At 41.8% G+C, this 71,524-nt stretch overlaps 3 protein-coding genes and 2 long non-coding RNA genes across 6 annotated transcripts in view; 4 read left to right on the forward strand and 1 right to left on the reverse strand.

Moving 5' to 3' along the window:
- The first annotated feature begins 306 nt into the window (after positions 1-306).
- tcf7l1b (transcription factor 7 like 1b) lies at positions 307-30,730 on the forward strand. Of its 2 annotated transcripts, none has more exons than XM_082553674.1 (12): positions 307-1,286; positions 1,414-1,486; positions 1,604-1,731; positions 18,685-18,768; positions 25,325-25,460; positions 25,700-25,802; positions 26,403-26,486; positions 28,265-28,405; positions 28,516-28,678; positions 28,777-28,884; positions 29,075-29,126; positions 29,734-30,730. In XM_082553674.1, exons 1-12 carry the CDS (start codon positions 1,101-1,103, stop codon positions 30,222-30,224), a joined length of 1,749 nt encoding a protein of 582 aa, XP_082409800.1. In that variant the 5' UTR covers positions 307-1,100; the 3' UTR covers positions 30,225-30,730. The 2 variants fall into 2 exon arrangements, with proteins under 2 accessions (XP_082409800.1, XP_082409801.1); XM_082553675.1 differs by having other exon boundaries at positions 28,519-28,678.
- Positions 30,731-34,409: 3,679 nt separating this feature from the next.
- tgoln2 (trans-golgi network protein 2) lies at positions 34,410-39,621 on the forward strand. The gene is made up of 4 exons (XM_082554164.1): positions 34,410-34,648; positions 36,645-37,369; positions 37,849-37,932; positions 38,018-39,621. The coding sequence occupies exons 1-4, from the start codon at positions 34,585-34,587 to the stop codon at positions 38,021-38,023; spliced, it is 879 nt and encodes a 292-aa protein (XP_082410290.1). The 5' UTR covers positions 34,410-34,584; the 3' UTR covers positions 38,024-39,621.
- Positions 39,622-39,992: 371 nt separating this feature from the next.
- LOC309718688 (dual specificity protein phosphatase 18-like) lies at positions 39,993-42,054 on the reverse strand. Its single transcript, XM_082554165.1, has one exon. The coding sequence runs from the start codon at positions 42,025-42,027 to the stop codon at positions 41,389-41,391; it is 639 nt and encodes a 212-aa protein (XP_082410291.1). The 5' UTR covers positions 42,028-42,054; the 3' UTR covers positions 39,993-41,388.
- A 2,384-nt stretch (positions 42,055-44,438) lies between these two features.
- LOC309718444 lies at positions 44,439-48,264 on the forward strand. Its single transcript, XR_014279979.1, has 3 exons — positions 44,439-44,541; positions 45,015-45,500; positions 46,022-48,264. It is a non-coding gene; the product is annotated as an uncharacterized lncRNA (long non-coding RNA).
- Positions 48,265-62,196: 13,932 nt separating this feature from the next.
- The window catches only part of LOC309718643, a 14,060-nt gene continuing 4,732 nt past the window's right edge, over positions 62,197-71,524 (forward strand). The window contains exon 1 of the long non-coding RNA XR_014280045.1: positions 62,197-62,475. This is a non-coding gene — a long non-coding RNA (uncharacterized lncRNA). The remainder of the gene's footprint in view (positions 62,476-71,524) is intronic.

Genomic DNA, 71,524 nt, shown 5'->3' on the forward strand with positions numbered 1-71,524 from the left:
CGCGCTGTTTGTGCTTTATTCGCATGTTTAAAACAAAGCGAGTCCACCTCGTAATTTGTCTATAATAATAATAATAATAATAATAATAATAATAATAATAATAATAATAATAATGATAATATATTGGGGTGGTGATTTATTTGTGGTCACGCAGCCCTCCAGTTAAAATGCCCCCCCTTATCACTTCATGGTCTGTATGGAGACTGCGCATTGGTGGCTTTAGGGTTAAGAATAGCTGATGTAGCCTACACGGCGGTGAATGAAGTGTCGGTTTTCAGCGCAAACTCCTCCTCTACGGACGGGCTTGCGCTTTTCTTCCACTTGAACAACCAAGTAGTTTTCAGAGCGCATTCCCCGGCAGCAATGTGGAGGGAAAGGGCGAGCACGTCCAGCTGAACCTTTTGTTTTTTTTATACTTTTGCACGTCTTTTGTTATTTCTCTTTTTCTAGTTATGAACTTTGTTTACGTTGGGGGCCCACATAACAAATTGTCGGTTCTCGGGGAAAGCAAGCGAGTCCGAAGTGGAGAAAACTGCAGCCCGTGTCGTTGTTGTTTTTTTCCCCTTTTCTTTCCTCATTTTTTTCTTCTTTTTAAAAAAAAACTTGAGCAGTTCTCTTACGCATGGATATTAAGAGATGAAATCGGACGTGTTGCTCGTTCTTGAATAACCTCGCTGTCGCGCGTGCTGTAGTTTATGTGGTCTCCGGACTCTTGTAGGAGGAAAGAAAGTCCCATTCCTCAGCGGCACAAAAAGTAGAGACACACAGGGACCGTAAGTTGTCCACAACCTGCGAAGGAGACGAAACTTTGCCAAGTTTGCGGCGCATCCGGCCACCGACGCCAAGCTTTCATCGATTTTTTCTGTCGCTGTTGCAAACTTTTAATTGTGGATTATTAACTCAAGGCTCGACATGGCGCACGGGATCAAGTTCAGAGGATGAAAAAGGAGTTTTAAAATATGAACATTTTCTTGTAGTTTACTGCTCCAGTGGTTCGCTTGGACTACGCTGATCAGATAAAGAAAGAAAAAAAAAGAAGAAAAGGTCAATTGTTGCGTTTGTTTTTCGTCCTCCTTGATACTCTCCACTCGTCTGCGAAAATGCCACAGTTAAACGGAGGTGGTGGGGACGATTTGGGGGCCAACGATGAAATGATATCGTTTAAAGACGAAGGGGAGCAGGAGGAAAAGATCTCCGAAAATGTGTCAGCGGAAAGGGATTTGGATGATGTGAAATCCTCCTTAGTGAACGAGTCGGAAAACAATAGCAGCTCATCAGACTCGGAGGTAAGTGCAGAGCACATTTTAAGTGCTCTCCGCGGGGCTCAGCATTAAAAGAAATGGGATTTAATAGCGCTGAAAGTTTCACTAGTTTCCCCCCTCCTCCTCCGTCTGTGTCTAATGTCCGTTGTAGCAAGCAGAGAGGCGCCCCCAAACCAGACCCGACTCAGAAAGTTATGAGAAAACAAGAGACTACTTCAGCGAAGGTAATGATAACAGTAATAATAATGATGATGATAATAATAAAAAGGAACTCTGGGTCTTTTGCATAGTGCAACTGGTAATTGTTGTGTCTTGCTTAACCATTTTCTTTATCCCTGCAGCACTGAGAAGACAGCAAGATGGTGGCTTTTTTAAGAGTCCACACTATCCTGGCTACCCGTTTCTCATGATCCCAGACCTCACCAATCCATACCTTTCTAATGGTTCGCTGTCTCCCAGTGCAAGAACAGTAAGTGTCTCTGCGGATGTGTTTCCCTCCCCTTGCTCTCTTTTCTTTGTTCCCTCTTACTCTGCAAAAAACTTTGGCCGTGCGTAAAAGTTCCTTGTGCACAACTCAGACCGCCATATTCCCTCCGAGTGGCCTCTCAAGGAGTACTAACTACTTCTTTGTTCTTTTTGGGGATATAAAATTCTCCCTACCACCCACCCCTCGCAAAGGCTCGCATATGAGAACTTCTTATTCAGATGGAAACCTCAGACACGTTGCTCAGTCTTTTTGAAAATAAGGAGCAACTTTGACAGTCCCTTACAAAAACTGTGCTGCAGCTTCACACTGGGTCTTCATTATATACTTAATAGTGGCCTCGCCTTACTAAAGCTGATGTTATCTAAAGTGCTGTTATTCCAGGGACTTGTATTTTGCAGTGCAGAGGCTAAAATGCCATTTTAGAATCGCAAGATATTCTCGTGTTGTTTTTACTTGCACCACATTTCTTTCTAATGTTTTTAGCTTCAGTGGCATTTCTTTTGATAGGCAGGCTAACTTCTTCTGTTGGCCTGCATATTAAAAGCTACTCTGCAAAAGGGGGGAAAAGGCTGTTGGTCAGGTCATATCCTACAGTAACAACAATGTAATACCTCACTCTGACACACACGGGAGGCATTTCACTGCACTGTGTCCCCCGACAGACGCTGTCCAGAGACTTTAAATGTCCAGATAAGGTTGACAGTCTTAAGCAAGTGTTGCTGATGCAGAGTTTGGAGTGTGTCATTTAACCTGTCGCATTGAGGCATTCCCAGCTTGTGAAGTTGTAAACATTTTATAGTGTTTAATACTGATTATTGGTTTGGTTGCTGCTTTTTTGTTGTTGTTGCAATTTTTCTTTTTTTGCAGTGCTTGGCTTCAAACATGACATTTTCACACAGCAGTGGGTAGCCAGTTAGTAATGCTGTGGACACTTAAGGTCAAACAGACACACATTTTAGGTAGTTTAATATTTGGAATCGGGAGACTGTTAAATGCAATGTAATTGGTGCTGCACAAACTTCCTTGAAATAATCTCTGCTTGTGAGCTCTGTTTTTCTTGAGATTGTCCATCCCCCAAGCCATGTCACCCCCCACCCCAAAAAAAGGAAAAAAAAAACAAAACAAGTACTTTCGTTAAGGCCTGGCAGGCATCTGACTGAAAAGACCCAGCCCCCCTTCCCTCCCCCTTTATCCTTTTCACTGTTCCTTGCCCACTCCCCTTGCCTCCCTGTACCTTCCATTCAATTAGAAAGGCGTTAGTTGACCATTGTTATTCTGAGCAGTCTTGATGGCTTCATTGGAGGTCTCCATTGGGGCTCATTAACTAAATGGCTACTCTCCTCACTCCATGTGATGCACGCTATCTTGTAGTTTGTCTATGTTGTTGGTTTTGGCCACCAGACTTTCCGAGGAGTGACGTCACAACCCAAGAGATAAACGTGCTCGAATAGAAGTGCATTAGAATACGTTTATTCCCCCCAAAGGAAACTGTGGTAGATGTATTTGGTGTAATTAAGAAACAAACCTAACGGCTTCAACTCTGTTATCTCGTCCCTTGCTTTGTTTTGTCATGCGTGTCTGGTATGAATGCCTCTCTCTTCCTGGTATTTTCTCTAGGAAAACAAGAGCGGAAAATTAATACAGCTTATTGCTTGTGGCAAAGTAACAAATAATTACAGGGGATTTTAAATTCTGAGGTATAATCCTCTATATTTGAAGAAAAAAAAAGAATGGGGTCAATAGGACAAAGTGGGCTGACTGTGTCAATCATCACTGTGGCAGAAAACAAGCAGGCAGACAATAGCTGGCATACTTAGCGGTCGTCTTAAGGTCTCCATATTGTACTGGGCTTTGGACTGGCTTCGTGGCTTAAATGTCGTGAATGTGATTGGGGAAAGGCTCAACATTTTTCTTTTTTTTTCACCTCTCATCGCGAGAGTCTGATTTATTTACACCTGTGGATCAAGTTTAGTGCAGATAGGTTTACAGAATAATATTTATCACACATGATGAGCTCTGCAGTAAAGCTTATCACGAATAATCATTCTGTGGAATATGCAGATAGGCTAGTAAGATTAAATTTCTTCCTACAGGGCAAATGAATTTGTTTTGTCACCGCTCCCGTCTTGACATAAAAACCATCCTGGTGCCCGCAAATACTTTTATGATCTTGTGCAGCTTGGAACGCCCTGCTGCTGGAACTGCCACATTTGTTTTACAAGCGCCCAGCAGTACGCGGTTGTACTTGTGCTGCATGAGACGCATTAAAGTTGCGTCTCTCACACAGATCGTGTGATTAGTGCCAGGCAACAAAATCCACCGTTTCCATTTCCTGGTGCAGACTAGGCAGCTTGATACCTTTGAGCGTAATGTAAATGTTTTTTTTTTTTAGTTTTGTATGTATGCAAGACATTCATTTTCACATTTGCATGAAACTATTTATAACTCCTACTTGTGCTCTCCCAACCAGCTGCTTTTGTGTAGTAATGCTGCATGTGCATTCAGTGCATATAATAGACGTGAGGTGTTGCTCAAGAGTTGTCATGCAGTAATTTTACTCTGCAGTCTTGAAGGTTTTGAGCCCCTAACTTAAAAAAAAAATAAAAATTGGGATGTGGCAACCCTATCATGAGCAATGAGAGACAGGCCTACATGGGATCAGCACAGAGTTCCCCTGAGGGCCAAGCATAACTGATTTAAAGCCTGCTCTGAGCTGACATTCCGCTGTAATCCACTGAGAGCTGAGGAGGAGGTTTTATGTTTGCAGAGATGTTCCACCAGACCTCTGCCTGCTGTGGGGCGCAGGACCGGAGCATTTGTTTTTTTAAACTTTTGTTTTGTTTTTTTACCCCTCTTTATCAAAGTTATCAGCACAAATCCAGCTAAATGTTTGCCAATTCACTGATTTGCATTGTGATCGAAGACTGTCAGATTTAACTTGGCGAAACACGCACTCCGCTCCACGCCACCGCCCCTTGTTGCCTTCATCAGCACTTTTAGATAACTCGGCCACTACATCACCATCATCCTCGCCGACGAGCGAAATGCCTCTTGTGTGTGAGAGGTGGCGAGAGAGTGTGAGCGAGGTTAGCCGCTCAAACATATCTTCATCAAATACACGGTGGGACACTCGAACTCCCGAGCATGATTGTTGAATAGAAAATGGTTTGAGATCGAGATATGAATGGAGAGCTTGTATAAGTCTGGACATGTCAGTGGCTACGATTGCATGCCGCATTGGCTCTCACCACCACCGCCACCCCCCCTCAATTCTTTCTGGTGCTTTTGGTGCTTAAAATGTGCAGACAAAGAAAAGTCAACACAGACATTGTCCCGCTGAATAAAAGGGCCTCTCCCTGCATAAGCAAAGCCTGTTTGTGTGGAGATGTCTTTTCATCAGGTGGCTCACTTGGCATTTCACTCACCTTGCTGCATGTGTGTGTGTGTGAATGAGCAAACATGCAACCATGCGTGCTGCACGTTTGTCTGTGCAGAGCCTGTGAGCGTCAGGAGGGTTGGGGGAGTGGGGGCGTTCAGGTGATGCTGTGTGGATATTTTGCAACAGAGGGAACAGTGTACGGGGCGCTCACATTCTCACAACGCTCAGTGTTGTATTCCTGAATGTTGGCGTGCAAATATTTTTATACCCAAGCGCTGTGTCAACACAGCTAACATTTTTGACTAGGTTTATAGTTTTTAAAGGATTTTTTTCCCTTCAAAGGCAAACACATCTACATCAATTTGGTGGCACTATCCAATTAGAAGGAGATCTCGATCGCCCGCAGAAATGCCATCACTGGCTGGGAGCTCTCGCCTGGAGTCATTTTGATAATGAACCCTCTGCTCGGACTTAAAGGAATTGAAAAACAATCATGATTTAGTTGCAGAAGAAGGGGAGAGATGTTTACATTCTCAGTTTCCACATAATGTGTGAATTGGTACATATTTCACGGCTGTATTTCTCAGCAATTAGCTTTTATATTGCACAGGGGTAATCAAGGTCAGTTCTAATTAGTGCAACACAAACCAGTGCAGCTAATAATATGTTGCAAATGTTCCAATTTACACAGAAACTAACCAACAAATCAGTAGATGTTATAACTTTATACCATCTCCAGCAGTGTCACATGCAAATCTTTTTTTTTTGGGGGGGGGATGCATGCATCTGGCATTTGATTTTCAGCCCACGGATGCTTTCTTCCTACCATCCCTCACACACAACTGTGTGAAATGGTGTCAGTCCTGGTCTCTATCCTTCTCTCTCTAATCTCTGTGGAAAGCATGAGCTGGCGTCAATTCCTCCCGCTACCCCATAGCCTGCTGGTTCACTACCTAACCCACCCACTCGCCCGCCTGACATTAGAAATTCTGTTTATAGCGTTCTCTGGCTTCTCGAGCGCGGGGCCCATCAGGAGCATCTCAGCACCCTTTGAGGAAAGGATAACCAACATCTCCCCTCTCCAGCCGCAGACTCCCCATGTTCAGTGACATCAATGAATCCCTTTGATGTGCCAAGATGAATATGTGTGCGAGTGTTTTTTTTTTTTTTAAAAATCAATTTATGTGTTTTTCTCGTTTGCTGCGTTTGGCCAGAACTGCTGCTCAGTTTGGTACACTTCTTTTTCTCCTTTAAAAAGACCAAACAAAAAATGGGAGAACTTGTGTTTAAGTCGAGATACATTTGGCCAAACAGGTGAACACGTCTAGCGCTTCGGAGCGCACGCCAATGTCTCCGCTGTTCTAGTCTCGGAACACAAAACTCTTGTTGAAGAGTTAAATATAGGCGATAGGCGTTCCGGTGAACAAATAGAGAGTCATGTCTACACATGTCCTTACTTGGCGCTCAAACAATTGCAATGCTTAGCGGATAATCTCTGCATCATGAATCTATTGTGAGACTCAAATATAGTTTAGTTAGAAGCAATGGAAAACCAAAGCTTGCGTTCTTTGTCACTCATTTTTTTGGTTAAACTGTTACATATTAAAAAAAGCTGTTCTTAGTGCAAATTAAAGCTCGCATGAATCGTGTGCGTGTCTCTGTCCTCATAGAAACGGAGAAGGAGTTTTATTCTTAATACAGTTTGTCAGAGTTGGAGTCGGAGCAACTCTGTCGGATACCATTTTTAAATGACTAAATTACCTGTGCTAGACAAATGTCGGATGATATATCGGTCGGGCCTTAATTATGCCTGCATCTAACCATAATTATGTTTATGATCCAGCCAGTTGAATGAAGGTGGATTAACTGTGTAATCGCTTGTGTAATACGACAAAGAAAGGAGATGAACTTGTGATTTTTTTGTCTGGATTGGTTAAATTAGTCTTATCGGTTAACACCTCCAGTACACTGCTTCTCAGTGAAAACTGCAGATAAAATCATAATGATCCCTACCACAGCAGTCTAACTGGTAGATTAGGGTAGAGTGACTGTTTCTTTATATAAGTGTTTGTATGCCCATGCATACCCATAACCACTACTGTTTAGGTCGCATAAAGAAATGTTTTCCCTCTATAATTGTACCTTAAACTCCTCGCTAGTAAAATGTGATTGTACAGCAGGAAGACAAAAAAAAAAAGCTCTAAACAGGGTTTCATCAGTCTGGTATTCCAAGCAGCTGTTTTCAGTTTAAGCACTGCAGGCAGCAGCAGAGGGAGAGGGAGCAGGCATGAGGAGAGATTGTTGATGAGATGTGGTGGTAGAAGCATAAACTGGGGCAGATACGGGTGCTGCTATTCCTTTGCCTGTTATCCTGTGGTGGGCTGCCTTCCAGACCTTGAGGCACTCACTTATCTGAGGGATTCTGTCTCCCACAGAGCACAGCTTCTTCTTCGTAGACCACAATGCCTTACCATTACCTTACAGTCACAACCCAGTCAACAACAGCAGGAGGATATCAGATCATGTGCATGTAGCATCAGTACTACTGAGATTTACACCAGGCCTCGCTTCGGTTCATATGCTGGGCACGGAAGTGCTCTGTGCAGCCCAATAAAGGCATGCGTATGCGTTGTACCAGTGAGGCTGTAGTGTCATACTAAATTAAGAAGTGGATGGACATCCTTCCAGAATGAGGTTAGTTGACTGCAAGCAGAGCAGCTGTTCTTCTGGTTGAGGTTATAAATCAGCAATGCCGCTTCCCACCGAGTTAAATGGTGGAGCAGGTTTGGGAGTGCTGTTGGAGCTCGTAGCCCACTGACAGATACATGTCACACATCCGCACGTTGCACCCGTACACAACCCGTGACCTGTTCCGCACTGACATTTTAAGAGTTGCTTTAACCCGTGCAGATTTTCACTTTACCCATAAAGCAAATGCATCTCTCACTTTGTCACGCATTTTAAGTTGCCGCATGATGATTTCTTGCACGTTGTTGTATTGAAATAGACCAAAACTTGCACGCGCTTGACTATAGAGCCATCGCTGTAACCGATAAGACTGACGCGCCATCTGCAAACTGAATTTAGCTCTGGTAGCTCGTAAGTAATGGATCGTATATGTAACTGTATAAATAAAGACGGAGAGCTAGTGTCACGTGTTTAATACATTTATTTAGACACACGCATATTAGCCTGGGGTAAATGTATGTCACAGAAGCATTATTTCACTCTGTTGTTTAAGCCATTATTGGAACGTGTCCGTGTAAGCTTTAGTGGTTTACATTTTACCATTAAAAACTGTCTGCAACAGTACTTGTAAAAGAATTTATGCATTGCCACTTTATTGCAACAGTGTTTTTTAAGTGAAGTTTATAAAATGTTCATGAGAGCACGCCGATCTTAGATATCTAAAAAACAACAACCAGGAAACCCCATAAAGTTTGAATTTGAATTTGTTTGTTAAATATCACACATTGACACTTTTCCCATGAGATCAGGCTGCCTGTCCTGATATTGGTATTAACTTAACCTTTGGGTGCCCCTCTCTTTCCCCGTTAGCCTCATAAACCAATTGTACTTGTTAAGAAGTCACAATGTTCTGCGGAGCAGCAAATTAGATTAAAGCCGAGCAAAGGCACAAGTCATCGAAAATGTGTAGCCTCCTTATCTCGGTCCAGACTTGTGGATCCTGTTAGAATAAACAGCAGGAGCAGCAGAAGCGTCTGATGGCCTGAGCTGTTTGCATCGCTCTCAGCCACAGGATATCCCTCTTCCCTGACCTTATCTGCTCAATTTAAAATTATGAGGTAATGTTCTTGATTAGTTATGAGTAAGGGATGTGATTGAGGGCCTTGTGCTCAGCAGACATAAGACACTCTTTACAGATAGCGGGATTCCCCTAACGCCTGCCCTCAGATAATCAGCATGATTAGGTTGCTTTGTGTTGAGAGTTTATCATTTGATATACTCAGCTTGGGTGCTTCTTTAAAGAAGTAAGTGTTGGCATGAGGTTGATCTTGTATCAGATGATAATCATGGATGTGGGGTAGGGTCAGGATCTCCATCGGAACAATTCCCTACATATTTGACTGACTTATTTGCTTCAAATGTAGAGTAGCTACATTAGAAAAAAAAAAGATCTAATCAAGCCTATATGACATGGAATAGGCCAAGGAGCCCTTTTGTTTGATTTGTACATGGGTTAGAGGAGCTGGCTATTGGAAATCCCTGAAGCAGGCTTTAGGGGCAGGTCTGATTCTCGTGTGAAATGGGAAGGCTCTATAGCTCTCGGCTGACTTGACTGGGGCTGTATGGGTGTGTTGGCAGGGGGAGCGCCGGTCATGAATAGGGTCTTTGACTACCTCAGACTTGCCCTGAAAGGCAGGACAAAGACCCTAGGGCAACGGCTTAGAGCCTCACAGCTGAGCTACAGAATGCTTGGCCCAGTCTTCCTCCCTCCTTGCCTGATTTAAATACTACAGTGGCTTTCAGCATTCTGGCGACGGAGCGATCGCATTCACCGCAGCACATTTACCATCAACTTTTCCCTCTGTTTTTGTTTACAGTAAACCAATGCCAGAGTTGTTTACGTAATCCATTGTACAGAAATCCATCAGAGGTGCGGGTGACTCTCTTTAAAACTGCCTGAAGACGGACTCATGCTGTTCATATTAAGCAGAATTTATTTTGCTGCAGACTAACTGTTGGCATATGTGTGTACCACTGCTAATCACAGCTCCACTCAGAGTTGTTAATTATGGCGCATTTTTGCCTATCCTCATGCAAGATGGAGATATTGGCAAGTAAACGGGATAAAACTCGCTGCGCACCTCTTAATCGCTCGATTATTTTTGACAGATCTGTGTGACTCTTCAGCTTTCGAAATTTGCAGATGGAGAATAAATAGCCATAAATCTTTTCTGCAGAGTTAATGGGGTTATTTGAGTCCTGTCCAGACACTCTCTCCCCACAGAGTGTCTAGTTTCAGATGTCACTCAGAGCTTTGTTTGCCCCCCTGGGTGAAGGGTTAGAGGTCAAGGTTCAGGGCCAGTTGGCTGAGTGGCCGCGAAAGCTCAGGCTTCCCCTCGGCATATCCGATCCCCTCCTCTACATCAGCCCAGCAGCCACAATGAAGGGATCAGTTTGCAGCATTTGTCTTTCCTTTTCATTACCCGAATGATTTTCGACTCATGTCAGAAGTGTAATTAAAAGAGTGCCTTTCACGGTTTTTGCAGTGAGTGGAAAACCATTCACTGCAATGTTACTGCGCTTGTTGTGAAGTTTCACTGCTTTTCCTGTTTTGTCCATTATTACCCCCTAAACCTCCCACCAATCTTTAACTGGGATTATTTGCATAATTTGAACATTTCTGTTAAGACCTTCTTAGCCTTTCTCAATTAAGAATCACACCTCAGCACAATCTCACCCGGCCTCAAATAATATTAATAATAATAATAATAAAAAAAACCTTCTCAGTTTCTTTGTTCAAAACACCTCAAAACTTTCAGCCTCCACCCACAATCTCAACTTTTCTCCCTGCCCCACCACCGCCACCACCCAAACATGTCCTCCAGCCAGGTTTATTATGCCGTTTCACGCAGACCAAAATTGCAGCTGCATGGAGAACAATCTGGAGCACATTAGCTCAGGCGCTGTGATTTATAAATTGTTTCTCAGGCCATAAATCCCTGCTGTAATTGTGCACAAGCACCCCCCCCCCCCCCTCTCTCTCTCTCTCTCCAGTCACCCCCTCCTATTCTCTCCCTCTCTCTCTCTCTCTGAGCAGCTTACAGTCCTTGGGTTAACATTTAATTGTTTGCAGAAGTGTGCAGCTTGGATTGAGTGGAAGCTTGTTGCATTGTGGCACAGTATCGCAGAAACAGTTCTCCATGAAAGATAAACTTTCCTACTTTTTTAAAGGCTGTTTGTAAAACCCCCTTTTTTTCCCTGTCGCATGGTGTGAGCTAAACGTTCAGAATGGGATGTGAGCGTTTTTGTCTTCAGCTCCCTGTTACCGTGGTTCATGCTCTGCATTCCTGAATACTATGTAATTGTAAGGGGGCCTCTCCTCAACCCTGTCCCAGGGAATCTGATATTTACAGCAGCCCTGATCATAATCACCTTGCCCCTCTCATTAGATTGCATTGAAAGTGAAAGATAGCAGCAGCTGTATTGTTTTAAGTAGCATGTCCAGCCTCGAGGTCTCAGTGGTCTGGTTAATGCCATGAAGATTTTTTTTCTACAAAAAGTTGTGACAGCCTGTATGAATTAATATTAGTTGCTCAAAACTGGACATGTTTTCCCAAAATATGTAAAAAGTGATTTAGTCAATATTAAAATAAACTGATATTGGTTCTCTGCTCATGTTCCTGCTTCATTGTTTTGCTTTCAAGAGACCTGGTGAACCTTGAAGAGGTAAAGGACCTAATGACCCATCCTGCCTTGTGATTCCTCTATAGGCTTTTCTTTACACCGTGAACGTGTAGGTTTTGTCTGACGGGTTTCAAGCTTTTCAGAGTTTCAGAGATGTAAGAAGAGCCCTGCATGGGGACAAAGTTATAGACAAGCCTATTGCTAAATCGTGATTTAGCACTCAATATCAGCACGATGAAAATGAAGCTTGCAGACTGTAAGGAAATGACTTCTACAAATGTTTCAGGTATTAAAAAAAACAAAAAAAAACCCGCTGGCAGTCTTCCAGACCTCCCTGCAGTCTGCTGACAGTACGCATAACTAATCCCGGGGAATGTCATGGCAATTTTGTGCTGTGTCACACATTGTGGAGGTTTGAGATTGCTTTTACTGTTCGATTCAAAAGCTACATTGTAGCACATGTAGCAAATTTCTTTCTTTTGTGCCAAATGATTTTTGAATATAGTTTGCATGACTGTTAGAGCTTAAAAACAGCGACATATAGATGGAAATGAATTGATTCCACGTCAAAGCGACTGATTCCACAGCTTTGCCACCTTAAATTATATGGCCTCAGTCCCTCTCTGAGTCCCCTGTGTTTGAGGACTGACTGTGGCTGAAACATACCTGTGGCATTTGAACGTACGTGTGTGTGTGTGTGTGTGTGTGTGTGTGTGTGAGTAGGAGAGAGCCGGAGGAGAGTGGAGGGAGTGGAGTTTGCAGTGGGGTGATAGGGATGTCAGGTAGTAAAAACTGAGATGAGGCAGGGCCCAGAAGTCTGCGGGGCCTGGAGATTTGCGCTTTAGCACTCAAGAGAGCAAACACAGGAGGCATCTGCAGGCAGCTGTGTGTGTGTGTGTGTGTGTGTGTGTGTGTGTGTGTGTGTGTGTGTGTGTGTGTGTGTGTGTGTGTGTGTGTGTGTTTGGGGGGGTGGTTAGGGGCTGCTGCTGCTCAGGACAGGGGTTGGGGGAGTGGAGCTGGGTGGTGGTGAAGAGACAGAGGGGAGGGGGGTAGGACTTGCAGAGTGAACACAATCAGCCCTCTGTTTTCATAAGACTTGTGGTATGTGAGAGCAGAAACAAATGTGTTTAATTTAGGCTCCTTTTTTCCCTCCTTCTCTCTCTCGCTCTCTCTCGCTTGCCTTCTCCACTACACCCACTTATGCCCACCTCAGTTTTTCAAAACTGACTGCCCCCCTTCACGACGCTTTGCTGCCTCTCCTCTAGCCCTGTCAGCTACTCTTGGGAAGTTAAAAAAAAAGAGAGAGAAAAACAAATGTGCTCTGTCAGTGAGAAAAAAAAGGTGCACTTTTAGACGTACGTGTGTTTACTCTCGGAGGCTGGGGGTAAATATTTATTTGCAATTTCTGGAAAAAGAAGAGAGGGGTTATTTTTATGTCTTCCCTGTGTATTTGGGAGTGATTACCACGCTGTGGTATTTGCCCCGTTCAGCGCGAGTGGGTGGGGGTGCATGCAGAACTTATTATTGCCTCCTAAACGCCTTGGCAAGAAAACGCAGCATTATATTGGTAACCCACGCTGTCTCCGGTCAATTTGTGTTTGGTCATAAATGAAAAATTCAGGTCTCACTTGTGTGTCATTGGCGTAGTGTTGACACACACACACACCTAGATTTGATTTCTAAGTCGAGCTTTACTGTAAACAACCAGCCGACTGCTGGTAACCACGTTGTGTTCTGGAGTTAATTATACAGACGTTTACAGCTGTGAATTTCAATGAAACGAGGCTACTCCCCAAACAATAAAAACGTTGCGTTCCTGCGCGACTGGACAAACAATGCCGCGGGTCGTTGAGCAGAAAGCATATCTTAGACATTAGAGGGCTAGCCTGTCTTGACATCGGATCATTGTGACATTAGCAGGGAGCCGTTTGTGACAATCGAAAGCAGATCTCCAAAGGTGCAGAAAACCACATAACTGACTTCACATAATTAACTTTGAATAGCTTTGCACCCTACTCTCTGTCTTTATGAGATGGCCTTGCTCTTACCAGATGTATAATTATTTTCTCCTGCGTCTAATTACACAGTGAGTTTTTATGTGACCTGCTGTTGTGCTCTGTAACAAAATTACTCACTTATTCCTGACTGTACCCTCACTTTAGCTTTAAACGGCTGATTAAAATGAGCTGAAATCCAAGGAGGAGAACAATGGCGGCTTCATTCTAACACACACATTGCAGTTAACGTTGGTTACACTCTAGATGCAGGAAGTAATAACTCAGGACCATGTCATGCTCAAGGAAGACAAAAAAAAAAAAAAGAGTAGCCTCATGAAACAAATAATTGCTTGAGTTGCAAAAATGCAAACGCCTGCTTAAGTTGCAGCTCACTCACTGAGACAGAATGTTAAAGAAGCTTTTTATGGGGGTTTGTCTTGGCCTTGTATTCTGTTAATGCTGTTTTATTACTGAAACAGCAGTAAATTCACTCCAAGGACTTTTCAAATAAACCCGGTTTGCTGGTGAGTTTGGCCTTGTGCAGAATACACATGAGGTAGTCATATGACGGCATCGCTCATTGAGTAATTTAAAGCTGAGACCTTTTGAGAAAAGCGCAAACCCACGTATCTTGCCTGTTTTCGGAAGAGCACGTCATCGCTGCGTACGTCTGACATACAGTGCGTATCCTGCACGAACCGTCTTGGAAATGTCGGAAGAAGCTTGACGCTGCGCTGTCAGGACCTCCCCGGCGCTGCCTCCCTTCATCGCTTCTCGCTCCCCTTTTTTTGCACTAATAGTTCTTTTGTGTACAAGAGCATGTTAAGAGGCCAATGAGCCTGGCCTTAATAGGCCACGTCGTCATAGAAACCACAGCACTCTGGATGTCTGACCTTTGACCCAGTTTTTCTACTGGCTGTGAATAAGAGTGCAGGACGACCAACCGGGTCACAATAGAAGCCTGGCAAACTGAGGGAGTGCCCCTGTCATAGTCACTTAACTTCATTCCTCTGTGGGCTAATGGACACTTCAAATGTGGTAGCCATTAGCAGCATGCTATTTCCAGTGCAGCAACACGGGCTTCTCACGGTTAATGTAGTATAAACCAAGACGACAGGCTTCAACCCCAAAAGTTTTTTATGGGTGCCTAATGTAACTGTATTTATACTCCATGTATTCTGCAATAGAAATATCACCATAACTTACACTCTCACCAAACTAGGTTTTTTTAATCTTCCTCTAATTAACAACCTCCCTACCACCGCTACTAATGCATACTTACCTCATAGTGGACCAGTTGAAAAGTCCACATTCAGTGCAGGCAGTAGCCTCATTCGCAGACGGTATTGCGGGTATTACCAGCTGAGCCGCTTGTCATTTCCCCATCAATTACACGCTAATTAGCACAATGACTTCCAAGGTTTGCTTAACAATTGTCTGCGTAATTGTCCTTAATGTCGACAAACAATGGCGCTTAATGCAAACTCTGAGACAAAGGCGGGTGCTACCTATCACACTTTCCTTTGTGCCTTAAAGTCTTTAATTGTGTTTCATGCATAGATCAGGTTTAGGTGTCAATAGCCCCGCGTGGAGCAGGTGATATCAGCAGAGAAAACCTGGGAGGGACTGTTCCTGCCGGGAGCCTGACAGGGTTATTGTCTGAAGTTGCTGTTCATATGGGCCGGGGGGACGGTAATTAACACCTCAGCCAAACAGCAAGCTGTGTGGCCCATTTGTTTTCTGTTGGGGAGGAGGGTTAAAAGAAAACAATGGGGAGGAGTTCTCCACACAGTAGGTGATTGACATTATCTGCCGGGGTGATCCATGGAGGCATTCCTGCTGCTCGGCTATTCACCGCAAGTTGGGCGAAGTCGCTTTTACAAGCACCAGGCCGCGTCTGAGCTGCCACTTTATGCATATTCGCTCCTTTATTTGTTGCCTGTCTGACTGTTTTTCTGTTGATTTGAGTGAGTTAATCCAATTGAGCATATCATGCTAAATGGTAAATGGAATTGTGCTCATATAATTCTTTCCTACTCCAGCTGACCACTCAAAGCGCTTTTTGCCACAAGCCACATTTGCCCATTCGCGCACATTCAAACAGCGCTTCATTTTATGCCCTTTATAACTAAGTAACATTTGGTGGGGGCGGGGGTCCATGTATTGAGCCACTTCCTGATCCACCGCCACCAATACATATGCAAAATCCTGCAATCCGTTTTAGATAATATAGCAAAATTAACATTACCTAGATTTACGCTTAACACGACTCCTCAGTGCGACCTTTAAGTTAACAGATAGTTGTTAGCAAAAGTTTGGATTTTTTTTTCTGTCCCTTTGGCAGACTCTCTGACTTAGTTTGACAGCAAATGTCCAGACATCTGTCTCTTCTCCGTGCTCCGCTGTTGGCCTGGAGTATGGCAGCGCACACTTCAGAGATGACAAAGACTCTTGGCTGTGTTTTCCTCTGCTCTGTGAGAGCAATGTAACAATTAGAACCCAGCTCTGGCAGGCCACATGCCCCCGAGCATATGTTGTATTCTCTGTGTTCAAAAACCCAAACGCCTCCAGTGCAGCTTTTTTGGAAAATTTCAGTGGCATCACTGCCACCTTTGTTGCATCTGGGTCCTGTAAAAGTAGCACATTCTACTGATGTCTATTCTGAGTGTTGGAGGCAGCAGGGAAGGCTGGAAGACAATTAGAGAGTTACGAAAATGGATCAGCTAAACTTCACTTTAGTTACACACTTCTTTCAGTACTCTGTCCGAGTGTGCTTACCAGAGCTTCCAGCCCCCATGCTGAAATAGGCATTGCTATGAGACCTCAACCATATGGCTGCGTTTGTTTCTAATAAAATAAGGGCGCGTGTAAAGCATTTCCAAATGTCTTGCAGTTTAATTTATATTAGGTTATCTCCTGTTTCACTCTTTTACAAACATCTAGTACAGCTTAAGCCACGGCATTTGAATCAGCCACTTAAAAAAATGCTGGCTCCTATTCTGCAGTGCAAACTTTCTTCTGACACTTTACCTGTTTTTTTTTTCTCTTTCCTTCTGCACTGCAACACAGAGAAAGTTTTTGCTAAGCAGCATGGCCCCCAATTCCTCACCTTTTGTTTCCAGAAGCAACTCACAGACTCGAGCACCCTCCCTCTCTCCCTCTCATGTATGAGTGAGCGGTGTGTAGCTCAAAGTGTGGACTGGAGCTAATGTGACAGTGTGCGGCTGGCATTACCTGGCTGGATGTTTCGGGGAGTGTGTGAACAGTTGCTACATAGGGCACACTGGCAATTAAAAGAAAAGTAGGTGCTCAGAAAAAAGTGCCCGGGGGCATGTTCCTCAGTCCTGGCAGAAGCTGTCAAATAAGGGATGGATTGGGTGGGAGAGCTGGAGTGGGCACGGCCGGGCCAGACCAAACGCTCACAATAGCGCTCGTTTCATTTGTGGAAGGACTCATGATTGACATAGATTAGACAGAGAAAACTGCATTGTTTTGGATTTTCTCTCCGGAGAGTAGCATTCATTAGGCACTATGCACACAGCAGAGTAAAGTTTCAATAGGGAGCTAGCAGCCTTTAAAAGCAACTGCCTCCTGACAGTTGTATGGACTTGGGCCCATTAGTTGGAACCTACGATTCAGCCTTGAGCAGTATAGTGAAAATGAAGAGGGCTGATGTCAACTCCAAGAATTTCCCCCCTTTTCGAAGGGGAAAAAAAAGGTCCCCTCCCCCTACCTTAGTGCTCTGTTGGACCCCAGCTGTCAGGAAACAATACCCTCTGCCTGCTCCGACAAACTAATTCCTGAAAATGTTTTTTTTTTTCTTCCCTCCTCTCCCTTTTCCCTCTCCTGCCATAATGTCTTTTCCATTTTTAACCCACAGCCATCCAAGCTTCCTTCCTCCTTACAAACCCGGAGTGATGAATGGAGTTTTAAAAATCAAAACCTGAATGCATGACTCCTCTAGTTTGCCTCTTTGTCATCATTTATCCTGCACCGACTTTCAGAAAATGGACAAAGCTTTGCATATAGTCTTTAGCTGATTTTGTCCAGCTTTAAAAAATTTATTTTTTAAATGTTTTTAAGCGACGGGTACTATTAATGACCTTCTTTATTAGCAAGATGTTTCCAGTGGGCGGACTTTTTTTTGCACTGGAAGTCATACATGGAGTCTTATTTATAAAACAATGCTAGTTCACTGCAGACTGATAACAGTGGATGCATGGGGAAATTGCTCAACAACATGTGACAGAATTTATAACGCTACCGAAACAATGACTTGCGAAGGCTTTATGTGTCAACTCGACATGGGCATGAATGAAAAACAAACAACACTACCTATAAAATAAAACTCTTGATTATTTTTAAATTGTACCAGGGAGAAAATCCACATGCATGACAAGCTGCTGTATCCGGTATTTAAGCTGATTCATAAACCAGATGGTTGGAGCTCTCGGGCTTCATGCTATCTTCATTGCTGTGGGACAAAAACAAAATGCTCAGTTTGTTGCATCGAGCAGTAAAACCTCTTCTTGAGCGCATTTCTCACAAAGGGAGAGAAGAACAGTAATAATCTGACAAGCAGTTGCAGATTTCTGTCTAGCAAATGCCAGAAAAAAAGAGTATGATTACTTTCATATTTGAAAAAAGTGTGGAGAAGAAAGAAACGAGCAGGGGCTGCGATCAGGTCAAAGGGCCATACGGATTGAGGTGGGTAGTCAGGAGTCTTTTGCTGATCTTTAGATGGTTCTTCCTCTTCCTTCCAGCTGTCTCTTCCCACCCGCTCAGCGATGGGCGCCCACAGCTGGCCTCTTGTTTTTCCCTGACAAACGGCAATTTCACAGTCCTCCACCAGTCCGTTGTGTTCACATCGCTCTTCCTACTCTCCGCTGTGCCAGAACTCACTGTCAGACTCCAGCAGCACTGCGGGTCTCGTACAGGTGTCTGCTGGAGATCTCTGTGGGTTTGACACCATTTTATGCCACTTTTGCACTGTGCGGAAAAAAAGATTGGTCTGCCTACACTCACATTAGAGAGTGACTTTTGCACACGAGACTCTATTTTTGAATGCGTTTTGTTAAATCCATATATTTTATTTTCAGTTTTTTGGTTGTTTTTTGTAACCCCCTTTCCCTGTAGTGTGTACTTGCTGTGGTTCAACGCTGCTTCTTTTTTTTTTCTCACTTGCAGTACTTGCAGATGAAATGGCCACTTCTAGATGTCCCCGGATCTGCAGGACTAAAGGATTCTCGCTCTCCGACACCTGGCCATTTAGTAAGTAAATCTCAAAACAGAACAAAATTCAACCCAAACAACGATAAGATGTGCAAGCGGGGTTCGACTCCGAATTCTTGGCATTACCGATCACTGACAAACACTTTGGATTGCTGCACGTGCACGCTGCAAGTGTCGGACGTCTTCCGCAGGTTTGCTTCAGTGCGTGCGTCAGAAAGATTGTGGAATAAGTTAAGTGCTTATCAGACAAATCATATAAATGTATTGAGGGAATCAATTTACTGCAAGCCGTATAAATGCTTTAATCAGACCATGAGCGTAATGCGATTATTCACGATAATGAAGTTATCGTGTGCATGCAAATCTGCCAGTTCCCACCCATCCATGTGCAGCTTCCCACCACAGCCTGCAACACCCGCAGTCCAGCTGCTCAGCAGCCTGTCTGTCTTTACCACAATAACTCAGTCTGCAGCATAAATCTCTCAAGTTTGATCCTCCCTGCCATTCCTCAACTTTCCCACACAGGTGTGAGCTAATCATGATGGTGTCTCACTCGGGTTAGACAATGCGGGGTCTCAGCAGACCTGTTTGGTTTGTGGCTTCACTGAGGGATGTGTGTGTTTTTTCAGATGGAAAACACAAGATAACGTGGAGCCTGAAGTTTACTATCTAGCATCTCACCTGCATGATTGTATCAGGGCGTTTTCTGGTTCAGGAAGCCAATTTTTAAACAGTGCAGAGAGTAGGAAGCCATTGTCACTGCTCTGTAGTCGAAAACAGTCGCCGTGACTCAGCCCCCTTGACCTTAAATCCTGACTAGACATGCTTGCTGTGTTTGCGGTTGATCCTCTGAATCCTGTAATTGCACTGATGCATTTGACAAAGTCCTCATTGAGAGCAATTAATGGGAAATTGTGAAGAAAACAGAGTTTGCTCATGGGACTGCAGTCCTGACTTTATGTCTCAATTAAAGATATTCTATTAGGAAAAATGCTGACCTATCAGTGACCCTTTTTGGTTTTCTTTTAGACTCTAAGCAGCTGCTTGGTGAAGTTTTGCTGTTTAGCCAGTACTGAACACTATAAAATTGTCTGAATCCCCATTGTAGTGAGCAATAATTCACAGAAATGAATGCGATGATGGCAGTTGGATTAAAGGAAATTAAAGAACGTTGACTGAGGTTTAGTTCTGCGGTTGGATTGTTTCTGTTCTGTCCTTCAGTAGCTGTTGCTACTTTTTATGTGACTCTATTGTGTCTTGTGGCCTTCATGTCTTTGAATGTCATTAAACCAGAAAAGCTAGTACAGAAAGAAACAATGTAGAAGTCTGAGAATGCGAGGGATCGTTTTCTGGCAAAAACTGTCTGAATACAAAGTATCATTTGTTTTTGTGTATTTCTCTTTGGAAGTTTGGAACATGTGTTCTCTTTTCTTATGCATTTAAATGTTTAAAAAATGTTTTTGTATATGCACAGCAGAACTTGGAAATTGCCTTTAAATTCAACATCTGTACAAGCTCTGTACTGGTGTTGGCGTTGTTAATGCTAATACTGTTAAGACGGCTGTAATGCACGGGCGGTGCGCTGTCAAATGTCACGTATGAAACACTTGTGGAAAAAATAATTATGCTTTTTTTTTGCGCTAAATCAGTGTCAGTGATGGGGAAGTTCACTGAAAGTGTAACTGCTTTCATTTTGTCATCTAGATGAGCAAGTCGCTACGCTCTATCTTGTGACCTGGGACCACAGGGTTATTTGATGTGGGGTGGGTAGATCGAACGCTGGGTACGGCGCACTGTGGGCACTGAGGATAAAAAGTGAAACACCCCGCTGTGCCCTTACCACCCCCCCACCCCCCCACCCCCCCCCCTTCTGGGCCAGGTGCCCACATACTCCTCTGGTGTGCTGCTGCTGACAGGGAGCCAGGCTGATTATGTGCTCATTACTCCAGCCGAGGAGAGAGAAGGAGAGTGGGAGGGGAGCAGCAGGCTGGCTCCCCAGGCCTGCAGGCTCCCTAGGCCCCAACACTGCACTAATGAGAGCAGGGGGAGCGGATGGGCACACACGGGGGGCCAGGGATTACTGCCCAGGGCCAAGAGGAGCCAGAGAGAGAGACCCAAGGAGACGCTGAGGAGACCCCAGCAGGGACTCCTGAAGCGGACCTGTTCCCTGCGTGTGTTAGATTTGCTTCTTTTTTTATGTGAAGATGGACCACCACAGTTTGGATTATCTGCTGGGGCCTGCTTATAGGGATATGCGTATTCATGCATTTTAAAAGCATGTCGACAACTGGGTTCACTGATAAGGTTTTTGCAGTCTGTTATGGAGAGGCCTGCTCAGTCAGGCTCTTCTGCACATTAATAACTTTTAGCCAGTTGCCACATGTTGATATGTGAAACTTTTTTTTTTGGGGGGGGGGGGGGGGGGGGGGACAATGCACTTTCAAATTTCTACCAATCGGTGTTGCCAGAGCAAAATTGCTTTGACACTTCTGACGATTCTGTTGGCGTGAATGAAACAAGAAAAGATGTTGGTGAATAGAAATTGTGTTCGGTGGGTCCGGGGAAAGACCATCTTGCCACAGATTGGGTCCATAAGGCCTGTATGCTAATCGGAAGCCTGCTCTTGCCCGAGATCCTCAATTATTCAACAGACAGGTTTGTTTAGCATTCAGTTGGTATTGCTTTTGGTAGTAATGATGATGCTGGGGTTGGAGGACTGGGAAGAAGGGAACAAGCTTTTTTTTCATGAACATACCACAGCGTGTCTTTCGCGCACACACACACACATGCACACTCGAGTGAACCCCAAAAACCCCCATTTCAGCTCCTGTGTTCAGAGGCTTGCCTCATGAATAACGCATCAAAGGCGCTGCAGGGCCAGGTGATGCAGTATGGAGAACTTGTCAGCCCATCAGTAGTGACCCAGCTGGAGGAGAGGAGAGGAATCTTCTATAATATATCGATTCCCACTTTGCTAATAGTGATCACAAGCCTTGCCGTACTTACTTGCAGCAATTCATTCATTAGACCTGTTGTCTGTCTCATTACTGAATAGTTTTGTTAATCTGTTTTACAGAGAAGCTGTGACTCGTTAATCAGACAGAACTGGCTGTCTGTCCCTCAGATGCTTACTGGATTACAGCACACTCAGTCGTCAAATATGGGCCGATCTGCGCTTGACAGAATCGCCCTCTTTGTTTCAACATGGTATGGAGTAATCACGGCACCAAGGGGCCTGATCCTGTCAGCGTATCACAAGCTACTTAGTCACCGAATTGTTTAAATGAATCAAAGTGGCATGGTAGAGAGCAAGATTCCAGAGATGCCTTTTTGTCTTCCCACATGCGTCTGGTGTAATTTCTACATCTATGGGCTCTTAAAACATTTTAAGAAGAAATATTAAATAAAAACGATACATTTTTTTCCCTCCCCAAAGCGATACACATATTTGCCTTCGACCTATATTCCTTTAACAGACCTTTCACTGGGAGTCCGGTGAGATTTTCTCGTTTTGCATTAGGCAGCGAACAACCGAGATCCATGAAATCAAAGGCTTTGGGAGGACTGTACTGAATACTGATCTAAGGTCTGCAGTCCTGCTGGGCCACTGCAGAGACAGGATCCTCTTCAGAAATGTGATGAGGAACCAGTGCTTTGATTCCAGTCGAACTCTTTAGAGGAGCGTACTCAGATCGAGTGCGGCAGACTGAGTGAAAAGATACTGTTTATTAGTGGCCGATTCACCAGAAAGTAATGTTACTGTCTGATAATTTACAAATATTTATCGCTGGTTAGGCTCCAGAGAGATCTGTCCGTGTTTACAGCCATATTTATGGTGCTGACTTTGCTAGCTCTCTTCATTTATTTAATGACTGCTGAGGATGTTCACTCCAGTAATCTGATGCCGTATTATTCTAACCTAGAATTATAATGCCGTTGACCTTGTCAGAGGCGATGACCAGTCGCAAAGGCGCGCACTGCCTGTGATGAATGGCATACTTTTTGGAGTGGCTGATTTTAAAGACACACAACCGTACGACACGGTCAGTCCCCTTTCACGTCCGCTTCCTGTTGGCGTTGACAAACAAGGCTCGGATTTCTCAGCATGCCAGGCATTCTTTTCACGCCGTCTTTCCTCGAGTTTTGAAAGGCCTCTGAGCCTCCCACCCAGAATCGCCGAGCATAAAGACACACAAAGCTGCGGGGTTATTCAGTTTGTTCTAAGCTCTCTTCCCCATCGGCTGTTTGCCTAGTAATTCAATTCAGATGTGCAGGATCCAAAAACATGTTTGCTTGAATGAAATCCACTCCTCCACCCACACTGACCAAGGACTGTGCTTTTCTTAGCACCGTTCCAAGTTGGACAGCCAGGCTAGGTGCTGCCACCTCGGCCTTTTTAGCTTTAAGCCCTCTTCAGAGACAGACATCTTTTCTCTGCACCGGCTTTTTTGTTTTTTGTTTTCCCCCCATCTCTCTCTCTCTTAAACCTTCCTGTTGCTATTTCAGATGAGCAGCTCCGAGTGTTTTTACTTGGATAGATGAGGGTTATGCACCATTGCAGGCATGTTTGGAACAAGCACATCGATGTAAAGATTTGTATCTTTCTGGCGTAGACAGCGTCTGTATGTGTTGTTTGTATTTAAAACGTGGCTCATGACTCCTGCGGTTTTCCTCTTACACTTGGCTTGTGGATAATAATACTACGCCTATGATGGTTTTCACGGGCTTGAGGAATATTACCCCGGACATAAAGCGAGCCAAAAAAGGCACTGATAAACAAGTTGTTTGGTTTTGAGTTATGATGTCTGAGTTCTGGGGAATTTAATTAATTTAAACTAGCTTACAATTATGCTGATTTCTATTCATTTAATTAAAAATATATGTCGAAATAAAAAAGGAATTTGCTAGCTCAAGTATCCATTTTCATCTCTAACAGAGAAGCTCTAACAGGTAGCATGTAGGTCAGAATAGTTTTGCGTCCATGGAAGCTGCACACGGCATTTCTCTCTGCATTTTGTCAGGCTGGAAGCAGCCTGGATTTGAAACTAGTGCCTTCAAACTTAGAAATATGTTTGGAGCGCCCGATTCATGTATTCCAAGATATGAATTATTAATGTGTATCATTTCAAATTCTCACTGAACTGCTTCCCAAAATGTGTTGGCACCCAGGTCTAGAGGTCTCAAACAGCTCTCACAATATAGGGAAATTCATAAGTCGGCATATTGTACATGAAGTGGAACAACAAAGCACAACTCAAATATACATGACATGTGGGACCGAGGATTTTAACCTACTAAGTCAACACCATCTCTACCACGATCCAAAGCCCTCCGTTCTCCGTATGCATTTACCTCGCGTCCTCCAAGTCTGGAGACATTTTAAAAAAAGAGAACTCTTGTGGAAAGTGATCTTAATATAGCCATGTTTAACACCAGTAAATATTTTCCCCACTCCATCTGGCATTACCTGAATCAAAGCCTGCTTTAAACAGGAGAAACCACTTTGCTAAAGACTTTTTTTTTTTAAAGAGGAAAAGGTTGGACCTTCCTTTTTCTTAAAAAAAAAAGATGCAGAGAAAAAGCTAACATTTGGAACAATTCTTAGCAGCGTGAAGCAAGAGAGCATACAGGACTCTCAATGCAAACCTTGTTCCCTGGCAGACCACGTTAGAGAGAGAGACAGAGGTTGGGAAGGGGGTGGGGAGGGATATTGAAGAAAGGTTAGCCTGGAGGAACAAGACTTCTTTCTCCCCTCCCACCCCTTGACCCTCCCTTGTGACAAGTTGAGCCAACAAGTGCTCTATTCAGCCCTGCAGCCAGGGGAAATGACTGCTAGGCTGAGTGCTGCCTAATGAAAGTAGAGACGCTGGTTATTATTATTGTCTTCATCATCCCTTTCTTAATGCTGGTCAGATCTCACAGAGGATGTGTGCTTTCTTGTTTTTTCACAGTGTGTGAAGCATTGTGGAAATAAGGGAAAGACATACTCTGCGTGTTGCTGGCCTTTCTGCTCGTCACCACTTATCTGAAGTTATACAGAATTTTAAGTGGTTTTCCAACATTAGCAGCATTTGTAATCCGCCCGTGGTGGTTGCTGTCAGACGGAGTGGGAGATGATGGCTCCACATGTTTATGGTCGTTTCGTTTACCTTAGCCCCATTGTGTTTATTTGCGGCTTGCTGGTGCGACTTTTGGACTCGGTGGCACCGTTGTTTTTTCTTCTTGGACTGAACAAACAGTTCTCTCCTCAGCTAAATGGCCGTAATGATCTTGGCATGTGTCCGCGAGGCCTTTTTACTGCTTCTTGGTGCCGGTCCAGATTGCATCACAGGGCCAGTCACACGCATAAACTGTGATGTTTACCATGGAGGGCATTCACAAATTATGGCCTATTTATGGCGTGCATTTCTGTTGTACAATAGCCAGCGTGAATCATGCACTTATGGGAGACAAAATGTTTGCTTCAGATACAAATATAAATAATTCTTTGATGTGTAAATAAAACACTAGTACAGAAAAACACATTAGTGTCACTCTCTTCAATCATGATGTCAGGCACTTGTTGCTCACCTTCAGCTCTCTGTGTCTCCTTCAGTCCAATAAAGTCCCAGTGGTACAGCATGCTCACCATGTCCACCCGCTGACGCCCCTCATCACCTACAGCAATGAACACTTCTCCCCTGGCACGCCGCCATCGCACCTCTCCCCAGAGATCCTTGACCCAAAGACAGGTAAAGCATCTGATGGATGGACTAACCTTCACATGGAATCTTTTTGCAAGGAAAAGTGGTGATAAAACTACAGTTGTTGTGTTATAATAATATGAAATTAAGCACTGAAATGTGCACGGATAAGTGCACATCTTATTGGCTTGAAAGTTTCGCGCCTTAAAAACAATTTGGCATATATTGTGGAAGTTTGATAGACTTTTTTTTTTTCTATTAAACTGATCTTTCTGTGGTCTCCGTAGGTATTCCTCGGACACCTCACCCATCAGAACTGTCTCCATACTACCCCCTGTCTCCTGGTGCAGTCGGTTCCATTGCACACCCTCTCAGCTGGCTCATGCCACAGTACGTTCCTTTCATTGTGATCTGTTTGCATAGCCAGATGTATTACTTAGTTATTTATACATATCATATCTCTTTTAACTGGCTGCAGTTACATGTGCTCGCCTAAAAAATAGATTTTTTTTTGACGACCATCTTGCGTCACGTTCTTGGAATGAGTTTGCTTTGTGGGCGCGTCCACCTGCTGTGATGATGCATATTAACAGACCACCAGAGATGTTAGCTAATTAGCTGCGCTGGCTTAGTGGCCAACTTTCGACCGCTTCTCCCTGATCTAAAATTTAAAAAAGCGCAATAAATGATTTATAAAATTCAAGTCAAGCAAGGAAAAAAATTGTATTTCTTGTCCAGAAAGTTTTTGATTGCTACACCCAGGTTTTAAGGCAGCATAGAACTATATCATGACAGTAACACGACAAGAGGAATTTATGAGCATTTATTGGTTTTGCCATGGGTCCTGTAATCAATTGCAGCGGTGCTGTTCCACAAGCAGGGGATTTGAGTTGATGAGGGGAGGATTAGTGCTGATGGGTTAGCTGTCAGCTGTGTTTGATCCACCTCACTTTGCAGCCTTCGCTCACTCCGTGTACCTCTGTCTCCCAGGCAGGGCCAGCACATGTACTCCATCCCTCCAGGGGGATTCCGTCACCCCTATCCAGCGCTAGCAATGAATCCATCCATGTCCAGGTGAGTGGATCACGTTCAGTAACACCCCAGCCCTCCCGAAGGGAGACATCTAATATCTGTTGCCTCTGTGGCATGCTCTGTTCACATTTTTCCTGCAGTATTAACTTCAGTGGTTAATACTGTAAATGTTATTTGGAGTGGATGTTGCTTTATTTATAGGAATGTAAAGAAAAAATGCAGTATATCCGCTTGGAGAAAACACTGTGAGACGGTGGACAGGCAGTGGTGTCAGGACTACAAAGGGATGTAAGGTCTAAGTCTATTGGAGACAGGTTCAGCTTCTTAAATAGAGCAAATGCATTATTGGCATTCAGGGCTTCTCTCCTGTCTTTTCTTTGAGAGCTAAACTTCTGTGGTCAGGCCAGTGTTCTGAGCCACTCCACATGTGTGCGCACACACATACACACACACACACACACACACACACACACACTGAAGAGATGAAAGGGCTGAGAATCGATTAGGACAAATCAAAGCTCATCTGAGCCAACACGTCCCTTCAGACTAAACTCTCTGACCCTCTGTCAAAATTGGAAAGATTTGTAGGGAGCCTTCCGGTGTTAGTATGAGATGAAATATTCAGAGGGTTCTCTGTGATCAATAGCATGTGTAACTCCATCCTGAAATGAACTCGCAACAATCAAAGCACGCCTCACACAAGGTTATTTAATGCACCAGACGCACTGTGTGCCAAATATTGTGCCAAAATTTCTGCTATCATGGAGATTTGAAATAAACTCGCGGTGAGGCTCTCTGACCCAGGAAGAAACCCGCTGAAACGAAGACGTTACACGAAACACTTTCGACAGTATCAGTAAGATATAAGTTTAAAGCGTAAGTGTAAAGCGTGAATAAAAATTTATGGCAACAATGATGAACACTAATGGAAGCAATATCTTCAAAATACGGAGCTTGACTGCATGCCATCACTCGGAGCAGCTTGAGTTATTCACTGGGGAATAAGTAGGATGTTTACAAGGATAGCTGGTAAAGGTTTATTACCAGGGGAGTCATAAGGGTCCTGTTTGTTTATGCAGTATAAATTATTAAGAATATCAAAGACGAGGGGGAAAAAAAGGAAAATAACACATGAACTGAGAATTAGCTCCTGTTTACTGAGTTGTTTTTAGACTTTTTATAAGACAAGAAGTTTGGTTTGAACACATGTCGCTGAGTGTGACGGTTAGAAATCATCACATATGTAGGTTAATAAGGCACATATATAATACATATGTGTGGTGTCACTAATGACAGCCTGTGTAACATGCTAAAACACTTAAAAGAGGTGAATGTTCCAGTCTTAACATTAACTAGAGTGACTGACCCTGGCCTGTGGAGCTTAATTCCCCCTCTTGTCTGTTACAATGCTCCTTTGTATTAACTACTGGAAATTGAGAGAAACACTTTGTAAAGGTGTTCTGTGTGGACGGCTGTCAGAGCGCTCTCCGCGGTCTGGGACGTGGTAAGGAAAGAGGTTTCAGGTGTCACAGCCCTGCCGTTGCCATGGTAACAACACACTCCACTTTTCTTCAGCCTTTGGTGAATAAAAGGCCTTTTGAAAACGTCTTTATTTGAACAAAAAAGAAAGCATGTTACTCATTGTGTGTATGAATTTAGTCTAGACGGAGGCAGTAGGCACAGTGAATTTCACCCCGAGGGTGAGGCAGGGCGGTTATGTGCCAGGTTAGCTGAACCTTTTTTTTTATGCCATGTCAAGCTGACAGAGGTACGCTGTTACATTCCGCTGTTAAAACGTTGCCCCCTTTTTGCCCTCCCAGCTTGGTGTCCAGCCGTTTCTCCCCTCACATGGTCACCCCACCTCCGCACAGCCTCCACCAGACCGGCATTCCTCATCCGGCCATAGTTTCCCCGGCCATCAAGCAGGAGCCCAGCGGTGACATCAGCCCCTCGATGCACGCGTAAGACGATTCAGCAAAACCTGCCTTCATTGCTGCTCCTCGTTATGCTAAAATCTACTCGTGCTTACTCGGTCATTCACACGGCTACTTTCATTCTTGTTTTGGATTAGCAGAAAGTCCCCCGTTCCTGCCAAGAAAGAAGAGGACAAGAAGCCTCATATCAAGAAGCCTCTGAATGCTTTTATGCTGTATATGAAGGAGATGAGAGCCAAAGTGGTGGCAGAGTGCACTCTGAAAGAGAGCGCGGCCATCAACCAGATCCTTGGAAGACGGGTAAGCAGTGCAGACAAAGGCGTTGGAGTTTACACATACATATATGTGTGTGTGTGTGTGAGAGTGTTTAAATGTCCTTTGATATACTCTGTCCACAGTGGCATTCCCTGTCAAGAGAGGAGCAAGCCAAATACTATGAGCTGGCCAGGAAAGAGAGGCAACTTCACTCCCAGCTCTATCCGGGATGGTCAGCACGAGATAACTATGTGAGTGGCACATTTCTGTTCTCAGGTTTCATATCGTGACTGGATGATGTTTAAATTCATTTCCCTTTAAAGTTCAGTCCAGCTATGACTATAGAAACTGCCCTTTTAATCTTTGAAGTGAAGTCGGTGAATTTTGTTTGCTTTCACTATGAAAAAAACTGTTTTTAACAGCATTGTTTCATGTGTGCAGGGAAAGCGGAAAAAGAGGAAGAGAGAGAATAAACCAGACTCAAAACCAGAGGGTAAGGGGCCATTTTCTTCCTGACTGGCTTTATTTGGTTTTTTTTCCCCTCTCACATTAGAGAAGAAAGAAAAATTGTAGGAACTAACAGCGAGGGCTTTATTTTTCTTGCAGAGCTCAAGCCCAACCTGACACTGCACATTTCTTCTGTTATTTTCTTTCCCCCTTTTTTTTATTTTTGCGTGAATTTTGTCCTTCGCTGGCTCTAACTAACTCCTTTCCCTGCTTTTATACTTTGACAAGCAGCTTATGAGGTTCATTGCTAATAGTGGTAGGTATGTCTGCTATTGTGCAATCAAGTTACCACGGCAAATTGGCCAAAAAAGGGAGCTTTTCACTCTTTAGTGCACATTTTGTGTACATTTTGTGTTGTTCCTCTTTTGATCCATGCACACATACCATTCGTATTATGCTGTGAACATCCTGTTTCAGTCTTCTTGTTGTCAGTTTAAAAAAAGGTCTTGTTTCTAACTTTAACATCGTGCTTCATTGCTTAAATAATCACTCATTCACTTCTGTCGGACGTGGCATAAAGGGACTTGCACCAGATTTGAAGTCAGCGGCGGATCCATAATTCAGTTTGCTCACTTTTCCTCGTTTCCCCGCAGACTTCTCGATAAGAAGCAAGAAGCAGTGCGTGCAGTACCTGACCTCGGAGAAGATGTGCGACAGCCCCGCGTCGTCACACGGAAGCATGCTGGACTCACCGGCCACTCCCTCTGCAGCCTTGGCCTCCCCCGCCGCCCCCGCTGCCACTCACTCTGAACAGGCCCAGCCGCTATCGCTCACCACCAAACCGGAGGGGCGCATGCAACACCACTTCTCGATACCCGGGAAAGCTTCCGGGTCCACATCCTCCTCTTCCTCATCCTCCTCTTCCTCCACCCCTTCCTCTTCCTCCTCCCAACCCACCATGTCCATCCCCGTTGGTACTTCAGGTAGCCAGTCAAACACACCCATCCTCACCCGGCCAATCCCCTTCACCTCTCTGCACCCCTCCATGCTGTCTCCCCCTTCGCCCTTCCACCAGGCCCTTCATTCCCATCATGCCCTGTTCCAGTCGCAGCCCCTCTCCTTGGTTACCAAACCAACTGAATGAATTCACAAAGGCAATTTTTCTTTCCTCCCCATTTATTGTGCTGTATATTGATTGCTTTTCTTTTAAAAAAAAAATAGTTATTAGAACAACTTTTTTTTCTAAATAATGAAAAGGATGAAATATTATTGGTCAATATTTGACCGTCTCCTTTTCTACATCTCTCAATGAAAACAAAAATGTATTTTTTGTAAAGTTTACTGCAGAACTGGTTTCTTTTTTTTTGTTTTGGTTTGTTTTGGTTTGTTTTTGTTTTTGATGCATTTATCCAATGAACCTCTTGTATAAATGAACCTATGTACATAGTTTCTTTTATAAAAGCAAAAAAGAAACAAAAAACACACTTTTACTTTAGCCAAAACCTGATTAATGTTAGTATGAAGTTTAAGTCTTAGTACTGGCCAATAATTGCAACCCCCTTCTCCCCCCCAACCCCTCTTTTTTTTTTTTAATTCACGAGTGTGTGCCCCTTCTCTGACATGTTAAATAAACATTTGAAATTGTTTCTTAAAAGAAATATCTCAAGTCTGTCTTTTCAATGCTGTTTCTGGTCGTTTAACAAGGAGAAATTGCTTTAACGAGGTGATGTGGTTTGGATTAGCGTTCCTATAAAAAGTGACCACAGGGCATGACACTGTAGGTGTAGAAAATCACATTTAAAGACAAGTATGATTTTATCAGGGCTGCATTTAAACTGGAGGGGGCAGCCAAACAAAAAACAAACACAGCTGTCATTTTTTTATGCCTGCATTATCCTTCAGCGCTAACGTGAGAACGTCTTCAGCAAAACCCTCCTGACGGTGGCAAAGACTTTAATGTTTAATAAAGCAGAATTAGGCTAACCACACTGGAAAATGAGTGCCTGAGCCAGGGTAATGGAAATTTCAAGCCCGGTATAGACGCAAATAAAAAAATAATAGACATCTGCTCATTCTTGGAATGTGGCATCCCTCAACAATGACTAAAAAAAAAAAAAGCAGGTCAACCCTCCATCCCAGTGCACCGTACCCTACTCGGGCTCCCCTTTTTTCCTTTTGCACTTTTGCTGCATCTTTATTCACCGTTTGGCACACTGCTTAGGCTTTAATTAACTCAGAGGTAATGGGATGGAGCCCTTGGGACCTCATTAGGCATTTCAATTAGTGAAAAAATACACAAGGTAGGTTACAGTTTTTGGTGGCTTTGGAGATGAGTAGTAGTGCCAGGGATGGACCAATTATGTGGGAGCAGAGGGGGGGAGGCCGGCCAGGACGAGATAACTTGCAACCCCTCTATCTACCAATTTAACTTAAGCAAGATGTTACCTGCTGCAGGGAGCTGGGAAATGTTACTTTTTCACATGCATTTACATATAAAGAAGACTTAACGATAACACAGAGAACGATCTGTCTGTCTTAGCTGATTTTCTACATTCAGATGAAACATAAATAATCAATGACATTGTCACAGAAGCATCATCCATTTGCCGCCAGCAAAAAAAAAGGTGACCTGTGTCATATATATTTTTAAAATTCACTTTAAACATTGTTGTAAAACTGCAGAGCGGCGGGACTGAGGATGCGTTTCTGTTTGGGGCCTTATATAGTAGAGGCACCAAACTGTCAAGTGTGCCCTGCTGTTTTAAGCAATCATTAGGCACAATAAGCATTTGCTTGTTTGCCATTCTATCTTACATCATTCCAGACACAAACTGCTCGTGCTCTGATGCCACGGCTGCCTGCTCTGAGCCACCTCACCAATCCATCAGTGAAATTACAGGTAATGAGTTGTCAAAACAGTCAGCAAATCTGTCTCCTCGAGGCCATGCATGCAGCCCGGCGTTCAATTCTCCAAAGACAGTACCCCTATTATGAAGCCCAGTCTCTAAGTGAATAAGTTCATATGTGCAGGTAAATACATTTCCATACCCGTGCCTGCTTATTATTGTTATTTTTTAAATGTTAAATTGGTCTTGCTATATTGAAAGAAATATTTTTATTTAATCACACCATCCACTTGAAACCAAACAGAGGCTATCTTGCAGTCAGCATGTAACACACGGCTGTTTATCTCGAGTAACGTGTCTGGATGCTGCTCTGCTCAACATCTGCCATGTAAAGCACGAGGTCAGATTTAATACATGTTAATTTTTGCTCATTAAATTCCTCCAATCTCTTGCCAAGGTTCCTTTTTTGGGCCTTCCTTTGATCTTAAATTTATTCCAGGTTAACCGTTTGATACTTTACTTGCGTAATGCTGCCTCTAGATCTCTTATCTGAGAAGTCACTTAAACTGTGAGCTGCAGCACATTTAAGGCAAGGCCAGTGTTTATGCATGAGCATAATCAGGAAAAAAAAGCTGAACCTATATCTGCCATTGACTCTGTGACCTTATATTCCTACTAATTACAGGATGCTTCACATGCGGTTTCCCAAAGTGATATTAATTGATTGTTTCTGTAGCATTCACTGAGCTGAGCAAGCCTCAGCTGGCTCGTTTGTGAAGACAGGTATGGCTGGCTGTGAGCTTAAGAACCTCCGTAATGTATTATTCATACCCATTTGACCTTAAAGATGGAAATGCAAATGGATGTCAAGAATGAGAGGGATCATCGGACTTTTCAAATGTCAAATAGCCTGCCACAATTAAGACAAATTCATTACAAGAGCCTGAAGGTCTCCTGCACCCAACTGAGATGTAAAACACCTCTAATTAACATTTACATCATTATCTCAGAAACTGCTGAACATGTTCAGCTCCAAGGCCAGCGATATTGGTATTGTCATGGCTTTGTTTTGTGGTGTTTTATTTTGGCCATTGCTTACTAGAAGAAATGCTTTTCAATACCCTTTAAGCAAAGTTAACCTACATAGATAATGGCACAAGTAAAGTGTTTGTTTTTTTAAATTGCACTACATGCCAATACTGCCATCTGCTGAAAAGGTGAAATGACACGCATGAAGGAAAAATATCAACAATGCCTACACTTAACCCGTGTGTGGCAGTATAACACAAACGAGACCCCCATCTCTTCTTCTATGGTGGATAAAAGACATTGAGAATAATAAACACAACTTTTTTTTCATGAGGTCAAATAGGCGTGCCCTAAATTTGTGTAATGTGTGTAATTTTAGTGGTTTCCACATAGCTTTTAAATTAAACCAAGTCGAGTAAAGACAGAGCTGCCTCGAACATCCCTGTCTTTATACATATATGGAATTAAATACAGTAATACCTGCAGGCATATTTGGAGGAAACGGGGGGATTTTCCTTTTCTCTGTTACAACAATGGTGAGACACTATGACTGGGAGCAGGACATGAAAAACTGTCCCTTAACCTATAGTGACACGTCTTTATCATAATTTAAGCACCAAAGATATTATAATTGATTATAAGTAAGCTGAAAAAAAAAGCTATAAGTAAATAAAAATAATAAATATAAAATAACTGTATCTTGTATGGTCACCACTGTTAGCCACAGGTCCTGTGAAGCCTTTCTTTACAGAGTTTGCACGTTATCTACATCCCGGTACTCTGGCTTCCCCTAACAGTCTAAAGACATGCATGTGATTAGGTTAATTGGTCATTTAAAATTGCCCATAGGTGTGAATGTGAATGCTTTTCTGTGCCTGTGTTAGCCATACAAAAGATTGGCCCCGCCCACCCTGCGACCCTGAACTCGATAAGTGGAAGAAAATAGACGGATTGACTTAAAAAAAAGAGAGAGAAATACAGATTAGTGTTAGTGTCTGTTAATATGGCTTTCCAACAAAAGAAGCAAGGCGAGGTGCACATGTTTGATGACACTGAAAGGTTTTTCTATTGTAACACCTCATTTGAACGTGTCAAATCTCGCCCCACAACTACCCCACCCCCGCAAAAACAAACAAACAAAAAACAAAACAAAAGCAAACCCAACTTAAACAAGCAGATCCACTTTGGTAGTGAGCTGAGACGAAATAAAATCATAATATTGAATCAAAAAATACAAAAGTATAATGATTTCGTGCCGTATACTACCATAGATGGGCTCTAGAGATTCAGCGGTGTCACAGGCTGAGCTGGGCAGCTGAAATGATAAAACTGCACAATAAGAAGGACGTGAAAGTAATGAAACCACAATCGCCACGCTTTCTCCGTCAGCACGTTCTTGTTATAAAAGCATGTAGCCTCTAGGTGGCACTAAACTTCACTCACGTGTTTACAATCGCAGAAGAAGAGAAATGCCAGCTCGTACACGGAAGCAGGCCGGATCTGTCAAACCTCTTGAACCTGTCGGCCTGCGTTTGTCAGCTCGGATTGCGTCGTGAGCTCTGAGAAGACGCAGCTGAAATTAGACGGATTCGGGTCGCGTTTCTTTGGCGTGTGGACACAGCCGACACGATGAGGACGGCTTTGCTGCTGCTCACTATATCTGCAATATTCCTGTGTTTCAGCTCCATCGGAGGTGAGTCGAGTTTTGTTTTTGCGTTTTTATTTGGCTTTAGGCCTGCGTTGGTTGAGCACTTATGGAATTCCCCACAATCCCTGATAAAGATGATAGGCGATATATGTCAAAACAGTCCTTTTTTTTAAATGGAGAAAGGAGAATAGACTGATTTACACCACTGTAGAAATAAATAAATAAAAAGAATAATAAAACAATAAAATGAGTAATAAAAACTCGTATATATTGCCACGTTAATGTGTTGACATTTTTTAAAACTGTAAATTTTAATGTTTTATTTTTATTTTTAATTGCATAATAGGTGCTATTTATTCTGTTTAGTTTTTTATTTGAGCTTTTTCTGTTATTTTAATAATCTTGACTTTTTCCTCATCCTCCTTGAGCAGTCGGTCCGGTTTAACAGGTTGGCTCACAGGTGTTACGTGAATAGGATATCCTTCTGCTTCTTAAGAGCTTGGGAGGGATTGCGCTCATCCAGTCTCCTTTTCCTTCACCGCTTCACTTTTGCGATATAATTAACTTATTGTGATCTCTTGCAGGGGAATGTGTACTTGTGCTGTACTCTACTATACACATCTGTGCATAATATTCCCTGTCTTTACAGTGAATATAGCAAAATATGGATTCACATACAAGGTTTTCACCGTAATCTGGCGTAATTCCTCCCAACTGGAGGCCAACTGACACAGGCGATATATCCATACCAATATTTGGTTATGATTTAAAAACCCCGACAATATTCGGATATATTGGCCAATATATATAGTTTATTTTTCAGACACATGAAACTTAAAGAGATTTCCCTGACATTTGTTATGCACTTATTTGGTATTAGTATTTATTTATTTATTGTCATTGTCAAGAACAATGAAATTGCGTTTGGGGCTTCCATACAACCCAAAAAAAAGAAGAAAATAATAAATACCCCTTTGTTTACTCGCCTAAGCTCTGCCTGACGTTGCTTGTTGATTTTGTGGTACCTGTTGCCAACAGGGAAGTTGTAGACTGCCCTTTAGTTGGCAAACAATGCAACATTAAGACTCCTAACACGATTAAAGGGTGTTTCTACCTTTTTCTTCTTTACTTTCTTTAATCAACCTTTATAACAGGATAGGTGGAGTGCCAGTATCGGCTGATAATATTGACCCACCAATAAATCAGTTGGTCTCTACTACATATATTTCCAAACCTGCTGGATAAAACTGTGGACACTGTTGGATCATTTTGTCCGTAGCATAATGTTAAGAAAATTACTCATGAATTATAACTTATTGTACAGATCTACATTCTTTTAGTAAAAAAAATCTCAGCATTATTTATCTGTTAATCATGGTCTGCACCACTGATCCACACAAGTCATGTGACCAAATACTAATGGCATATAGTGTTCACTCTGCTGATTATTGGCCCAGTTGAAAATCAGGATGATAAAAAATACTGGATTCCTAGTGCGTGTTGCTTATATCTTTGTGTTTTTGTATGATTTTGTAGTCAACCTAACAAATTAATGAGGTCAGCTGACATATTGTAGCCCACTGACCTTTTGCTTTGCATAGTGGGTAATCCAGCCTTGATAACTGGTGTATTAGTCCTATAGTAGTAGGTCTACGCAGTATGTCACATATGTAAGCAAATGTACTCAAAGTGTCAGTGGTCACTGTCACAGTCTAGTATTATCCACGTCTGCTATATTGTCCTTTGATTTCTGGAATGTTTTGCTGCCAATCTTTTTCATGGCAGACATGATTCAATTATGTAATTGAGTAATCCCATTTAATGTAATCACTTGGAGGAAGCTGACAAGAAAAATGTTACGAAGATATCGGGAGAGAAGAGAAAAATAGATTAAATAATATTTCAGAGGTTTGCACTGGAAGAAATAAGTAGTGAGGATAAACAAGCAGATGTGCATGTAATGTAATAAATAGTTAATTCAAAATCCCAGTTAACACATTTAACATTCCATTAATACTGAGGCTCTTGTTTTTGTATTCAGCACAGGGTGAAGTCTCCCCAGATGCAAAAAGCCCACCAGTAAAAGATACAAATGGAACAGATCAATCTCAGTCAAGCGTGTCTGGTAACCACACCGAAAAGGCGGCTAACGTATCAAAACCTGAAGAGTCACTAAGCTCACCTACGAAGGGTGTGAGTACATCAGCTGAACAGCCCAAGGCGGTCGAGAAAAATCCGGAAAGCGCAGGAACTGAAACAGATACACAGAATCAAACTGAAAAACAACAGGAGGATGGAAATGATGAGCACGATGGAAAACAGGATTCTGGTCCGCAAACCCAAGGGAAAAACAAGCTGCCCAATAAGACAGATGGGCAAACCAACCAAGCGGAGCCTGAAACCAAAGACAAAGAAGAAGTAAGTCCACAAGCCCAAGCTCCTACAGAAAACGATTCTAAAAAAAAGCCAATTGAAAGCACATCCACAGAGAAACTTAAAGATGAATTGAGCACCATGGAGGAATTCCAAGGAGGTGATGTAGACGAGGACGATGGGATAGATGACAATGAGGAAACACCAAACCATGCTAATGGCGAAGAGCAAGGAAAGGATGGTGTGGAGCAGACTAAAAGAAAAGAGGTGAAAGTTCCATACGACCCATCCAAAATGATGGAAAACGGGGAAAGCAGCCATTTCTTTGCCTACCTCGTTTCTGCAGCTGTGCTGGTGGCAGTGCTCTACATCACTTACCACAACAAGCGCAAGGTACTTTTGCTGTTAGACCGGCTTGATGTCCCAAGTCTTGTACCCAAATACACACATAGAAAAAGATTTTTTTTTTAAATTTAACTTTAAAGTTTGACTCTGGTGTTTAAACTAACATAAACTGCACCTTGAACCTTGAACTTTGAGCCTAAAATATATTTGGCACCTGTGGTTGCCTTTTGAGGCGCAGGTCATTTCCTGTGTAGAACACACACAACAATTACGTTGAGAGTTGTGTAAATTTCTCCACTGAGCTTAAGGAAAGAAACACATTTCCCAGTTGTTCTGGTTTAATGCTGAAAACCACTTTTACATTAGCTAAAGCTTTTTTTTTTTTTTTTTTTTTTTTAACTTAGTTGTCCATTAATGTGTAGCACACTCAGTTCTAACATTGGCTAGCTTAACTATCCTTATTTTGAAAATCAGACATCTTACAGCAGTCCAAACCAGACTTGCCTGATCTTTTTTTTCGCCACCAGATAATCGCCTTTGTTTTGGAAGGAAAGCAATCCAGAGCCGCACGTCGACCTAAGTCCACAGAATACCAAAAATTGCAACAGCAGGTGAGTGACTTTTATAAAGAAATACATTTCTCTGCGGCTCTTTTCAAGAAATGTTGTAACTTTTCGATTCTTTCTTTTCTTTCAGATTTGATCTCAAGCCAGCTGTTGGCTGTTTGAAATGAAGGAGTGCAGATACCGGTGTTCGATATATTACTGAAGTACTCTGGGTTACACCTCGGGTTAAATGAACATTCTTCTATTTTGGACCTTTTTAGATGTTTATTGCATGACTATGCAGGTGACACGATTTGCCTTATTGAGGGAATGGGGGAAGTGCAATGAAGGTAAAATAGGCATGCCGTTTTTGCACTTGTGTCATTATTTCACTTGTAGTTTGGCCTGACAAAGGTCCTTGCTCAGGATGTTGAAGTAGCAAATTCCAGCCTTACTCCTAAATAAGCCATCTGAATCGTTGTAAAATACTGTAATGTGCTTTTTATTTGCGGTTGTTAAAAATGTCTTTTAGAGTTTAAAAAATACATCAAGATTTCATTAAGATGTAAAAGTGTCATATTGGAGGTCAGACTCTGCAGTGTAGGCCATGTGAATGTTGTAACAACCGTAATCCAGAAGGAGGTAATGGCTTAAATATAACCATGGAAGAAGGAAAAGTCACTGCTCTCATATCTGCATGCTAAATACAGCCACAGCCTGGCACAAATATCGGAAAGCACATCTTTGCTTTTAAGGTGGAATGTAGAATCAATGAGGACTACAAAGTTAGTGTGTGGTGATTGTGTAAACAGTGTTTTATAGCAGTTTCCCAAATATAACTTCATTACCAGACTTGTTATTAGAGGTTGCTCCTTATTAAACTGTTCTACCTACGCTAAATCACCCTATGTGGGCAGCAGCTCATTGATGCACCGGTACAATATTACAATGTTTACGATAAACTGATTGCAGAACAGAATCTGACATTTGAAAGTTAAAAAAGACACTTTGATGGTTAATTTAAAAAAAAAAAAAAAAATAATTAAAACCATCTTTTTTTTTTCGTTTTTGTTTGTAAGACTTTCTAAGCGGGCGTTCGCGTGAACTTTTTTCCATTTGTTCAAGACTACTTAAGTGCACGATTAGCGATGCGCTGCTTAAGGCTGGAATCTATATTTATTAACACTCAGCTGGCTGTAGGTTTGTGTTGGATGCAGAGATGAACGTACTGTCAATGCTGTGATGCAAACTCGTGGCATAAAGGGAGCAACCGTATGATGGCCGACTACTCCTTTTTAAAAATTGAGACTTGTCTTAGGTTTACTGGGTGCGCATGCTAATCTCTTATTTCAGACAGTATGTCGAGACGACCAGTCTTTTTCAAAGTGGTGTTTAAAGATCTGAAATCTATCCATCATGTCTGTGGTTTAGAAGAATATTTTTACGTTGTACCACTACATGTGTGTCTCGGGGATGACCACTTAAATATAAAGATTTCACATTTACTCTGTAACAGATGTGTGTTTATGTTTAAAAGAAATGACAGACTTGTGCCAAGTTGTGAATGAGTTTTACTGTGATCCGTGGCGTCGCTCAGATATTGTACCCGTTTTCCTCAGTTTCCTCGCTGTTCATTGCAGGTGGCGGGCACGTAAAGCTAATTGTGTAAGAAATAGAGCTGTTTTCTTTTGACTTAAGGAATCCCATATTATGGTATGAAAATGTATATTTTTATTAAAGAATTAAGTGAAATTATCTTTTTTTGTTTTGTTTAATGAAGCACTGTAATTAGCTAGAAAACATCATGGCCATATAGACTTTATTTCTCTGTTGTAAGGAGTGACTGTCCATTTAAAAAATAAAAACACAAAGAACAATAAAAAGAAGCTTTCTTGCTCATTAGGGTGAGAGGTGAGCCAGCTCAGTTGTATGCTTATTGGAAAAGAAATGCTTTTTCTACTGTCTTGTCTCAGTTGAGTCGGACTTGTTAACAGCCTTCAGTGTCACAGCTCTTATTTTGACTTTGAGAGTAAAAAGTATCAAAGCATTAATGTTAAATAGTTCAGTTAGCAACGCTGTGAATGCAGGACTTTAACTTTTATCTAAATGTACAATTGATCCACATAAAAAGTATACAAAGAGTTTATTGGAGTTTCTGAACATTTTTTAAAAGCAAAGTGAGTGTTGAATCAGAGCTTCCACCTGAGCCCTCAGAGTCAGCTGACTTTGTTTTTCATGCATAAACTTTCTAGATTATTATTATTGTTATTATGAACATTCTGAGTTACAGGGTCTCAAAGTACATAATCTGATATCTGACATGAGTCTCCCAGCACTTTTGATCCCTCCCCTTTACATACATGAGATGGCCACATTAAACTTTCAGAGTTGAAAAACGTATTTAAGCTCAGATCCAAGACCACAAACAAACTATTTTCAAATCAGTGACGCAGAATAACAGAAACAAGAACCGATAACCTGGATGTTTTTCTGATGACTCATCTCCCCCCCCCCCAAAAGTACAATGTGTAAACTTTACATTTTAATAATAATAATGCATTTATATAGCGCTTTTCAGGGCCCTCAAAGCGCTTTACAATACCACTATTCATTCACTCACTGGTGGAGGCAAGCTAGCTGCCCTGGGGCAGACTGACAAGCGAGGCTGCCATATCGCGCCATCGGCCCCTCTGGCCAACACCAGTAGGCGGTAGGTGAAGTGTCTTGCCCAAGGACACAACGACCGAGACAGTCTGAGCTGGGACTCGAACCGGCAACCTTCCGGTTACAAGACAAACTGCCAACTCTTTGAGCCACGATTTTGATACTAGGATCATCTTCCAGCAATGATTCCTTATGACTCAAGAGAATTTCATGGCTGCCATTTTTCTTCGATCAGTATCATCTGAACTTAATAGTTCAGATGATACTATTTGCCTTATTGAGGGATTTGGTTAATTTTATGTGGAATAACTCAATGAGAATAGCAATCACTCATTTATTCTGTTGTATTTTATAAGCTTTGAATCCTTTAATATGACATCCTGTAATTTTTCAGATAAATGTTGTGGTAAAACAACATACCACAACATTTATCATTAACAGACAGTGGAGCAGCATTTAGTCACATTGAGTAGAAGCCTACTACAAGCCTATCTTTAGAGCTCCCATTCATGACAAACGTGTTGTGGTAAATCTCACTCTCACTGGATGTTTGAGCATTTTGCAGAATGATGGAGGGTTTATATCTGCAAGCAGTTCCTGAGCTCACCAAAAATCTCACATAATCAAGCAAGAGGTGGCCAAATGCACCATGGGAAAACCACGGCAGGCATAAATTATACAGTAGCTCACTGTTACTCTGCACAACTGCCCATTATTATGAGGGCCTGGAGGGAACACATTCACTGTTTATGCTTCCTTTCAAGGCTGCACAGGATTTTACAGTTAAGGCCAGCACACTGCAGATCATTGTGAAATTATGTCCCACTTTCCCACCACACACAAAGAAGCGTGCTTCCCTCACAGTGGCATCATATTCCTGGCCTCCTCTTCATAAATGTCAGGTATCTCTCCCATGGATGAGGACACCATGCGGACAGAGTTGCAACCACGAAGCCCGCCCTCATACTGGATGAGCTGTTTCCAGAACCCGTTATTGGGTCTCACGACAGGGCGACAGGTCCTGACCCAGCCGTGGGCCTCTAGGAGGCTCACGCCGCGGTGCTTCATTAGGTAAGCCATGCACAGGGCTGCGGAGCGGCTCACCCCGGCGTTGCAGTGCACCAGCGTGCGGCCGCTGCTCTCCGCTGTAACCTGGATTTTATCCGCCACCTCGTCAAAGTGATCGCTGAGTCGAGAGACCGGGGTATCAGAGACCGGGATGTGGAAGTACTCCACCCCTGGAGGGGGCGAGACGCTGCCCTTTTTCTCAGTGACGTTGATGATGCAGGTTATCCCGCAGCCAGTCACCTGGCGGGGATCACCGGCCGCTCGGGCATTACTCAGGTAAAGACAGTCGGTGACTCGGCACAGACCCGAGAGAGCCGACGGAGCTGGCTGATGCATGGATAACGTCACATTCAGCGATGCTTCACAGTTTGTTCCTTTCCATGATACTAATCGCGCCAGCGCGCGCACGGCTGGGGCAGCGAGGTACATGCAGTGGTACGGCGACTCAGGAAGGCCAAACATCTGTGAGCGCGCAAGCTGGCGCCTCCAGCTGGATGGGGGTTTTATCAAGTGGATACCAAGGTCGAATTAATGAAATGTAAATACCCTTTCTTAGTGACGTACTAGGCAGCTTTATACTGACAGCTATGCAGTGGGTTTAAAGTGTGATCACAATTCAAATAACCTACACTGTGAAAACAAACAAACAAACGTTAAACATCCCAGTTTTAATGAATCATCAACGTTATGATTATCATGTAAATGACTTTTTAAAAAAATCAAGATTTGCTGTGTGGCCTCAGTAATTGAACCCAAAGTGCAGGACTGGGAACAAAAGGCATAAAACTGAAAAAACAGCTTTATTGCTACACTCCAACAAAAGCACAAAGATAAGCAGGCACCCAGGACACAGCTCAGAGAGGACTGAGACAACATATGCTCACAAAGGATAACAAGGGTACAAGCAACAGGTAAGAGGACAGCTCAAACTAATAACAGATAATAAGTGTGTGGGAGTAGAATCAAAGCGAAAGCACACGACGAGAGACTATCAAAATAAGACAGGAAATAACCAGCACTGAGACCAGGACTGAGACATGAATTTGACAAAGAGATAGAAGATAAACGAGAATGGGAATGCAAAATGGAGATTAATAAACCTTTCACCAACTAAAGCAATCAGGGAACTAAAGGCACAGAAAACAACTGAACTTTAAGTTTCATGAAGATGTTTCCTTCATGAAACTTAAAGTCCAAGAAGCTCTTGGATGAGAGATGAAACATTTTCACGAAACGTAAAGAAGTCCAGTGAGTTTCCCCCCCCCCCAAGCTCCTTAGCCTACCATGACCTGGAAAACTGAGACATACAGAGCAGAAAACAGGATCATCACCCCCCCCCCCCCCCCCCCACACACACACACACACAAAGCAAACATGAAAACTCTAAATTTAAAGATAATGTAATTTTAAGTTTATTTAAATGCTTAAGTGACTGCTGTGGTTTTGAAAGCAACTCATTCTTGCTTCTTGTCAGGTCTCTCAGACTAATCTTCCTCCTCAGTGCAGCCCAGTTGAACTGAGATCAGCTGATTAACTCAGCCAGTCAAGAATGTTCCAGGTCCTGATCCAGAAAAGCAGCATTTTATTTAGTTGGCAGGAAAATCAAGAGTAAAAGCCAGTGTCCCGCTTCCACCGGCAGCCCAGGAGATCCAACCCCTGGCAGAACCACATTCTTTGGGTCAGGATCTTTGTCCCCGTCTACATATGTTCCTCTTTCTAAAGCTTTTCTCTTTGATAGACACTATTTGTTTCATCCGTTTACCACTTCACCGGTTTTGTTCTTCTTGTTTTATGGAAACTTTTCATTTCTTTTTCTGAGAATTATCGGAGGTTAACAGCTTGTATCGGATTCTCTTTTATGCTCATGATTGATAACACACAGCCTAATGTTGTTCCAGTTTGAGATTTTTACAACTTGTTTCCATTTTTCCCATTGATTTGCTCTGAAATAATTAAGCCCTTTAATTAATAATACCTGAAAATTAAGGCTAAATTAAACTACGTTTGTGGCAATTTCTCGCTTAAATCTGATTAATGTGAGCTCTTTTGCTCATGAACTAAAATCAAGATAATAGCTAGGTGTCTGAAAAAGTATTTAGTTGGCAATTGTCCAGTTTTTTTTAAGAGCTTTTATTATTTGCTGAGATTTACTGGTAAACTTGGCATTTTTAGTCGAGTACCCGCTATTTGAAATTGAATGTGTTGAATCACAGCACCGAGAAGATAAGAAATATTGTTCAAACACCAGTTTGGATGAGTGAATGAAAAGCAGGCGAAAGAAGAGGTGTGAGATTATGCGTGTGTACGTGTAGAAAGCACCTAACAATGAAGAAACATCAACCACTGGTTATGTTACAGTAAGCAGAATCACAGCACTGTAGTGTGCCTTGATTTGAGGTGGTTGCATGCAGGCCTTGCTGGTGGTGCCTGCAGGCAGTCCTCTCGTTGCCCGGGAAACACAGATGGTGGATGAAGGGGGCGCATACAAAAGACCATAAACCTGTGGCAGCAGCTGGAGACCGAGACCAGCGATTAATTCAGGTCTGCGCGCTGAGTGAAAGAAGTTACTGTTCTCATTAATACCCTCCGCTCATGTTCTTTGTCCCGAGGCTTCCGACTCCACTTTATCCTATTTTCCGTGGACTGGACTCCCGTCAGTGCGCAGCTGTTGTTGGCACTCCCACATCTGCTTCTCTCCGCTCGGCAGCCATATAGAGAGGACGCACAGCCGCGGTTCGTGTTAGTAGCGTGCTGCCACTCGATCCAACCAGCCTTTCAGTGCGGGCGTAATCACTGCGCACACACACGACGCCTGTTTTCCCGTCTGATCGGCTTGCGGTCAGCCTGGTAGAGGAAGACGAAGAAAGCAGAAAAAAAGGCGAAGAAGGAGCGATCTTTTCTTATCGTTTGGTGACAGGTGGACGTGGATCCCGGAGATCACTGGTAGGAAAAAAAAAATAGATAATTTATTTCCAATTATTCTGCTCTTCCGTTGCATTCAACTTTTACCCCCCTCTATCCCTCCCAATCCTTTAATAAGATCTATGTTTTTAGGCAAACACTAACTCCTTTAATCCCTCCAGTTGAGGGCCTAGATTATAGAGAATATGTCTTGTAGGTTGTAGGGTGTATACTCGTTTACCATAGAATATGAAAAATAATCTTGTAGTTATTTTTAATCTCAATACATCTCTCAATACAGCAGGATGCAACCTACCCTATATGTCTTTAATCTGCAGAGAACAAGCTGTAGTCATTATTTTTGCACTGATTTGCCAAGAGCAATGTCAAATAGTCCCAGCCTTAACTTAGATCTTCTAATATTAGAGTCACATCTAATATGAAGTATATATGAAGTATATACATAGTATATAGTATATAGACAAGTCCATTTGACTCAGTATTTTGCCTTTTAGGTACTCCCTGTGGATTCATCCACAGCGCCGCAGACAGAGACACACAGGATGCTGGGAGGATCCAGAAGGGAACCAACAGCAGGACAGGTTATGTGTACAGACTGGATTGTCGTCATTATCATCTCTAGGGAGGTCACACGGAAATTTAATAGCATTACTCAGTCATTTAGATAACTGATATTACTGACTCCTATCCTAAGTGACTCATATGTTTTTACAGTGGGTGTTTTTCAGTCCACCGTGTCTGATACTAAATATAAAGCAGTAAAAAGAAACAAAAAAAAAAAAGATGAAAGAACAACCAGTACCTGGGGGATCTTGTGAGGACAGTTGGGTTGTGTCCCACTTTTTTCTGCTGCTTTGTGTTGTGTGCTCTTCTCCAGTTACATCGATGGAAAAAGCAGATTGTTGGGGGGGCTCGACAGGACTTCATTGTACTCCCGGTGGCTTCGCTCCATTGCCCTCTACTGTGCTGCGTATGGACTGGTACAGGATCTAGCCACAGATTTATACCACTGACTTTTATTCCTCCACATTCACTTTTATGTTGTACACAGTGACTTCTTATATAAGTGCCGATGAATATAAAATACAGAGCCAGTTTTTTATGGACTCAGTCATGCTTTTGTGTGAGTGTGTGTCTCTGTGTGTTTGTGTTAAGCCTCTATGCTGGCACAGAGGACAGATAAATGAAGACCAGATAGAACGTGGGAGATCAGTTATGTGCTTAATCACTGACATTTATTATTATTATTATTACTTTTCTCATGATTATGGTTAAGAGGTGAGATAAACCACAAATTGGATCATGTGACCAAATCATATTAGCATAATCTGCCCCTCGGGTGATTTTATTCAAGATTTTTGTAGAAAAGGAAATATTTGTCAATATTTTTCAAACCAGTACAAAACTATATCTTTGTAATCATGCCATCATTCGCTATATCTATATTATTTTATACTACACTATACCATCCTAATTCCCTTTATTGTGACTTGTCTTGCAGCGATGACCACATGGTGCCATTTTCCCTGCCCTGCACCTTCAGAAGAGCGAGTCCGTGTTCCAGTGTTTCCCTACTGAGAGATGACTTCTGCTTTTGCAAATCAGTGAAAACAGTAGTTCACTTGTTGCTTCGTGGTCAACATCAGTGTGCTCAGATTTAGCAGGGAGATATTTCATGGGTGTTGTACAGAATAATTTGATACAGTTTTTTTTTCTTTTGTAAGTAATAAGCGCGTCCTGGCCCGTTCTCTGACTTTATTTTGCTGTTCAAAAACAGTGACGCGTGCGGTGACCTCTACTCTTTCTAACCCTCTGATGGTTTCTTCCTATATAAGATACTTCAGTCAAAGCGAGCAGTGTTTCACCAAGACTCTATTTTGTGTCTTTTCATAGCTGGAGTTTACTCTGACAGATTTGTGCAAAGCTCTGATATTTGAAAAAAAAAAAAAAAAAGCTGCTAAATTGTGTGAAAATGACAAGTTCCCAATGTGCCATTCACACAGTATGTTTTTGTTTGTGTGGAAACCTCTAAAGTTGATCACACTTGTGTGTGTGTGTGTGTTACGGGAGTGTCTACGTGAGTGCACGTGTTTCTTTGCATGTACCCTGTACGTATGTCTGCATGTGTCTCTTATCAGTCAGATGAAATGTATTTGTAACGGGCCTGAAGCTAAAAGCTGCTTTACTGTGGTTTTTGTTTTCACAGCTGCACACTCAATAACAGGCCTATATTCTTTTAGCCACTGGATGTACCAGATAAGGGATAAAACAACATTTACAAATGGTTCTTAGCATTTGTTACAACCTCACTGAAGTAGCAGTTATTATGCTGATTTAGATCACAAGGATGCCATTGGAAATTAATGGTCTGTAGTTTTCTAAACGATGCCCGCTGGCATTAATTAAGTTGTCCCGATGCCTGCAGTCCTATCATTTCACACTGAAGCCAATTTCAGCAAATGCTAATAATTATGCGTAAATAGATTTTTACCCACATCTGGGTTGTACTAACAGTATCTCACTAATCTCTAACAGTACTAATATATGTGCTAACAGTTGGAGGATTACTAACCTGTATTGAGAATGCTGTTGGCTGGCATTTCTAACCCTAACTTGACTAACCCTCTGCTTTCTGCCCGCGGTCTGCAGCGCATATACTTCCTTTGCATGATTTTGCATCCCTTCTTTTAGAAGTTTAAATAAATCGTTAAAGTCGGGAAAAATGTTGCACTGAGCATGTCAAGAAGGGTTTCGGGACTTGGAAAGGGAAAGAAAGCGATTAAGCTCAAGGTGAAAAGACAAGCGGGAACAGCTGCTGACATCAAACTGGGTTGACCACACACTTACGAGCAATCATCGCAAAAACGATTGTGATCAGATTCAGAGAGGTCAGCCTTTACATTTGTACGTGCTCAGTGCGGTCAACCTGCAGGTGAGTGCCTGGCTTGTTGTCAGCTCGGGCGGTGATGTCAGACAGAAACTGAGCACACCTCAGTGCTAACTCCTGATTGGTGCTGATACTAACAGTCCTGATCCTGTAAATGTCCATCTTACTAATGTCTTTGTTTGCTGTTCTTTGCTAAACTTTGAGTAAATCAAAGCATGCCCAGCAATACCACTGGACAGACCTACTATGAACAACAGTCATCAAAACAATTCACTAACCCAAAAGAAGAGTGTTGAACAGCTCTCCACAAACTAACAAACTAACCTACTAATGAACACATAACCTAACAAAAATTAACTAGAATCAATAACTCTCTGCTCAGAATTGTTGAAGCGCCCCAGCATCGAGGGGATGCGTCACTTACTAACAGAATGAAATTCAACAACGTGCTTGAATGTGTGTGAGAGGGAGAGAGAAGAGCGAGTGTGTACAAGAGGTGTATTTGTGTGGAAATGCAAACAAGTTGCAAACTGGCAGTGAGCACTGCGAAAACCTCCAAATACTCTTGCAGCCTAAATCTAATCCTTGAACCTCTCAGTTTATGTATTATGTGGAAGCAGCATGTTAATTAATGTTTACACTGACATAAATCATGTTTTGAAAAGAACAAAAAAGCAATACAAGCAAAATGTCCATAAGAACAGCAGGAGGTCTAAGAAAATGTGTTAATAAAGTTTAAAAACAATAATTTGATAGTGATTGTATCGTTTACTGTTTCATGAACAATTTCTGAATATTTTTGTAATGTTGTAACTTTTGTTTCTAAAACTTTGTATCCAGTTAATAAATTTTTTTGCAACATAGCGTTTCGTCATAAGTCTGTGGGCCCGTGTTTCCTGTCCTGTTTCGGTCACAGACGGCGTGGAGTTAGTTTTAAGCAACAAGCGCAGATTAGCAATGACACTCAAGGTTACACATTGCTTTAAAATGTGAAGACAATGGCCATCAGAACACAATTGGTATTGCATCTTATAAGCTCCAATTCAATATAAAATACTATGTATAAACCATAAAGTAGACAATATTGCATCAAAAATAATGAAAATAATATTGCTAGTGATTTGTAACATTATTTATTATTAATTCACAATCAGCAATAAATATATATGCATAATATATGTATATGTGCATGTATATTCTGTAAATACGTACATAAATAATATTAGCAATGAGTATAGAAAAAAATGACCAGATTGCTTCATATTTTGCATAAAGTAAATAGCTACTAGTTCATTTTGTTGGGAGCTGAAGGAGTGTTAATGTAACGATATGTGTTTACGACCCATAAACACTGCAACACACTCATTGTGTCAGTGCCTCAACAACCTTTAAGAATTCAAGAACCTTTTTTTAACCTGATAACAGGGATGACATCATTCAACATTTATCTTTTGTATTTGTTTCTGACAGCTGCTCAGGTATAAAAAAAGGATCTGGTTAAGGTCAAATGATGAAGCTCTGGTTATCTTGAAATGCTTACATACCTGTAGTACTTTATCTCTCAAAGAAATGTCATGGATCCTTAAATCATCATTAATGGCAGAGAAGCGCTGGCATCAAAGTGGGAAGTGGTTGTATTACTAAACTAACTTAAATATTATGCATGTGTCTGGCTGATCAGTCAGATCACCATGTTCCTCCTGTGAATTCATACATACAAACTGTCTAAAATAACTGCATTGTTTTCATGGATGCAAACTTCCAGCAGGGGGCAGCAACTCATCATGTTGGGAGATAAAAACGATGTAAATTCTAGCACAGGTTTCTTCTTATATTTAAGTCAAGCGGACACATATTTGTGATGGGGCAATGTTTCAAACTATTCTGTTGATACTCCTTCACATTTACATCAGGCCTGCTTCAAACACTGCATTTAAGATTCCTTTTAAACCACATTTTCAGCAATGTTGATTTTACAAATACACAAAGTGTGTTACAACTCAAAGGTGAAACAAAAGTGGTTAGTAATGTTAGTAGGATATGAGTGTATTGCTTTAAAACTCGCTTGTAATGTGTGCATTAGATCCATCACGTCATACAGGTTTGTGTGTCTGCGCCAGAGACAGAAAGAGCGAAACACACACCGCAGTGGACCTTCATTCCAGCATCCTCCTGATCTGCATGGGCCAGACACACTGGGTTCTGCTCTGCCCCCCATTTGAGCCCAATGTGATCCAGATGACAGGGGGGTTTCCACAGGCAGAAGCTGGGGGGCCCGGGGTCTTCATGGGTCAGCGGTAATTCACCGCAGAGCTCTGAAAGCAGAGTCTTAACACACACAAAACCCCGCGCAGAAAAGTGAGGCTCCACTTAAAGTCTTAAATATCACACAAACCTCAGTTCAAAGGCAGGTATGTTTGCATGAAAAGCCTTAATCGGCTTAATGATGTCCTCTAGCGCATGGTTAGTTTTGAAAACACACTAATGCTCAAGTTCATACAGGCTTGGATACCACAGAGACATTTATGTCCCAAAGACAGAGAGAGGCAGAGACCGAGAGCTTGTGTGCGTGTGTGTGTTGATGTAAGCAATCAGTAATTTCCACAATTATCTAATTGTGTCAGAATTTCTGCAAGTTTTTACCAATTATCCATTTCCGTTTTCTTCTTTGTTTGAATAAAATAAGGAATGTCTTAGCACACTGCTCATGTGTGCGTGCGTAATTATGTGTGCGATCCAGAAGCAGCCCTCTGTAACCAGAGCCTCCATCATATGGAGGATGCCTGCTGAAATAACAGCTCCGCTACTTCCAGCGGAATGTGTGTGTAGGCTGTAAAAGATGGCGAGGAAGAAGAAGAAGAAAACCTAAGCCCGGGAAGTATTTCTCTTTGTGGCACTGTAATCAGCAGTGCTCTGCCCTGTAGAGCTTAAAATAGTAAAACCACTGAAAGACAGTTCAAGGACTGAAAAGAGATCGCTCTCGCTGCAAGTGTGTATTTTTACGTGTCGCTGCTTCCTGAATGAAGACGTGAATCTAGTTACAATATTCTTCAGGTTTTCTATTTTTTAGGGGGAAAAGTGATTTCCAGGCCTGCTGTATGTGCGCTGTTGTCGTGTTGTAGAACCTTTACAACCTGTGTCCTGTTTCCACATACATTTGCAAAAATGTATGTGGAAATTAATGGAGACTTCCTATTCAGTTCAGTCTGGATAAGAAGCAGACAAGTTACACATGTAAAGAAGAGGAACAAGCAGAAGGAAGAGGGAGTTCCTTTTCCATCGGGTAGAGAGCAGCTAAAAAAAAGGAGTGCTCGTAGCAGTAAAGCAAACCCAGGGCATTAAAGAAACAACGAGAACTAAAACTGAAACCAGGCTAGAAGTCCAACTTATACATTATATGTACAGGTGCAACAGTCTTGAATCAAATGGTCTCGCACCAACCATCAGAAATCAGTCTTTTCAGCGGTTGTGTCTTGCTGGGAAACGCTGAGTCCAATTCTTCCACCATATCCGGCAACAGTTCCACAGACAATTCCAAGGCCACTCTCCTTGGCATCTGTCTGCACTAGTCATCCTGTTGCTTCCCTGCTGGAGCAATACAGCAGAGCAAGTACAAGTGCTGAAGACAGGGGTACTAAATTGTGGCTCTGGGGTTGTTGGTCTTTCAGCGCACAACATAGGTTTTGACACATGAACTGGGGGGAGTTCATAAAATATTTTTGTGCTGGAACGTTTATGATCTAGCTGATCTCTATTAAGCTTCACTTTAAACTAGAATGCAGGTTGTTCAAAGTGTCGGTAGACTGGCATTTCTGATAACCAGCGCCAACTATTTTCAGATTTTTGGAAAGCAGAGATTGTTTTGGTTTGATGCTAAAATGATTGCACATTTTCTGCAAAATGTTTGCACATTATACAGTGCCATCACAGCATCACAGTCACCTTCCATTGAGCAACTCACCTTATGGACAGCTTCTATTAAACCCTATGACACATGATCTACTTGGTCTCCTCGCTTCTGTGTCTTCCTTCCAAACACTAAGTCTAGTTAATAATGTAAAAAAAAAAAAATGGTGATATTAAGTGGAAGACCTGGTGCTTCCTAAACGTCTTTCTTTTCCACACCTCCACCCAACTCGGAGACCAGATAAGCGGACAGCTGGAGAAGACCAATCTGTCCTGCTGCCTGGTGAATGATGGACAGTAATTAAAAGTTAGCTAATAACCTCTTCACACCTGACATTTCAACAGGGAGGTCCTGGACACCATTATCTACATATAGATTAAACAGCGTAATTGGCAGAGAGATAGGGTTAGGGGGATCGTGAAAGAAAAAGGAGGGGGAAAAAAAGAAAAGGGGCCAGGCCATCGCCAAACCATTAAGCAGAATATCTGAGTGACACTCTGATTTTGCTCCTCTTGCTAATGCGACAGGAATTGAGCTGAACTAAAACGCTAAATGAATGAAGCCTATCTCGGTGTGGTTATTACCGGGGCAAACATCGGCCGTGGAAAATAGCTTTAATTTCATAATAATTGCTAGAAGGACGTGACTCGTTAGAGACACAATATGAGAGTGAAAGGAGAGAGGGAGGGGACGAAGGAAGGAAGGAAGGACAGGAGAAACTCCTTTGAGGAGGAATGCTGTTAGTTGAGCTGCAGCACTTGTTCTCCCACACACTGCCATTTACACAAACTCACTGATAAGTGATACTGTGGACTGATAAGATGAATTGATAGTGGGGAGGGGGTGATGGTGGGGTAGCTGGACTGTCATTAGCGCTGGAATAGGAAATATTTCATTTTAAAGCTAAAATATTCCTGAATGATTTTCCTCGCAGGTCACAGGTTCCCACAGTATCCGCTGCTTTGTAATCAACTCTAATAGGCTATTACACATTCACTGCACCATAAAATAAAAAATAATAACAATAATTCTAATAGCTTTATAAATGAATGTGATATTTAGCTTAAAAGCACCCCACTTTCACTACCTGTGCAAACTGTTAAGCTTTTAGTCCACCAGTTTTGTAATTTGACATGTTGAAAAGCACAATTTGACTGTTTTTTGTTTGTTTGCAAAATAGATAAAATTGGACTTAAATCAATTCAGGTTTTCAATTCAAACTACAAGAAAAAAATAGTCCAAGGTGCTTTGTACTGTGAACACGCTACAGTATTTTAAAGAAAACCCCAACCATCCGACAACCCCAATGAGTAAGCACAAACTCATTTTTACCAGGAAGAAACCACTATCAGGTATCTGATGGTGACGAGATAGTGAAGACTAACACCACTCATTTATCTTTACGCTAAATATAAACCTAAAAACAGCAGCTGGTAAGCTTGAGGAAAAAAAATCTTGGCTGGCCTCTAAAGCTCACGAGACCCTTATTTACTCATTATATCCTGTTTGTGCATACAAAAAAGCCAGGTGTGAAGGCAGTAGGCAGCAGGACTCGATGCTGAAGCCAAAGAGGAATCACCTTTAAGCACAATGTTGCACACAGCGGCGAGCTCTACACTCACATTTCATCTTCTCTATCAACTTTCTTCAGCTTTTCATTTTTGTCTTAGATGCAAAATTTGGGCCCTCTGCAAAGAGCTGATGGTCATTTTGGAAATGTGTGTTACATTTATACTTATTCGAATTCTTACTGGAGACTTTTTATATCTTCTGCGTGGGGAGTGATTGAACGCCTGCTCTCCCGCTGGTTTCCCACTCCTTAATTCTCCCTGTCTCTGATTTTTTGGAGCTTCTATTTAAAGAACAAGTCACAGTTTGACTCCAGACAATTGCGCTGGGTTTGTTGTTAAGAAGTTATACCCCAAAGACGCACACAATTCAAATTTAAGCTTTTGTGCAAGCGCACACTCTGCTGAAAGTTTTACGACACATGATGATGTAGAAGTTCACAGGCCGAATAATGACTTAGTCTTAGCCCACTTTGGCCATTTCTTTATAAAACTCCCCAAAGACCCAAAGATATAATCGACTCTTCAACAGATTCCTTGAAATGCATTTTTATAAATTTTGGCATGTTTGGGCATGTCAGTGCAGCTGCTGCATTATTATTTTGAACTGGACATTTACCCTGTGAAGGAATCTGAATAAGGCTTTGTGCTGCTGATAAGTATTCCAAAATAAAAGTATCACAAGCCAAACAGGGAATAGATTTTGCATAAAAGGATGAGTGTGACAGACAATGCCACAGACACCTACATTTCCCGAAACACTGAAAGCGAGCCTGTCCACACCTCAGTCCTGAAGCCCTGATGTGCTGTTTGCAGCTCGCCTCATCTGTGTCAGTGGTGTAAAACTGTAGCCGAGAAGAACTAGCTGAAAAACAGCCATCTGCCATGAAAAGAGCTTTATTTCCTTCTCCAGAAAAGGAAAAAAGAAAAGAAAAGAGAGAGAGCCGACAGTGAACAAGAATGACAAAAGCATGCAGCTACATGCGGGTCGATACTCGACTGCCCTGAAGCTATCAAACCGCTAATGGTTACCTTCTAATCTGCCAGGTCACAGCGCTGTGTTTTTCTGACTATTATTATTATTCTGACTATAAATACCTTCCCAAGCTATAGGAGGGTAATTTAGTCAAAATTTGGATGGCTCTTTATTTTTTTGCCCATTATCTTCACTGAAAATGGGCAATTAGCCGACCGCTTGAGTCAATAGCTTTTACCTAAAAGTTACTTTTTCAGGGTTTTTTTCACATGAGCCATCCATTCAGGAACAATAAAATAAACACACATAAAAGTTGCCTTTCAGAGGAAGACTGTGGCAACTTGGTGGCTTTAACAATTCTTCTCTGTATCTCATTAAATGTCTCTTTGCTGAGGGATCGTCTCTGTGGCAAAGGTAGGTGAGGAATGTGGTTGACTTGTGCCGTAACCGAATGTAAAAACTTAAGAAAGAAATGAACACAGCAGCTGTTTTCATTCATAAATAAACCTGTTTTTTTAATATATCGTCCTTTGCTATGACAAAACTGACATCTACTCCTTTAATCAACAATAAAATGTAGACAAAATACTCAGATATGCAGCCTACTTAATGTTGTGTACACATTTTAAACAATTTCAAGGGTTAAATGAAGATTTTAATTTTGATTTGTTGCCTCTAACTTTTTAATTGCACCTGTCACATATCAATGAAAACAGACAGATGCCTTTCAAAGATGTTTCAAGCTAAAGCTGCTTTGATAAAATCAGTGCACGTTCCAAATGCACGTTGAGAGCGTTGGGGAAGTTACGCTCTGTGCCACTAGATGTCCCTGTTGCTTTACTGTAAAGGCTGCTGCAGTGCTGTTGGAGTTTGCATCTGAGCCATCTGTCCATGACTTGTCTCTCCAGACCCTGGGTTCATCCATCATGTCCAGAGGTGCTAGTCTCTTTAAAATCAAACAAGAAAACATTTCTTTATCCCCACTGCTTCATCTGCTCTTTCCTCTTTTTCCTGTCCCATTCTCTGCATTCTCTTCCTACCTCAATCCCACCGTCTGTCTCTTTCTGTCCCTCTGCCTTCAATGAGTGGATCACTTTACTGTTTATACAAGGGGATTGGTGTTGTTAACAGGTGTAGGGTAATGGGATACCGTTACTGGCAGGCGAGCGCAGGAAAGGGTCGCACCCCTCCTCTTCCTCCTTGCGCTCATACTAACTCTAGCTATACTCTGATTCTGATGGATTGCACCCACCATTCATCTAAATTATGCCACTGGCAATGAGCTATCAGCTCAGTCTGGCTCAAACGAAGCACAGGGTTTGTTTCTGTTGACACTTCCTCAGCACTCACTTCTTCTCCTGATTACTGTCAGGCCCTGTAGAGCTGGGCTTGGGGCTTTGCTACACTCTGTTGGTGTTTGTGGTCTGTGCTCTTTGCCATTTTATAGCTGTTAGGAAGCGGCTATCAAGCGGGTAGTTTGGCATTTGTCACCAGCTGCATATGACACGAACCCCCCGATTTGCCGTAAACGTGGTACTTATTATGTTAAACTTTGCTCAAGGTGCAAATGACCTCATTTTTCCAGAGAAGGTCAGCATGTGAAGTCTAATTCTCCACTAGATTCCAGTTAATCATGGCAGAGACATCAGAGCTGTATGACATGCAAGTTCAAACTGGGTAAATAGAAAGGTGTTCTTTACTCCAGCCATTTTAATCCAGTCCAGCCATGTTGGATCCCGTGTTTGTCTTCTCTTCCAGCTTTCCCAGAGATCCCCCCACCTCCCCCTTTCTTGTGTTTAATTCCTTTTTCTCCCGGTGTCCCTTAGAAATACTCCCAGCTGCAAAACAGATGTTGAATACGTTCCTACTTTCCTTGTTTCTTTTTTGCTTTCTTTCTTGATGATGACTACATTTGTAATTCTCTTCACGTAGTAATAATAGCCACAGTAATAGCCACACATAATCCCCACAACAGGTAAGGCAACATCATTTACATTTGATACAGCTGTTTTTTTAAATAATTTTTTCTGTCTTCAAACCTTCCCAATTGGCAGTAAGTCTTGAGGAATTCCACCCTCCTCCAGCCATTGCTTTTGGCGAGACTAGTGATGGGGGGGCCGCAGCGAAAGTGAGCGGGTGCAAACTGTGAAAGTCTCCCCTTCCTCCCTTCATTGACTAAAATTATTCCAGGGATAAAGTTGGACTGGTTAAGCATCCTCCCGAAGCTGATTATTTGACCATTGCACTCATGTGGGTAAATTCATTCAACCGTGACGGTGTGAGGTAAAAATCTTCCTCTTTTCCTGATGGCTAACAAACAGCTATTGGTTGAGCCTTTTTAATAGCTGAGCTGGGGGGGAGGGGGGGGGGGGCAGCGAATAAGCAGAAACTGAGATAAGAGAAAAAGAGTGCACCAGCATTACGTTGCTTTCGTGATTCGCTGCTTAATTGAGCCTATCTAACATGTTTTTAGCTTGTTATTTCAGATAAATAACCCAATAAATGTTCCCCAGATTATATTATTACAGTTATAAAATGTACCCAGGGAATCAGTTCCTCCCCCATGCTCATTGTTTTTTATTGAGTTCCTCACCCACAGGAGCCAAATATAGAGCTGAAGATGTGATAGAAATAATGTGCAATACTCGGTTTGAGTCTACCCTTCCAAACATTTTAAAATGCATATTTTACCCATGCCTGACAGCGAGTTCACAAGACTTACAAAAGAAAGCCCTTTCATAACATTTGCGTCATTCCTTTGATGTCTAGACATTATATGTTTTTCTTTTCTTCTTCTTCTTCTTCTTCTTTTTTTCTGAGAAACTAAAAACCCTACATCTGACGGAGTAGTATGTCATCTCCTAAGAGAGAGGTACTTGACTGAAGTCACTGTGTAGACAGTACAAAGCTTCCACATTGGTCCATATTCATGAAGGTGGAGCTATTACTGACATATTTTCTTATGGGAACAAATCACCAGTTGGGTGTAAAGATGCAGCAGCGTAGACTACAATCTCCGGAGCTTTGTCGCATTCAGCTGATCTCAGTCCAGTGTGTGGTGCCTGTTGTCTGGGAAAGTTCTCATGGATGGGACAGTTTCTGGGCCCACTCCCCAATATCAGAATCTGTGGGTGGATGGTAAGACGGAGGGCTGGCAGGAGATGAGATGTGCAGTGGAGATCAAGGTTTTAAAAGCAAAGTTAAAGGGAGCTAAAAGAGACAGAATGTGAGAGCATCTGTTGTGCCTGGTGTGCTCATTTGGTTTCAGCCTCCACTTTTTCAGGATTCAATCAGAAGCTGATTATCTATTTCTGAGAAGGGTGGAAAAGTCAAATTATGGTATGTGATAAGCAGACAGACCTCCTCTTTGCACTAAACGAAGCTAAATTGTCCTCGCTCAAGCAGCTGTAAAAACTAAAATGGTCACAGCATCAGGACAAATATGTTACATCAGAAAACCTCCAGAGAGGGAGAGCAGATCTGCACTACAGAGCTGCTGTGCACATGCAGGATTTGCTTTGGACCAAGTTGTTCACACTTTGCATTCCAGCTGAAAACAAAAGGGCAGAAAGTTTCTTTCTTATGACAACAATTACTAAAAAGGTCTGTTTCACTTTTAAGTGTTTTATATTTGAAGCCAACTCACAAACGCAAAGAACGAATGCCATTTTTTCTCCTGTGTGTTCTTATGACAACATTTCTGTCTCTCTGCTTGCGTTCCTCCTCCTTTTGATAGCGCTGGAGTGAGGGTTAGCAACAAGTCAATAACCACAACACAGCAGAGCAATGAAGGTTATGGGTGATTGTATGCATGTAGACTGCTAAATGTGTGTCTACCTGTGTGCGTTAGTGCGTTTGCATGGAAAAAATAGAAGCTTCTGTAGTGTGTTACGAGGCCTCGGTATTCCTCCTCTACCTCATTAGTGCTGATTTACGCCACAGCTAGGTGAAAGAAGGCAGCGTGGACCTCCCTCCCCCCACCCTTGCCTCCACCCTCTCCATTTACACACACACGCACACACACACACACACACACACACACACACACACACACACACACACACTGCCCTGCAATCCCACCTATCTCTTCTCTCCCTCTTCTCCTATCTCTCTCCTTCTCATTCTCCTGCCGCGCGCAGACAATGGGGCCCTGGAGAATACCGGCTTGTGCTGAATTATTCAAATCAGCAGTGGCAGCAAGCCGGAGAGCAAAGCAGAGGCAAGGAAGTAGTGGAGAGAGAGGGTGAGAGAGCTAAAACAGTAAGAGAATGCAGGATGATGGGAGGAGGATTTGGAGGGAGAGAGAAGCAGACAGAGACAGAGGAGAGAGAGAGAGAGAGAGAGAGAGAGAGAGAGAGAGAGAGAGAGAGAGGCATTGTAGAAGCGGTGAATCTCGTCTCTGCATGCAAATCGCCTCTTGCTCCTCTTTCACTCCCTCGCTCTCTCCCTCTCTATGAGTCACCCCCTGCCCTTCACTGCTTCATTAATACACATCTGTAACCTGGCCCTCCCCTCCGCCTCCTTCCTCCGCTCACTCCTAAAGAGGAGGAAGAGAGAAACAGAGGAGTGGGGGTGGAGGTGGTGGTAGAAGTGATGGTGTGTGTGTGTGTGTGTGTGTGTGTGGGGGGGGGGGGGGTTTCGACAGCAGCAGCACGCTGCTGGCAGGAGGAGAATGCGCCGGTAATTAGCCAGCACCAGTACAAACGAAAAACCCAAGAAGGAGAAAGGAGAGAAGTAAAAAAAAAAAAAGAGCAAAGCTCTAAAAACAAGCCTCCTGCCAGGCTGAACTCCCCAGAGGCAAGACCTGGACATGACGGTGTGCAGTCTGGGAACAAAGGAAGGAGAGGCGAGCTGGGAGGAAAGATGGGAGGCTGAAGAGTGGGCCCATGACAGCACCTGCAGAGATGGAGAATCTGATTTTGTGTGTGTGTGTGTGTGTGTGTGTGTGTATGTGCATGTGCATGTGCTTACGTGTGTGTGTGCGTGCGGGCATGTAGGCATTATTTTCTTGTGATTGTGTGCGCCTCTCAGTGAAGGATGCCTTTAGATGTACAGATACGAGATTCATCACCAGTGTCTGCCTCAGACTGCAGAACAGCTATGTTTATTTGCATTATATTCAAAATAATCTTCTTCAAAGTTACAAGACTTCTGCCAAGACAAAGTTCCTGTAACGCTGATTGGCTGTCTAAATCCACTTTCATACTTATTGCTTTGAGGCTGCACAGCATTAGATATTTGGACAAAAACGCTAACAACGAGCCAATGTTTCCAGGCAGATCACGAAGCATAATAGCAACAAGAGTAATTGATAATAACAACAGAGGTTTGTTAAAATGACGGGGATATTTTTTATAGCAGCCTCGAACATCAAAACATGTAACAATCCATTTTTATACTTGATGGGATTATAAAAAAAGCAGATGGAGTCGTCTATGATTTCCTTCAACAATATCATAAAAGTGGCTCCTCATCATTCAGGTGTCATTGAAGGTTAATGAACTTGAGTCAAATGAACACACTCTGACCTGTCCTTGCTAATTAACTAAGAGCCTTTAAATTTTGTATCCCCACATTTTTAATAGAGCTTCAAAAGAGAGTGTAAATGGGAACTGTGTGCGTGTCTGTGTGTGTGTATGTGTGTGTGTGTGAGAGAGAGAGAGACAGAAAACTTGACCCTTGAGTCCTTTACTAGCCTCATTAGTGAGAGGACTGGGTTCATTAAATGATGTGAGTGAGTGGCGTGGGCTAAGCGCAGCTCACACACTGAGAAGCGGCCCAAATGCTGGTCTCACACACCTCGGCATGGAATATGACATTGCAAACTGGGTTCATTTTTCACACCTGAGTAAAAAATATATTTGCAGGTATGCAATGAAGGGTATTTTAGCGAGTCACCATGTGGATGTATGTTTTGCATTGCCATAAGTGGGACTAAACATTCGGTTTTATGCATGTAATACAAAAAAAGGTGGAATTTCTTCTCTGTTGCAAGGTTGGACCAAACGCAGGATATTGATTTTTAGCCAAAATACATTTATAATTTAGCTGAACTTTAAAGATACAACCAGCATCTTCAACCTCTGAGTTCTTTAGAAAATAAAAGTATGAAGCACGTATGGAATTTAAAAACTGACACCTTAAAGGCAGCAAGCACACTGGGCTATTCTCCTTTCTTTCTCCCTATCATTGACGCTGGATAGCCTCTCATGACTTGGCTGTGGATCGATGCATCCCCCTGTGTCTGAAAACGTCAGGCCTGTCCAGCCGTGCAGAACCCCTGGAGAGACTGGCTGTGGTTTGACATGCTCCATGCTTTCTTCCAGCACAGCAGCAGCAGCCAGCCAGGCTGCCCAGCTTCCCCGCACACCTTTTGGCGTGTCAGCCCCGGTGTGCTCTGTGGGAGCTGGGCTTGGCAGTCCTAGTTACAGGACTCAGATGGACTGCTGATGGTGCCTTCTGCCCATCAGCCCCACGAGGGCAGGTAGAAAGGGTGAGGGAGACAGGTGTTTTTATGTTCCACTTGTTGCCCCCACCTCCTCACCCGCCTCTGCACACACACATGCCCTGGCATTGATTTCTGCAGAAAACTGGAGAAAATCAGAAAAGGGGAAAGAAAAACAAACCACGGAGGGTATGGCTTGGAGGGCAATAAAGGGCCATGATGATGTGATGGAATGAAAACTAGTTTAATAAAATCTGCTCAATAAAAATCGATAGGAGAGTCCTGTAGGATGCAGTTTGTGACAGAGGCTTTCCTTTTGTGTATATGCCTGTGCATACGGTTTCCTATGCTAACATATTCCCACCCTGAGGCAAGAAACACACTTCCAGGAAATCTATTTTTCTCAAAACTCCCCGGGCAGTCTTGAGTAGTCCCTTCACAGTCATCAGAGCCTTTTTGCAAAATTATATGAATATTACACTAGGAGCAGGCATTATGCAGGGTGTCTAGGTTGACGACTGAAGCGGAGTCAGGTCGTTTGGCCCAGCAGGTTGCAAGGCTCTGAGTAATCAGGGTTTGGGGATTCTAATTAGGACAATTAAGTCCTAATTACAATGTAAACACATACTGCTGCCAAAACCCTAGACCCCTAGAGTGAGGCCTTTGTACCGTAACCTCCCATTCTGCTCTGCTGTCTAAAGAACAGCATGGACCCCATATTGTACAGTTTTAACATGGATAGATTAAAACTGCTTTAAGTGGCAGTAGAATATTACTTTTAAAAAATGCCATTTTTTAACCTTTGACCATTAACAGCAAGCTCACCTATCAGGTAATGTTTTAATCATTTATTTTCCATGTTTTATCCACATATTCATTTTCTTTGTTGCTTGTTGAAATATGGCTACAGCAAAGTCAGTGGAGGCTTTTGAAATGTATAACATCTGAGACATCTTTCATGTGCTAGATTTCCACTGCAATCACAGTTTATGTTAAAAGAGCAGGCCATCGCTGAACTGCAGCACTGGATTCCTTCTAGACTTCCTGCAACATGACTTTATGCGAGTAGCAGCCAATGTAGCCTCAAGCCACTTGCCTCAAGCAGCGACGAGTAGGGGAGGCTAAACTGGTCTAGTATGCTTGCTTGTTACCAACTTCACTACTACTACTTTTCTCTTCATAATGGGTTTGTGCTCCACAGAGGCTGTAAAAAGACTTTACTGTTTCATCTCACCAGATTTCCTTAAAGTTATTAATTTAAATGAAATAAACTAAGATATTTAAAGCACCTCTTTAAAAAAAAAAAACAACAACAACAATGGGAAGAAACAGCACAGCAATAATTGGGTTATTAGTTCTTTTTGATTAATTCTAATATAACTTTAATAATATTTCTTTTTTTCTGATATTAAGAATAACAACATGAATGATTCATACACGTCTGTGCCATACATAAGTAAATCAGGTTTTTGCTAGTAGCTAAAATGGTGGCTACTCATTAGTTACAGTTTCTACTCAGGGGAGCCACTGTGAGATGAACTTTGGTGTAAGGAGGAAGAAGAATTACCCTTCTGGTCACAAAACAGGTAAAATACAACGAGGTTGGCTCACAGGAACAGCAGTCTGGTAAACGTATCCTTCTAGTTTGATGTCATCAAATGTTAGCTTAATGTGCTATTCTTGCACTCTTTGCCTAGCTTACTTAGTGGGTAAGCGGCGTGCAACACTCAGTGTGTCATTTTGCTTGCAGCCACTTCCAGGTATTTATTGTTTAGAGACTTTAGTTATGAATTAATCACAAATTATTAGGAATTAATACAATTATTAGAAGTATTTTCAAACTGAAGCTAGAAAACTTGTTCATGCTCTCCAGCTAGCTCCCCAGCAGCTATATGGAGACCAGTCCAGAGACTTTATTAACTGTAATCTGCTGTTTCTTTCGACTAAATTATACATGATTCATTTTATTTTTAATATTTTTTTCTTTCTTTACTTTTCAGTTTCTTCTGATTCCCACAGATTCAAAACATGGATTGATATTATGGCTGTATTATTCTGAGACTCACCCATAGAGGAGACGGTTTTACAGGAGTGAGGATTACAGTGAGACGACTGGGCTATCATGTGTAACTGTGAGGCAGCGGCAAATGGTTTACATGGCTCACAGGTCAGGTAGGAGGGCCCCTTAGCAGAATATTGCTTAGGCCCCCAGGAGGGTCAGGACCAGCTCTGGAACTAGTTAATTCAATCTCTTTTTAAAGAAACTGGCTGCCTGGTGCTGATTTTCAGATTTATTGAGTGTACCACTGGTAGAGTGGTGGGATGGCCACAGGGTAAGGCACTAGAAATTTTCTCATATTTTCTAATCTCGGTGTTGACAGATATACTTCAGTTATACTTATAATGTAGATATATGCATATGACTATACTTTCAGACCATTTTAGTGGAGCTGACTGTGGACAGAAATTCAGTGAAATGATGCAGGACAGCATGTAGCAAAAAATACGTTGTATGCAGATGATGGTTTAGAGTAGTACTGTGACTGTTTAAGTAATTATGGATGGTAAGATGTGGGTCTAAGTTATCGATGACTAAATAGCAAAGTCAAGTGAAACTTAACTGAGACTGAAGGAGGTACACATGCAATCGATCCTTACTTGCTGAAGCAGAAAAAGAATAGCACTTTGTTTGGTGATTGTTAAGGTTGTAGAAAGACTTCTGGTCCTATAGAAATATACAGAAAAACAGTTTTCTGTCCTGACTTCTGTAACCAGTTTCCATATTAATGATCAAAGAACTGACCTCACAGCCCATTGTTCATTCAGTGGGCTAGGTTCAGTTACTGTGCGAATGAACCTTTTATAAGGTTGGGGAAACCTGCCTGCCAGCTGAGACTGAAGAAGTCACTTGGATGAGTGACGAAGCGTTTCTCCCACTTAAAACGCTACATCTAGATGAACAGAATCAACCTTTTGGGACCTCTGTAACCACTTTTCTGCTGAGTTTATGGGCTTAATCGCTGGTTTTGGTCATGACAAATAGTAAAATTAAGTCTATTTTGTACATCTTTATCACACCATGTTCCCAAAGGAAGGATTATCTGTGGATGCAGCAGAACTTTTTGAAAGCAAGGAGCAGGTTTAGATGGGCCACAGCTGTGTGGTATTGGTTTCTAAGGCAAACAGAGATTTGCAAGGAAGCAGATGTTATCTGTCCAAGCCGCTGTACGTGATGTCAAGTAGTTTACCTTGTTCAAAAACAGCTATTTGCACATTAAGTGAAACAAAAGTTTACTTGATAAAATAAACTTGGAGAATACTTAATGCAAAAGTACATCTATCTCCTTTAATAAATTAAATTAGTATCTGTAAAAGCACTAAAGGATACTGTAAAAGGATGTGACGCTAGAGAGGATCTCGTCATCATTCTTTATTTTATTCTGGATTTACTGAGACATTGCCTGGAGTTTGGTAAATGTTATTTGCTTTCATCTGATCATGTTTGAACTATTGTAATTGGGTCCCAGTCACAAGTCTATCTCATGCCTCCAACTCATTCAAAACTTAGCTACTATAGCAAGCAAAACCACATCACCCCCAGCCTCACTACACTGCACTGGCTATTTGTCAAATCGAATCAGAATTGATTTTCAACTTTTATTCATTAATTCTAAAGCCTTAATAGATTTGCTTGTACCTACATTATAGATTTAGTCATGGCTAATGAATGAAGGTGATGCCTGCGCTCCACAGGTCAGAAGCTCATAATTGTTCCCACAGTTTGCTTCATTACAAAAGGAAATCTGGAATTTATTTTTCAATCTTTTAACATAGAAAGGCAAATAAAGATTAACACATATGAAATGTTCCAGTGAACAATCAAGAAGAGAGAAACTGTGTTAAAACTAATTCCAACTTTTGCAAGGCTGCAAATTTTGTAGTCATTCAGATTTATTGTAGGCATCTCTCTGAGCAAAAGGACAGATTTTCCTGATGAATGGCTAATGTCCAGTTTTTCACTTGGTTTCACTTGGAGGTGAGTCTTGGGCCATTCTGGTAGAACGTTTGTTGTAAAATGAAGTTTTTTCTCTGAATAATCACTTATTTCAGTGAATAATTTGGTTCTTCACAACTGGAATAGCATGGAAATATTAGATCCGAAGCAGAATTAATGAAACTGAATAAATGAAATTAATTAAATGAGTCAACACTCATTTTTAAATAACCATCTAATCTGTTCAAAGCAGTAATACCAGAACAGACACGTTGGTTGTTTTCTCAAGAGCTCTAGATGTTGAACCTACGAGACCAAATTTGTACCGCAGAATTTGAATTTTAATGGAATCATGAAGAGATTATGTAAAAATAAATCACAGAACCAGTAACATTACCAAAGCAAAAACCTCATCTGCTGTATTGTGTTTCATAAGTTTGGTCTGCAGACAGATCTTTTACTCTAAAAATTGACTGGATTCTGTGCCAGTCCTCCATCTGACTTCCTGACCTTCTCATATACTATCTCATGTACATCTTATTCCCTTTGTAAAAAAAAAGGCTTAATTTTAAGGGATGATTCCTTGGAAGCGTTGCTCAAGTGATCATGTTGGAACCAGTGATTTTTCCACAGCAGATGTGAATAATCTGGCTTTGACAAAAACTCCATGTTGACACATTCTTTAGTTTATTGCACAAATAATTTCTGCAAGGAATAGAGGGGGAAAATTGTTAACCTTGATCAACATTATCCATGAATCTCCTAGTCCCCTAAAACAGAAACATTGGTAATGCTTCTGACCCTGTTCGAGTTTGGATGAGCTGAAACAGAACTGTTTGGAAACAAATACCAAGAAACCCATCAGTCATCAGTCACAGTAAATAAAACTAAAGGTGTAAAGCCTAAAGGTGTAGACTCACATACCTTTATTAGAAGAGTCTTAATCTCAGTAACAGTTTAACTCTATTGTCTGTTCAGACAAACAAGAAACTACTTACATTCTTATTCAGCTATTTTTTTTGCCTTGAAATAAATACATATTCTTACTTGTCTGCCATCGTCTGATAGGACGGTGGTGGTAATACACCTACAGACTGTTTGCCAACCAGTATTGAAAAACAAAATTAGAAAAAGGTTTTAATAATAACCGGGCACTGGGCTGCTAAAATGTAGAGTGGTAAAGTTCAGATGTCTCCATGCAAACATGAAAACCATGCAAGTGCCAAGAACTACCTGCATAGGAGAAATTTAGTAAAACTACAAATTAAAATGAAGCCAGGGCAAAGCTAGCAAGTTGTAAGTTTACATTTGACTGAAGTTCAGATTTTTTTAAACAGAAGCAACTTTTATGTAACATTTTAATCTAGATAAACAACCTTTTTGAGATTTTCTACTTTAGACTGAGCCGTTAGTGATGGAGTTTATTCATTTGCTATTTTAAGCAATTTGTTCCAAATGTTGTTAGTTACCCGTCATAGCAGTCTGTAGTACAGCAGACTGCATTTCCACACCCAGCCCACCTTCAGTACCACATAAGCTTCCTAATTGTCACGCCACTTCCCATTACACATGTCATTCCTCATGCCATGCTCCCATGCCCATGTGCTGCACACAAGGAAGGGAACGTGAAGCAAGGGCAAGTGTTTATATTGGTGTCACTCAAACTTTAGCCATTAAAAAAATAAAATAAAAATAATTTGATGAACTATTCTTCCTCACCAGACTAAAAACATAAAGAAAATCTCTGGAGAAACGAGCAAACATTGTAAATAATCATTTTAATGATAATAATTTTATCACTCTATCCACTCTCTGTTTAATAAAGCAAGTATTTGTCTGTCCAGTTGCATTAAAAATGTTATTTTTAAGTTACAGTTTGCGGTATTCTAGCCATGTTAGTATAAGTGTCCTTATATTTTATAAAGGAGGGTGTTGTCATTTTAATGCAACTTCACAAACAGCAAAATTGCCAACGTTACTCAGAGAAGAAAACTATAATCACTGTGAGTTTTCATGCAGCCTCTGGGCAGGAACATCTGGAAAAAGCAGTGTTAAGTACACGAGGAATGCATTAGAACAGCTTGATATTACACAGCTTTTGTTCTGTCTCATTACCTCAGCAAATGTAATCTAGGACTGAGAAAAATATTCTTCTGAGCACATCACATAGTATTTCCCAGGTACACTCTTTCCTTTTTTAGAGCTGTTGCACCTGACAACTCCTCCACCCCAACCTGCCACCATTTGAACAAAAGCAGAAACTATATTTAGCGACTGAGTCAGGGAGCTGAGGCCACATGGTTGACTGGTCCTAAGGTGAAGGCTTTGTCCAGGGGAGTAGGGAGGAGGAACCTGAAGCATTTGAAGCAAATGAGACAGTTTCACAGTAGTGATGATCTCACTCCCTGCATGGCAGGTCTTGTGGAGCGACCTGTGATGGTGTTGCTGAGAGGCTGGCCTGAAGCCACTGTAGGAGGAGGGCTGTGCACTGAAATGTGGGGGCAGAAATTCATACAGGCACACATGACACACATTAATCACCGTGAGAAGGAAAGGGAGAGTGAGAAATAATAGAATTCCTCAAACCTTTTTATTTCCACGAGCCATTTTCAATATCCTTCATGGGAAACATACAGTGGGGAGGGGGGCATTTAACCTGACCAACAAGTCAGCATCCTAAATCATTTTCACAATGAGTATTTGTGCGCGCGTGCTTCTGCTTTGGTTTAATGCAACAATTGTTTTCTAGCAGCTTCGAAACTAGTGAGACAGTTTAATGAAAAAAAGAGCAGTTAACAGCGACAGTTACAATTATAACAGCGCCTGTTTAATTCAAGCTCGTTCAGTAATAACTGACAAACATTAGAAAATAATGAACAGTAGGAGTTTACTGGCTTTTTTCAGGGGGATAAAATCTTAAATTGGATGGGAGCAAACTGATCATTTTATCTTGCAGATTTTCTTGTTTTTAAAAATTTCTGAACTTATGTTAAACAGCTGCTAATGATTATTTCAGAAATCCAGCTCTTTAATTTGGCTTTTGGAAAAGTTATGTGATTTGTTCTTACTGCTTTCATGAGCACTGCTTTAGCTGCAGAAGGCAGTTCCTTAAAGTGCAAACTGCAATACTTAGCATCAAATAGCAGATGGGTGAAGTTGGCACCTAGCTACTAAGCGTAACAGAAAAATGCTACACGTATTCACAATGTGTTTACATGAAATGACTTAACAGTAACAAGTCCTCCAATCACAGTTCCAGAAATCTGCAGCTATAGTTTACATCAAAGGTAAAGCTCTTTAGCTCACACTTAAAAACAAATGTACTGGACCATTACCCAATGTAAGGTTTATGCCACAGCTGAGCTAAATAAACCTAAATAAGTAATAATTACCACAATCCTTGTTTCTGTAATGGTTAATCCACCTGCATGCACAAACTGTTTAATCAGAGTTATATCACTGATGCTAAAAAACACAGGGTTTGTCAAAAAGAATCATCAGATTTAAAATTACTATACTATTTTAAAAAAAAAAGGGCATTGGAGTTTGCATCACATTTAAAAATAAATGGCTGATTTGGCCATATAAAAAAATAAAACTGAAATGAATATAATGTTTTACAATAAAAACTTACAATGTTCACGAGTGCTCAGTGTGTCCCCCTCTGGACACGTGGCATATGTCTACACTTGTCCCATAGTTTTTCAAGCATGTCTTGAGTCACTGCAGCCACTGTTGTTGCTATGCTACGATTTTAACAACCTTGTATTTACTGTATTAAAGATGAATTTTCAAATTTACTGTTTTGCAAAAAATGAACGAAAAAAATAGTAAAGCACACCTTTACTATTGTAATTTGAAATGACAGTTATTTACTTGTATTCTTGATCAGAAAAATCAGTTTTAGTGGTTGAATGTTATGCTTGATCGTATAGGTTCTCAGTCATCCAGGTTATAGTAATCTAAGGCGCTTGGAAGCAAAAGCAACAGGACTTCTTTAGTTAAGTTACTTTAGTTATTGTTAAATTAATACTTTTACTTCAGAGAAACACTACGTAGGCTACTTTTGTCCTTACATTTGACTTATGCTGTGTCACTACTATTGCACTATAATGCTGCTACTGCTGGCACCTTGGATCAGTAGATTCACACTTCAGATTAGGAAGTGTGTCATCAGTGACTGCAGCTCATTTGAAAAGACGGATGGAAAATGCCCTTTATTTACTCAGAGCTACGGATTCTGCCGCCTGCAAGCATCAATAAAACATTCAATTTTTCTTTTTTGTCACAAATATTTTTATTGCAAATTCTCTTAAAATATTGCAATATCATTTAAATGCTATATCGCCCATTCCAATTTTCCATAAACTGTGTTGTTTAAGTTGCTTTCAAGGTGCCAAAAAGTCTACTTATTTTTCATCTTGTGAAAAAAATGATCATTGTCAGTTACTGCACGTCTTTTTCCATTTTTATCATTATAATTTACCATGTAAGTTCTATAGCAGTGGTTTATTTACCAAAAAATACCAAAGAGTTAACATTCAGTTTAAAACAAGCCAGTCTGAAATCATCATAATGCATGATGAGAACTGTTAACTTATATTTTGTCTTTTTCATTTTTGTGCATATCAATAAGTCATGTGACTATGGTAAAGATTCTCACCTTAGGAAGGATTCTTAGTATCTGTAAAATTATGATTTTATTCAAACAAAAGAGAGAAATCTATAAGTAATTTGTCAGAAACTGAAAGGTTATATTGGCTTTATATTTCTTATGTCTGTAAGACTGCAGACATTTAAAGAGAGGAGATTATCATCAGTAATGTTAGTTTGGTTTAGCATCTTAGAACATCCTCAGGGTTTCACATCTTTTGTGTAAAGCGTGTTGATTTAAGCTTTTCATTACATACAGTAATGCTTAAACATGACGGATCATTTGAATACCCTGCAGCTGGTGATAAACTTTTTTTCTGTCTGAAACATGGTTCATAAAACAAATTGTTATTATGAAAGACATAAAGACATTTTGCGAGCAGCAGGTAGACTGTGGATCCAGAGATAGCTGAAAAGGACATGTTGTGTGCAGAACCTTTCCTGTGCTTCTTCCTCTTTTATGGTTTGACCTTTCTCTTAATTGGCTGCCATGTCTTTACGCTAAGATTCTGTTGGTCTCCTAGCCAATTTTTTCTCTTTTTTTCCTCAGCTAAAGCGTCTCCTTATGACCTATAAATTGGAAGTACTTTAACCTTTCCTGAGTGTTCACTTTATAGTGCTCGCTTTATTCTTTTATTATGCAGATGAGATGATTTTTTTCCCCCTGAGATTTGAAATTCCCACTTATGTCAGCCACACCTGTTGTCTATTATTTTTATTTTTTTATTTTTTAACATTTTATTGTGAAATCACGTTTTAAAGACTGCACTCATAGCAAAATATATGTAAATCCATTAGCAGGTATTCACTTGAGTGTAAAGAAATACATTCAAATTCATTTTTCCAGATTGCTCAAAGATTATATTATTGTCAACAATTTCTAGCTTAACTAAACGTATACTATCCCTCACAAAATAATCATGGCATCTTATTTTGAATGTATTATCCAGTTTTGGATCAAAACCATTACATGTGCATGAATCAACCGTCTATTAGGCTAAACAAGGTTCATAATATATCTGTGAGAGTGTATGTGTGCACTCATAGTGTAATATACTTGATGTATTGATATGTTTATTTCAATTTATTTCAAGACCTCATCCTGTGGCTCTGACCCTGAAATCAATACCTTCATTTATGGTCCACCACCTTCAATCAATTGTGCCCCTGTCTCCTCCCCACAATGCACTGCCTGTGACTGGACACATGTAAGCAGAGCTCCAGCTCTCTGTCTCTCTCTTTTCTTGCCCTCTGTGTCGCTTTGCTGTGGGAGGTAACTGGGCACTCGAGTCTTAGATTGGCTACTGGTCACCATCCTACAGCTTTCACTTTGGTCTTGTGACCCCCTTTCATTGGTGTCCTCCCCCAGCTTTCACCTTCCTGCTCATGCCCGCGACAAGCAGCTATATGGCTGAGCTTCATGAAAAACAAAGTGCACAGCTGGAGGAGGAGAAACGAGAGAAGCACGTGCAAAACAAATGCAAAGGCTGCCTAGTTCTGTCATGAACCTCTTCTCTCTAACCGCTGAGCTTTTTCGTCTCACTGTTTCTGGCGCTATCAGCAGAAATGCATAATCTTATTCCTTTGAAATATTGATGCTGTGTACATGGAGATATGGTGTGCCATCCTTTTGACCACAATTCAAAATTCTATAAGCAGTGCTGTTAGGACCATCGCCGCAATTTAGGCGAGGTCACCTCCTTTTAGAACAGCATAAGGTCGAAGAAAGCCAGGAGGTTTTATTCTTCTTAAAAAGCATGCATGAGCTGGTAGTATTGCTCAAACAGCCCTTTGCCTTCTCTGGATTTATTAGCCAATTTCCACTACCATTGTCTTTCACTTCAATCTCAGAAGTGAGGGTGCAGCGGGCAGAATATAGGGCTGCAATCATCCAAGTGTGTGGCGACAAAACCTCCAGCGCTTGCACCTGGAACTCAATAGATATTCATGAACATTCTCGTATTTAGAGAAGGAAATAACTTAATACCGACAGTGTCGATGGAATAATAGCCATTTCCTGCCTGACTTGCAGCCCCTCAGAAAATGAGATTGCGCTGGCCGTCATTTTTCTTGTCTGCTGGGTGTTTCCACGCTGAAGTCTATGGCCGCCGCTATGCTCCCTGCATTGGCAATGAGGTACAGATAGAGAGAGGGCGAAGAAAGAGCGAGGATGAGTGAGAGAAAGGGTGACTTTAACAGTAAACAGAGGATTTGTTGTCAGATTCACAGTGAATAAAAATGAAGGTTAAAGAGAAAATAAAAACATAAAATGTAGCAGAATCATAATATGTATAATTTTGTGAAACACTAGTACGGTGTATCACATCCCACCCCGGTTTCCTGTGGTAAAAGACCTTCTAGGCTTTAGTGTAAACAGGAGAAAACCTGATCCAGCCCAGAGAGTGCCGTTCCCTCCGTGAGCCAAGGCAAATATTGCATTCGAACCATGATTAAGATTGATTACTTCTGTAAGAGATGGGGAAACGAGCATATACACTAAGGGAAAGAGACAGAAAAAAAAGGAGAGTGAGAAAAAGAAGATAGAAGAGGAAGCTGAGTGACATGAATGGATGC

The sequence above is a fragment of the Aulonocara stuartgranti genome (assembly GCF_965226115.1).
Source record: "Aulonocara stuartgranti genome assembly, chromosome: 12".
In the NCBI taxonomy this organism is placed as follows: Eukaryota; Metazoa; Chordata; class Actinopteri; order Cichliformes; family Cichlidae; genus Aulonocara; species Aulonocara stuartgranti.

Excerpts from the sequence above, each read along its gene's own strand:
- tcf7l1b (XM_082553674.1), top strand. The coding sequence starts at position 1,101 with ATGCCACAGTTAAACGGAGGTGGTGGGGACGATTTGGGGGCCAACGAT. Across the intron at positions 1,487-1,603 it reads AAGAGACTACTTCAGCGAAG|CACTGAGAAGACAGCAAGAT; the intron begins GTAATGATAACA and ends TTATCCCTGCAG. Across the intron at positions 28,885-29,074 it reads GGTCAGCACGAGATAACTAT|GGAAAGCGGAAAAAGAGGAA; the intron begins GTGAGTGGCACA and ends TCATGTGTGCAG.
- tgoln2 (XM_082554164.1), top strand. The coding sequence starts at position 34,585 with ATGAGGACGGCTTTGCTGCTGCTCACTATATCTGCAATATTCCTGTGT. Across the intron at positions 34,649-36,644 it reads GTGTTTCAGCTCCATCGGAG|CACAGGGTGAAGTCTCCCCA; the intron begins GTGAGTCGAGTT and ends TTTTGTATTCAG. Across the intron at positions 37,370-37,848 it reads CTTACCACAACAAGCGCAAG|ATAATCGCCTTTGTTTTGGA; the intron begins GTACTTTTGCTG and ends TTTCGCCACCAG.
- LOC309718688 (XM_082554165.1), bottom strand. The coding sequence starts at position 42,027 with ATGTACCTCGCTGCCCCAGCCGTGCGCGCGCTGGCGCGATTAGTATCA.